Here is a 72,089-nt window from a genome sequence, read left to right on the forward strand (position 1 = left end):
GATGTCTGAACACTAGATGTGAAGCTGCTGCTTATATACACACAGAAATACAGTAATACAATGAAGGTGGTATAGCTTGCATCTATTGGTCCAGGTCTCAGGAAGGTCCAAGGGGTTGTCAATCATTGGCTAGTTCATCCTAAGGAATCCAAAGGAGGGGGTCACCTCTCCAGGGGGTATGCTCGGCTCTTCCCGCCAAGATTCCTTAGTCTTAAGTAGTTCATAATTCCCTATCATTCATAACTTGTGTATGCACTCTGCGATTCCCTCGCAGAGTGAACCAAACAGTAGGATATGTAAAGAGGTTTATTATGATACCACTCATGATATGATTCCTTCAACCTGTTCCATGTATTTCACTGATATGCATGTAACTCTAATATAACATATAAATACTACTATATTTCGACATAACTGACTATGTGTTGCAACTACCATTAATGTGTACTATTTTATAAGTATGCGTGGTTGTGCGAATGTATGATAAAAGACCAATTACTGTTGCTGCCACGTGTAGTGGATGCGTACGCCCTTTCACGCCGTAGCGTGCCCTTGTACGTCGTAGCGTACCGTACGCATCTTTTCAGACAAAAACAACCAAGTTTGGTCAACTTTAATTGAAATGACTTTATCCAATTTGCTGACTTCGACAGCTCCTCCCTTTGATAGTGTAATAAACTATCACCCAATCACCGTTTCAAGTTCAGGATTATACAATACTTCTTCACAGACCATGATCTCGGTATCTGATACCACCCTTTCAGTCTCTTTCTCAGTGTTACTCCTATGAGACCGTTTTCCACACTTCAACACAGTAGGAACACATTTGACAACTAAACCAATTGCTAAGATGACACCCAGTATAAGGAGGAGGAGCTTACCTACACTAGCAACCATTTCCTGTACCCACTCCCCAGACCGGAGAACCATTTCACAGGGTTCAACCATGAGAACCAACCCGCCACCTTTTCCCCGACCTCATATAACGAAGAATTATGGCTCTTTTGAAATTCCCATTTCAGCTGCAAAATTTCATCCATCTTCCGGTCTATAACCTCTTTAGGGTCATCCGTATTATTGGTGATGTACGTGCAACATTTGACACCGAACTGGGTGGCCAGTGTTACACAGTACCCACCAGTAATAGAGGTGAGATAATTTAGTACCAGTCTATGTTGCACCAACTCCTTCTTGTACGCTTGTAGCTCCCTTCCTGTATACCTGAAAGTGTCATCATACATCTCGGTGATATTATCTATTATTTTAGCTAGGTCTTGGATATATTTAAAGTTTAATGTTCCCCGAGCGGTCCTGGTGAGGTCTAGAGCAACCATAACTTGGAAACCAGCTGTTTCACTAATCAATTTTGTAGCTATGGGTTCCTCACCAGGAATCATATTTCTCTTGCCACGGTGTTCATACTGTGTGTGTATGTATGGTGGTGAAGTAGTCTTGTGAATACCAACCATTTCTTCATGAGTAATAGTCATGATTTCAGGAACCAGTTTAGCTAAGAAACACAAGCCCTTGGAACTCGGAGTCACCCAGGAATAAGCTTTCCTTCCACAAACAAAATACACATCATCAGGGAGAACATAAGGAACAGTATGCCCATGAATTATATCACACAGAGTTTTGATAAAACTACCCATGCCTAGTGTCTCCATTTGCTCTAGACACGTGTCCGCATTAATGACATTTTTACATTTATCTGTAGAGACTTTTCCAATGGATACCTTCTTATGTTTGGTTATACGCCCTAATTTGTGACTTTCATCAACAGTCCTGCCTAGTAGTGACCTTGTGAGTCTCCCTCTAAAATGAGTGTGGCGAGCCATTGTCTGATTTGATAGGTCAGTCTCCCAATTCTCCAGGCGCTTTGCACAGCAAAGATCTGCCTATGGAGTATTGTCGAAGCGTCAGACTAGGGGACCTAGTGTTATTGTACCTCCCGTCTATGGGCCTCCCACCCCTCAATTCGAGTACTTCAGATATGTTTAGAGGGAATGGCACTAGTCCTATATTATGCTGCCCTTGCGGCACGTGAGAGCACACCCAACACTCGGTTTGGTTTAGTACCTTACCCACCAGGGAGTGATAATCCTCCAAAGGATGCCCGCCTATATTCAGAGTACTGGGGGGGACTGGCATCATTGGATGCATCTCTCTTTAACTAGGGAGTCGCAGAACTTGCAGATACAATACTCATCAGACAATAGCCCCTCACACTGCCTCCGAGTTCCTGAGCTAGCAGACCTTTTCATAACCCCCGGACCAAGTTTGATAATGGGCTGCTCTGAGTATCCTAATAACTTTTCTTCTGCCTCCATCTCATCCGTATCACTCCCAGAACCTTCCTCCGTCCTCCATCCTCTTTCACAAAAATAGAATGTCCTAGAAAGAGTAAAAACAAGGAAAATCCTGGAACAAAAAAAAACCAAAAACCGCTACTCCATCGCTGGAAAGATAGTTCTGGGGCAACATCTCTGGTTCAGGTGTCTCGACTGCAGGCTTTAGGTGTCCCGGAACAGACTCACAAGTGACAGATCTATGTCGTTGGTCTTAGTTTTATCTTGCACTTTCTCCGGATTGTGGACTCTCCTGCAGTGGGTGGAATGGACCCAAGTGTCTCTCTCTGCAACCTTCAGTGATGTAGTACTGGTCAGCAGCACTTGGTACGGGCCTTCCCAATGGTCTGTTAAACAACCTGAACGTAAGAAATTGCGGATCATAACATAGTCTCCAGGTTCAACATCATGACAGTTTGTTTCTGGCATACCAGGTGACAGCATTTTTAGTTTTTGTTGTTGTTGCTTTAGCTGTCTACTCATTCTTATAAGATATTGTACAGTCACTTCATTATTACACTTCAAGTCGTCTTGTGGACTCACGATCAAATGAGGCTGTCGTCCGAACAGTATCTCAAAGGGGGACAGATTAAGAGGAGGTCTAGGAGTGGTTTGAATGCTATGGAGGACCAATGGCAAAGCCTCAGGCCATGCCAACCCAGTTTCAGACATTATCGTACCAAGCTTGTTCTTTATAGTACCGTTTACTCTCTCTACCTTACCACTGGCTTGTGGTCGGTAAGGGGTGTGAAGTCTGCTACCGATTCCCATGAGTTTACACATATTTTGGAAGATATCACCAGTAAAATGGGTACCCCTATCACTTTCAATGAGTCTAGGGATACCGAACCTACACACAAAGTCTTGTACAATTTTCTTTGCAGTGAACACAGCAGTAATAGTGGCTGCCGGATATGCTTCTACCCAACCGGAAAACACATCAATACACACTAACACATACTTTAGATTCCTGCACTGTGGTAATTGGATATAGTAAATTTGTATTGCCTGAAAAGATCCGTCTGTAGGAGGGATGTGGGATGGCTCAGTTGGAATAGTTTTCCCGATATTTTTCCTCAAACAAGTAAGACATGACATTGCCTTCTAACCAGCCTGAGAGGAAAATCCAGGAGCACACCAGTATGCTCTCACCAGTTTGCACATACCTTCTTTACCCAGGTGAGTCAGGCCGTGTGCTGCTTCAGCCAGGCTTGGATAGTATGTTCGGGGAGCTACAGGCTTACCTTGTCCATCCCTCCAGAGTCCTGAGGACTCTTGACCACATCCCTTCGCCTTCCAGACCGCCTTTTCCTGCAGGGAACACAAATCTTGCATTTCAATTAATTTCTGCATGTCTAATGTCTGAAAAACCATCATAGTCTCGGTCGATACAGTCATAGTTTGCCCTGCTGCCCATTTAGCAGCTTCGTCCACCCTGTTGTTGCCCAATGACACTGGGTCTTCTTCAAAGGTATGGGCTTTGCACTTTATGACGGCTACTGTTCTGGGTAACTGTATCGCTGTCAGAAGTCCTTTTATGTGTTGTGAGTGTGCCACTGGTGTACCTGCTGCTGTCGTAAAGTTTCTAAGACGCCAAAGGGCCCCAAAATTGTGCACTACCCCAAAGGTGTACCTAGAGTCAGTATATATATTGGCTGATTTGCCCTCTGCCAATTCACACGCTCTCCTTAGTGCTACTAGTTCCGCCACCTGGGCTGAGTGAGGTGGGCCAAGGGGTTCAGCTTCTACCACATCCTGATCGTCTACAACAGCGTAACCAGTACATAGCTCTCCCGTCTCTGTCTGTCTATGGCAACTTCCGTCTGTATAAAACGTAAAATCTACATTTTCTAAGGGGGTGTCACGTTTGTCCGGCCTTGCAGTAAAGGTCTGATTCAGATGTTCCATACAGTCATGCGTGTCAGTATTCTTGGCTAAATCATCATCAACCATGGTTTCCTCACCTCCCACCCTTTGTGTCTCTAGAGACACATACGGAAGGTATGTAGCTGGATTTAAGGTGCTACATCGTTTGATGGTGATGTTTGAGGGTGCCATCAGTGCTAGTTCCCACTTTGTGAATCTAGCTGAAGAGACATGTCTGGTTTGGGCTGAATTTAACAGAGCTGATACAGCATGGGGTGTATAGATAGTTGAATTATGCCCTAATACTACGTCCTCGCTCTTACTTACCAGAAGAGCCGTTGCTGCTACACTTCTGAGACATGTTGGGAGTGATCTTGCCCCATTGTCTAATTGTGCACTGTAGTATGCTACCGGTCTGCTAGCGTCACCATGTTTCTGTGCGAGGACGCCTGCTGCACAACCATCAGCTTCTGTATAAAATAGCTCAAAAGGCTTTTCATAATCAGGTATTCCCAATGCAGGTGCTCTAGTCAGACTATCTTTAAGATTAAAGAACGCCTGCTCTGACTCTTCTGTGTGTACAACACGTTCTGGTTTTGAGGAAGAGACTAGCTCCTGCAATGGTAATGCCAGAATAGAAAAACCTGGGATCCAGGATCTACAGTATCCACACATCCCCAGGAAAGTACGAATCTGCTTCTGGCTCTGCGGCAGAGTCATGTGTTGTATGGCCTCAATCCTGTCGGTTATCAGGTGTCTTAGCCCCTTAGTGAGGCAGTGTCCTAGGTATTTGACCTTAGTCTGACATGGCTGTAATTTATCCTTTGCCACCTTGTGCCCTGTTTGTGAAAGATGAAGCAACAACAATTTAGTATCATGTAAACATGACATAAAAGAATCAGAGCACAGCAACAAATCGTCCACATATTGAATTAGAACAGACCCATTGTGGGGTTGAAAGGATTGCAAACAGTCATGTAAGGCTTGGGAGAAAATACTGGGGCTGTCAATGAACCCCTGGGGTAGTCTGGTCCATGTGTATTGCACTCCCCTGTAGGAGAATGCAAAAAGGTATTGGCAGTCAGGGTGAAGAGGGACTGAGAAGAAAGCAGAACATAGATCAATGACAGTAAAATGACTGGCAGACGGTGGAATCTGCATGAGGATGACAGCTGGATTCGGCACTACGGGGAATTGGCTCTCAACAAATTTATTAATTCCCCTTAAGTCCTGGACTAATCTATAGCCCCTCCCCCCATTCTTCTTCACAGGGAAAATGGGACTATTCGCTGTACTGGCTGTACAAATTAAAATCCCTTGTTGTAACAGCCTCTCAATAACAGGATATACCCCTAGTTCCACCTCCGGTTTTAATGTATACTGTGGGATTTTTGGAGCTATCCTACCACTTTTTAGATTGACCATGACAGGGGCTACGTTTGCCATCAGTCCAGTGTCCTGTCCATCTCTGGTCCATAGTGAACCTGGTATTTCCAGCAACATCCCCTTTACTTGAGATGGACTGTGTTCTATAACAGTAGAGTGTAACATTAACCTTTGAGGGGTGTCCAATATTTCCTGTACCTCATGTGCGACCTTCTCCGGTATATCTAAGAACACACCATCAGAAGTACAGTATATGACACATCCCATTTTACATAACAAGTCTCTCCCTAGCAAGTTAGTAGGAGCCGCCGCAGCCAAGAGGATTGAATGCTTGGTATGCAGGGGCCCGATAGTAACCTCAGCTGGTTTAGTTAGTGGATAATGCAACACTTTTCCCGTTACCCCGATGGCTGGAATTGTTTTACTGGTCACCTGTAGATTGAAAGAAGAGGTTATCACAGATCGGGCCGCCCCTGTATCTACAAGAAAAGTTTCTTTCCTTCCAGCTATGTCAACTATCATTGTTGGTTCTTCCATTTGACTCTCAGTTAACCTCACTGGCTGTAGACTACAGGTATGACCTGACCCCTAGCGCTGACTATTGCTTTCCCGTGCAACATTTACTGCTGCGACATGCGCGGGCAGGCGTGAGTCTTCTAGTCTATGTGAACCCCTCCTTGGAGGATATCTATGTGACCCTTCATTAGGATTATACCTTCCCTTTGTACAATCTTTTCTCATATGTCCTTCTTCTTTGCAATTGTAACATCTCAACATTCTGCGTTTCCCGTTATGTGAGTTATATGCTGGTGGTCGTGTATGCATTCCCTCTAATGCCTGTATACTCACCGTCATCAACGTGTCACTCTTTTCTTCCCTTTTCCTAAAAATATTTTTGTCATGTTCCACAGCAACTTCTCTAAGAGAATCTACCGTGCTGCCTCTCCAACCAGGGGTTGAGGTTTGTACTCTTGTTTTTAGATTTTCCTTTAAACCATCCATCAGTACTGTTACCGCTACTTCCCTATGATGTGGGTTCTCCCTTATATCTGATACCCACCGTAAACTGTGTCATTGATGCAAGGGCTCTACCAAAATAATCCGCTGCAGTTTCACTGTCTTTTTGTTTTATGGTGAAAATCTTACTCAAATTTACTACTACTGGAAAATAGATGACTAAGTGTTTGACAATTTTTTCTATATTTTTTTGGTTAATCTCGTCAGTCAAGGTGTCATCTTCCTCCAGCAAACAATCTTCAATAAATTTTTATATGTTAGTATTGGGAGGAAGACACGCCCTCAACACTACACGCCAATCCTTATTGGTTGGTTCGTGGGCATTTCCTTAGTCTTTAACAAATTTCTGACATTTAGCCAACTCCTTTCTAGGATCTGGGAAGTCAGTCATAATGGAACGTAATTCTGATCTATTCCAGGAACAATGCATTGTAACATTTCTTAAAGGAACTACACCATCCTTATCCGGTTTCCCATTGGCAACTGATATTGTGTGGACTGGGTACGCACCCTCTAGCTCACTGACTTCAGGGGACACTACAGGATTTGCTGGTTCAAGATTTAGAACGCTTTCACTCCTAGTGATCACGCTACTCTCACCTATCTCAGCCATTTTCTCATACTTGCGCTGAGCCTCTAGTACACTAACAGCATGGGCAATGGCCAAAATCACAGTGGGTTCATCTTCATCTTCTGATACACTTGTTTTAAACTGGCTTAAAACAGGATACAACTTAGCAATTTTTCTTTTTTCAGTTTTAATACTGGCTGTACTTACTGCTCCCGCCACATAAGGTGGCGGGGGCGTGCTTGCTCTGAGTTCGCCACGCTTCTCAACGGCTACTTCCGCCGCGCGCGCGCTTTTCGCCACGCCTACTTCCGCTTTGCATTCGCTGCTCTGCCACGTGTTACCTTCCATTTGCCACAATTTTAAACAATCATTATGTTTATTCCTTACTTTCGTTGAGTTAATGTCACGGGCACTAGGGGTCTTTACCCAGTATCACCCGCTGATGGTTTTATCAGAGCAGTTGAGTTGGTATATGATACTCTGATGGCAGGGTGATAATGGAACTGGAAACAGCAGATGGTTAGAGAATGCTCAGAAAGTCTATGACTAGCAGCACTGGTAAACAATAGGTAACTGAACACAAGGATCTGGATGGACAAGGACACGTGAGGGTAGTCAGTGGTCTGCGCATGGCAAGTTGTACCACTGCTATAGTGAGAAGAATGTCCAGGAGTAATAAGGAGGTGGAAGTCAGCGGTCTGCGTATAGCAAGTTGTACCGCTGTCTGTAGTGAAGGAATGGAATCCAGGTGAAGGTAACGGGGAAGTCAGTGGTTTGCGTGTAGCAAGTTGTACCACTGCTTATGTGAGAGGATATATGCAACTGGTGACACAGGGAAACAGGAATCAGTGGTTTGCCTCTAGCAAGTTGTACCACTGAATATATATGTGAGGAAGGACACGAGGAGATAAATGCAATGCAGAGTCTACACGGGTACACTGAACTTGATCCCACGTTGAACTGCACACAATAATAATAATGAATGAACAGCACTGCACAGATAAACAAAGTCACTAGAATAGTCCAGCAAAAGGAAACACAGTCAATAATAACAATAGTCTCAGAGGATGGAAACTCTGGAGGAGAACAACTCAGTCCAGATGGATATGCAATACACCAGCACAGTCAATGAGAAGTATGCATACCGTGGTTCAGATGAGCAGGCTGTTAGAGATAGCTGCAGGGATACCTGAGCGGCAGGGAACAGACGAGATGAGAAGTCCTTGCAGAATGGAAGCGGCAGGTAGGTGCAGCGCACTGTAGGTAGGCCAGCAAGGATGACAAATACTCAGGAAGCAGTAGTATATCGAATTGAACAGCAGGAGACCACGGGAGAGTTGAAGCGATGTAGCAGAGCTGGAAGCCGAGGAGCGTAGACTCGATGCTAACAGGCAAGTTGACACAAATGGACACACTGTAGAAGCAGTAGGCAGCGGGTCAGCTGACGGCAGGTAGAATGCAGACTGGAGCGCTGAGACGAGCAGGACTCTGTAGACACGCTGAAGTAGCTAACAGGAATCAGCTGGAACAGTAGCGATGTATCACAGAAGAGTTTGAAGTAATCTGTAACTGTAGATATACGGAGACAGCGGATAGGAATCAGCTGCTGGAGTCACGATGAAACACAGGAGAGTTTGCAGTAATCTGTAACTGTAGATACACGGAGGCAGCGGATAGGAATCAGCTGCTGGAGTCACGATGAAACACAGGAGAGTTTGCAGTAATCTGTAACTGTAGATATACGAAGGCAGCGGATAGGAATCAGCTGCTGAAGACACTAGGAACACGAGGAATAGAAGTGGTCTGGAAACCACAAACGGCAAACAGGAATCAGCATCAGCTGAACACACGAGCAGGCACTGGAACACCTTCAGAGACTCATGAGGAATGAGACTCCAAGATCAGGCAACGTGGTATTGACCACAGGTGCTTAATATAGGGAGTGTTGCCTGATCAGCCAATTAAGTTAAAGGAACAGAACTGAAGGTTAAAAGGGACTGCACATGCGCAGAACCTCAGTATAATGGACGGACACGGTTCCTAGCTACCTTAGAAGTAGCACTCACAGTCTGGTGAGTGACAGTTAATCAACCATACTTTATCTTTTACAGTATTTAGTACCTCTGCATTAAAACTCCCTATTGTTGAGAAAGGCCTATCACAATCTTTGGTCATCTTGACCCACGTGTCGCAATACGCAGTTGCGTATGCACCATATTTCTTACACATGAGAAATCTCGCTGAACCAATAGGACCTTCCTTAGGCAGTACCTTGGCCTTCTCTAGCGTTTGCTTAGCACCCATATTGAACAATAGGGTCCCAGAAATATCACAATATCCTGCCACAAAATAGGGTTCCAGAAATAACACAATATTCAGCCGCTAATTTTCAACACTACTGCTAGAGATATTTTACCGGCCTGTGGACGTATTTGCTACAAGCCGCGTCCACTCGCTTCCTCTTGTATTAAAAAAGGACCCTTAATACAGAAATATCAATGCGGACTAAAGGGTTATCAGCTTCCTGATCACCCCTGACTCTCCAACAAAATCTGTTGAGTTTATTACGTTTGGCAGCATCCGGTAAAGTCAATTACCAGCCTTACTAATGTAATTCCTCCCCGTTACCCACAAGTCGCAATCACGGCTTTCCTTGCCATGCGGTGCAATCGCAACGCTTAAAGCTAGTCTGTAAGCGATACGATTACCCTTGGGTGCACGTCGCAAAAACTTATTCAGTTTCCGCCCCCCGGTATACCTGTCTCGTATACCGTACACCAGTTGGGCACCTGCCTCCTCAAATAGCAACTGACACTCTATTTTACAATAGATAAAACCTTAGTGTATTTAAAGTCAACAAATCACACGACATACATCTTTTCTGTGCAGAAAATAAAAGAATTCCCAACAATAGTAATAATGTCCCAGAGGTTTTCACAAGTGATTTATACTATGCATGTATAACTATCAAATCGATTGTTTAACCACGTGGCAAATCTACCGGAAGTTTGCGTACGCACGGCAGGAAATACACATATGCTAAGCAATGCAATACAGTTAAAACGCACAATGACAGTAAAAAGAAACAGTTTTCTCTTTTGTCCCTAGGTTCTAGTTAGCGTGCCCTAGACAATGCAAAACGGACATTTGGTTTCACAACACAGAGTAAAATTCAGGTTTTGAACACATTGCGTTCTTATCCGTATATATGACGCGTCTCCACCCTTTGTTGCGGAACCGAAATCCGTTGGTCTTGCGTATCATCGGCAACGAAACCTCCAAAGCTCACGAGCCCCCAAATGGTTTTGTGCATATTGTCGCTAACCAATAACGATTGTCGAACCTCAATTTGTGTTTCCAACGCACAAAGATTTATTCGCAAATAGTAGAATAATATGCTCAAGCGAAGTGATAATAAATACAGCCGTAACTTATCGCAGGCACTCTGGATCCAGTGTGCAGTCATTCAATCCTGAAGTCTGGGACAAGATGTCTGAACACTAGATGTGAAGCTGCTGCTTATATACACACAGAAATACAGTAATACAATGAAGGTGGTATAGCTTGCATCTATTGGTCCAGGTCTCAGGAAGGTGCAAGGGGTTGTTAATCATTAGCTAGTTCATCCTAAGGAATCCAAATAGGGGGTCACCTCTCCAGGGGGTATGCTCGGCTATTCCCGCCAAGATTCCTTAGTCTTAAGTAGTTCATAATTCCCTATCATTCATAACTTGCGTATGCACTCTGCGATTCCCTCGCAGAGTGAACCAAACAGTAGGATATGTAAAGAGGTTTAATATGATACCACTCATAATATGATTCCTTCAACCTGTTCCGTGTATTTCACTAATATGCATGTAACTCTAATATAACATATAAATACTACTATATTTCGACATAACTGACTATGTGTTGCAACTACCATTAATGTGTACTATTTTATAAGTATGCGTGGTTGTGCGAATGTATGATAAAAGACCAATTACTGTTGCTGCCACGTGTAGTGGATGCGTACGCCCTTTCACGCCGTAGCGTGCCCTTGTACGTCGTAGCGTACCGTACGCATCTTTTCAGACAAAGACAACCAAGTTTGGTCAACTTTAATTGAAATGACTTTATCCAATTTGCTGACTTCGAAAATATATATATAATATATATATATATATATATATATATATATATATATATATAAATATATATATATATATACCTCATAAGTTAATATTAAATTCATTTTGCTCCTTAATTAATAATTGATGATTTGCCAAATAATTAAAAACTCAATGGTGCTTTCTCTTATGTTCTGAATGGCAAAATAGTTCAAACAGCATGCGGTTTGAGCAATCTCGCCACTCACAACCACCTCTTTCCATTTTAGCCGTTTGAATGGCTGTTTTGTGGTGGTTTTGAAACCCCAGCTTAGTAACTCGGGGCCTGATTCATTGAGGATCTTAAATGAAGAGGATTCTTATTTCAGTCTCCTGGAAAAAACCATGTTACATTGCAAGGGGTGCAAATGAGTGTTCTGTTTTGCACATAAGTTAAATACTGCCTGTTTTTTCATGTAGCACACAAATACTTGATAGCTTATTTGTACACTGAAAATTAAAGTTGATATGTGTGTGTTACATGAAAAAACCGGCAGTATTTAACTTATGTGCAAAACAGAAAACTAGTTTGCACCCCTTGCAATGTAACATGGTTTTGTCCAGGAGACTGAAATAAGAATCCTCTTCATTTAAGATCCTTAATGAATCAGGCCCTCCGATTGTTCGTATGTTTATCATTGTTAAAATTGGTATGGCGGTTTGTAAAGTGGTGGTTTTAAAAAAGATCAATTCTGGTCATTTTAACAGCGGTTTACGCTTTAGTAAGTCCTGCTGTTTCAAAACCACCGGAAAAACAGCCAAAAAGCGTCTGTTTGAGTAAACCGCCCTTTTATAAATCTAGCCCTCAGAACCACATTGTCTGCATAGGCATCCATACTGCTTGTAATTTCCAACTCCATAATCCTGTGGGAAGGAGTAACTGCAACAAAGAGCACACTTAGCATCATCCAACTCCAAGAAAGTTCTTGTAGTGGTTCAAAGGGGTCAGACATCAGAGTGTTGAGCACCCTATTGAAGTCCCATGGAGCTACTAAAAATCAGAAGCAGTGTCGGACTGGCCTACTAGGGTACAGGGGAACTCCCCGGTGGGTCCCAATGTCGGTATAGGGCACAGTTTAATAATAAAATAAAGCATATTAAAGTTACCTAGGTGCTGGTACATCATTACCAAGTTCCGCAGAGGCGACATTTTTCCAATCCTCTTCATCTGGAGGAGAGTCAGGGGTCAGCCAATGATGCAACACTTCCTGTGTGTCCCCTGATCCCAATTTAATTTCTCCTTCACTGGACAGCTCATGAGATCCTCTCCATCTCTCCCCTACACATGGAGCTGTAGCTGAAGGCAAATAAGGTAAGTTTGCTTGACACTTTTCTGTGAGGTATTATTCTCTCCTGACTGTATCAGTCTTTCTTACATTTCTCTCCTGTCTGGACCATTCTTTCTACCATCCCCCTGTTTGTGTGCTAGTTTATATCTATCAACAATCTGTGCCATCCTCTGCCCAACACCTGTCTGTGCCATTCTCTTTGCCTTTCCCCTGTCTGTGCTAGCCTCTCTGCCCATTCCTTGTCTGTGACAATCTCTCTGCTTGTTTCCTGTCTGTGACAACCTCTATGCCTGTTCCCAATCTGTGCCAGCCTCTTTGCTCTTTCCCTGTCTCTGCTAGCTTTTTTTCCAATCCCTGTCTCTGCCACCCTCCCTGACTTTCCCTGATTGTGCCAACCACTGTGTCATTCTTCTGTCTGTGACATTCACTCTCTTTCCACTGTTTCTGCCAGTGGTTCTCCCCTTCCTCTGTCTGTGCCATTCATTCTGTCTCTCCGGTGTGCTTCTGACCCCCTCTTTGCGTGTCCATCTCTAACTTTGTATGTGCACCTCTGTCTCCATATCTGTCTCTCTTTGTCCCCTCTTTTGTGTTTATGTGCCTCTGTCTCAATTTTTTCAATAGCTCAAAAATGTATTAAATCTGAAATGGACCCTCAATCAAAACTGTTCAGGCTAGCCTTCCCTTTCTCCACCTAACCCTGCCCTCTTACAACCCTCTACTCTATCTTTGCATACTAACCTCTCTATACCTTGCCCCTACATCTTACTCCTCTGCTTCCTTCCTCTGTCTTCTCAACCCTCACCCCCTCTTGCTACTCTGTCTCTCCTTTCAGTCTCCCCTCGCCTTTAGATTGTAAGCTCCCTTGAGCAGGGCCCTCTTTTGGCATGTCATCCTCCTCATGTTTACCTTTAGCCCTTCGCATTTTCTCTCCATTTCGTCACTTAACTCCTGCCAGCATCTTTTTTCACTCCTCTAGTGCCTCACCGTCTCTATCTCTGCCTTGATCCTGTAAGTAGTGCCTGACTGTACTGGGCACTGGCATAAGCCCTTTTTCACTTTCTACCTCCCTCCTTCACTTCCCTTTCTACCTGTACACAGAAATTCACTTCTACCTCTTTGCCCTTTGCTTCTTTCTTTGCTAAGTTGGTTTTTATTTAAACTTATTTCACTTTGTTTATACTTTTGCACTTTGTTTTTACTGCACTTTACTTTTGTACTACCCTGTATCCCATGTATCGTTTCCCTGTATTGTTTTTCCATGATCTATGTATGGCGCTGCGGACCCTTTGTGGCACCTCATAAATAAAACATAATAATTATAAAAATAATAATCTAATCTTTTTTATTTTTAGAAATAGAAAGGGTCATTCGGTGTAATCTATATTTAAAAGGAGTGTTTCTGGGGGTCAGCACGAATTTGCGCCCTCCAAAAAATGCTATATATTTGAATATTTTCTATTTTTTAATACTTTGCTGGCTATCGCAGTGTGCTGGGGATTTTTCTCTGTGTTTCTTTCTTTCAGGATAAATCCACCCTTTCAAGCACCTGCTATGAACCTATAAATTGATTGAGCAACTTTCACTTCTGTATTGTTTGCTTGAGAGGCATGTTGGGATCAGAAGCTGATGAGGAGGGCTGGTGCTGTATTGTCAATTGGAGGTTTTTGGGGTACCTCTTGGTAGGTTAGCTTTCAATTTAAAAACACATATATATTGCCCAAATATAGGGACTCTCACTGTTTAGAGTTAGGACCATCATATGCAAATGTGTACAACTGAGACTTCTGCATTTTTTGTACAAGTAGAAATGGCAGCTCCTTTGCTGGTTATATGTGGACAAGCGGTCCTGGTCAAAATAAAGACTATATGACCGAGACAGCCCACTGGGTAGGTTTATTGTCATCAGCAGCAGCTCTGGTAGCTTCACCATCCTCCTCCTCATTCTTTCTACATAGTAGACTTAGCACTCAATGCCAGGTCATTCTCAGACAAGCTACTCTGTGTATCGCTGGTTTCACAAAGAAACATACTGGTGACAATCTTTTGGAAAAAATCAGGAATGTGATAGCAAAATGACTCACCCTGCTAAGACTCTCCTCAGGATCGTGAATTTCAACAAGTACCATGCTTTGCACAAACAAAAAACTTGGTGGTGCAGAATTTCTTGGAAGATGACAGGTCAGTGCAGGTGATGCTGTTTGTGGCTCGTAAAATTTCTAAGTTTAGAAATTCCACGACGGCAGGTTAATCATTATAGCAGCTGCAAAAAATGTCATTTGCCATGCCACCAACTGAAGAAAGAGGTAGTAACAAGGTGGAATGCCACAATGTATATGCTTCAGTGACTAGAGGATCAACAACAAGCCATCAAGCAAACCACAGCAAATCATGAGATTGGGAGAGGGGGACATATTATTTGACACCAGCACAAGAATTCTTACTGTTTTATGCAAGCTACTGAAACCCTTTGAATTGTAACAAATGAAGTGAACTTAGACACTGTCAACCTGAGTCAATTCTTACCCCTAACCAAACTACTGGAAAAGCAGCCAGAAAAGCTGAAGGAGGAAATAAAATGTAGCGATTCGGCAAAGTCTGTTGGCCTTGTGGATCAAGTTCTTTATTCACTTCGCCAGGACCCAAGGGTTTGCAGCATCTTGACATTGGATCACTTTTCACATTTTGGCAACCATGCTTGATCCTTTTAAGTTTTAAGGTTTAAGTCATATGTCATGTCTTTCTTTCAGAATGACACTAAACTGTTGGCTCAAGTCACACGTGACACGTTCCCTGCTTACGCTTCTCCTCCAAATGTTACTACCAGTAAAAAAAAATTCCTTTTCTGATAGTCACTGTCACTCACCGGACCGTGAGTGCCTCTACGCTGGTGCGTGGCTCCCTAGCCTTCCTGCCGGCACCTATCTTGAACCGCGGCCGTCCACCATCCTGATGGACTGCGCATGCGCAGCACCCAAGAACTCTTGTGACTGTTGCTTTTAATCTAATTGGTTGATCAGGCAACTCTCCCTATTTAAGGCACCTGTGCTCATTACCTCATTGCCTGATCTTGAGTCTCATTCCCTGTGAGTCTCTGAAGGTGTCTCCTGTGTTCTACTAGTGTCTTAAGTTTCCTGTCGATTCCTCGTGTTACTCATCGCTGGTTTCCATACCGGCTATTGTCTCCTGTGTACTACTAGTGTCTTCAGTTCCTGTGGATTCCCTGTGCTACTCATTGCTTTTTTCCATACCTGCTACAGTCTCCTGTTTCCTGCCTGTGCCCTCAGCTGGACTCTGATTATCGGATCTACTCACCTGTGGTTCCTACACTCGTCTCTGCCGTCCAGCGTCTCTGCAGTCCCTGCATTTCCCTGTGGACAGACTGTTCTACTGAATAGCGGTATGCCTATCTGTTATTGACTTTCTACGTTTACTCTGCATATCCGCTAGGACAAGTTTCCACTCTCAGCAGCGGTATCCATACCCGCTATAGACTGTTATTGTTACGCTGCATATCTGTTTGGAACAAACCATACTACTCAGTCGTTATATGCACAATTGTGATTGACTATCCGTTATTGACCTGCATATCTGTGCTGAGCAAGTCTCTACCAAGCAGCGCCACACATACCGTTATAGACTTTGCTGGATACGCTGCATATCTGTTGGGATCAAGTTCCTCTGTGCTCTCAGTGTCTGCATCCTATTATCCTTTGTATGCCTCCACTCATCGACACCTGTACACATCCTCGCCTATTAAGCAGTGGTACAACTTGCTGTACGCAGACCCCTGACTTCCCCGCTACCTACCTGCACCTGGACAAGTCTTCTCACCATAAGCAGTGGTACAACTTGCTGTACGCAGACCACTGACTTCCCCGCTACCTACCTGCACCTGGACAAGTCTTCTCACCATAGCAGTGGTACAACTTGCTGTACGCAGACCACTGACTTCCCCGCTACCTACCTGCACCTGGACAAGTTTCCTCACCGTAAGCAGTGGTACAACTTGCTGTACGCAGACCACTGACTTCCCTGCTACCTCCCTGCATCTGCTCACGTCCATCCTGATCTCTGTGTTCAAATCTGCCTTTCCACTATATCAGCTAGTCGCTGACTCATTGATCAAGATTGCTGTAAGTCACTGACTTTCCTATTCTTTATTGGCATTCTCTCTCCATCTGCTGTGATATTTGTTCCGCTAGTCACCCTGCTACCAGAGTACCGTTGTGTTAACTTCACCACTCTGGTAAGCCCAGTCATCTGGTGAATTCCTGGGCAAGACTCCTAGTGCCTGTGACAGTCACACTGCTTATGAGTCAACAACATACTAGCACACTAATGTGAAAGTTTATGAGATCTGGTCAGGCTAAAAAACAATTGCCCAAATGAACTACTGACACCTTGAATGTTTCTCAATTGGATACACCTTGTCTTAGTAGAATGGTGAAAATCTGCATAAATGTGAGTTATACATACTTACTTAGAATTTTGGTACACGCGCAATAATATATCTTCTTCTGGCAATCTCACATGCGACCCTAAAGGCATAGCTGATACCTTTATAGACTTCTACTCGGAGCTGTAGAATCTTTATTGACTTTGAAGTCTTGCAATCTAAGATCTCGGACTTTCTGTTGTTCCTCTGCCTAACCAAACTCACCTCGACTCAATTCGATCTTCTGAATAAACTCATTACCATAGAAGAAATTAACCAGACTATCAACGAATATTGAAATGCTTCAGCCTGTGGGCTCTGCTGGCTTTACGGCAATCTATTATAAAACTTTTGCAGATGTGTTCTTTGTTTATTGCTCCTGCAATTGATCTTTTTATCATACATGCCAGGCTCATTGATTGTTTCTTGTTATATTGCATTTCTTTTTGTAAAACCTAATAAAAATGTTTAATAAAAAAAACAAAAAAAAAGAAATAAAGACTTTGTTTATTTACTTAACATATTGCACTAGATTATTTTTATTTTGGGTCATACCCTATTTGATAAGAATACTTATTTGTATGACATCACTTTTATCAAGGATACAAATACCTATATATACATGAACCTCAAGAGCTAATACAGTAAGCACAACACCTATAGGGGAAAGATCAAGATAGAAGGTGTCGCATCAATTTTAATTTTCTGAAGGCATATCCACAATCTTATGTTTTGTAACTTCCCCTCCAAAATGAGATTTACACTTGGAGACTAATCTGGATTACTTATTTTTGCTATCCTGTTCTATTTCTTGATTTAAGATATTTCCTGTACAAACAGTATTAAAGCAAGGTGTTTTAAAGCTCTGCACTTGGCTTCCAGTGAATACTTTACCCAACGATAAGTGCATATAAAAGTCTGGGGAAGTCTGATACGGACTATCCAGGAGGATGTGACCACATAGTAAGGTCCATTTTCTATTATGAGAGCAACAATGAGTGGTGAGAGGGGGCAACCCTGTTGCGTGCCATTAGAAATCCAGAAGGGTGCCGAGGTCAGACTATTTGCCGAAATTGTGGCAGACAGTGAGCAGTACAGAGCCGAAATACTTCTTAAATCTTTACCAGAGAATCTCATCGATCTGAGCACCCCATCTACAAATGACCAATACTTTAGATATTTTATACATTACATATTTATATACTTACAACTATATATGAGTGATGAGTCCCATTGTTGGATTCACAAGGGCAGCATTATGGCACATACTAATTTCTATTCAGCAAGAGCTACCTTACTTGTAGCATAAAAAGCACTTATACTAAACAAAGTGTTTGAAAGCTCTACACTTGGCTCCCTGTGAATACTTTATCCAACGATAAGTACATAGTAAATAAATAGATGAAGGTGCAGGCCACCTTCTTCTATTTAGTTTTATCAATGTCTAACTGTATTAATTATATCACTGTCCATCCAATGAACTCTGTCTGTTTCTGTAGCATAAGTGTCTATGATGGATGCTTTGTTACGTTCCAAATGTTTTGTATGCCTACTCTTTGAAGTTTGCTTATTATGGGTGCACTGCACCTTGGTTGATTATTATCCAAATTTATTTATATAGCGCCATCAAATTACGTAACACTTAATGCTGCCAGATCATCTATTGTGTCCCATAATGTATGGATTGTATTTTTAATTAAACTGCCATGCGTGTGTGCCATATATTTCTGCCACTGCTCTGTCACTAATCGCTGCAGACTTTGGTCAAAATTGGTGAAAATTGGGACAGTTGTGAAGGAATCATTGGAAAATAGACTTGAAATGACTAGAAATTAATGTTAACACAATAAATAGTAATGCAGGAGCAAAAAACAGTTCAAAATTACATTTATTTACTTATTTTCACAATTTTATTTAAATCCCTATCCAAAACCAAAACCTTTGCATTTTTTTTGCAAAACCAGAAGCAAACCCGAAACTCAAACGCGGTTTAGAACCGACACCAGTTTCAACACTGAAACAGAAGTGAACGCACATCTCTAATTTATATACTGCTACCTTTGAAGGAGTAAGTAAATTCACTTTTAAATTAAGAGTAATAAAACACATTTCTTTAACAGATTTGAAACTACAATACTGGCTCTTGTACCTGACCTCAGGTAAAGTGAATGTTCTCCAGATCAAGAACATGAGTATTTAAATTAATGACTTCGATATCACAAGGAGAGGTTAAACAACTACTAATTTTCAAAGTGAGTAGCCCTGCTGAAAACAAGACATTGTATATATAATACATAAGTGTAAATGTCTTCCTTGTGTCAAATAGCCTGAAGATTTAGTCATTCTTGCAAATTAAAATCTTCATTAAAAGGTTTTACATTCACAAGCAAACCATTACAATTCCAGTCTCCTGATGTGGCATAGCCATAAAGATCATTTATTTGGATTAAATGCTGCTGCACTGTATATAGGAATCCTATATTCTATGGAAAGCTATTGTGATGCCACACCAACTGTCAACACCTGTATTAAAACACAAGATTCCTCCATTTATCTTATACTATAAAATAGCTACTGTAATTGTCCAAATAATTGCTTTAATAAGGGAAGATATTTACTTAGAAAGGCCCAGTGGCTGGCTGATCAGGACAAGATGAAATGATTACCTCCTGTCTGCATTTCATCATTTGACCTGGTACTAATCAGCCATACCCAGAACCTATGTAAATAATATGTGTGCTTTACTAATGAGATGATTTGGTAACCTTAGCCATAGTTCAAATCCAAATCGCCCCCAAATCCTACAGCTTGCAGACTGCAGATGTGGAGAGGTGGCATAGTTGAAAATGATAAGCCTATTAAGTGCAAGCTGTTCCTATTTGTGCTAGCAGATTATGTAGCTTGACCATGCTCTGCCGTACTTGCTTCTCCATTATACTGACTAATGGGTAGATTTCCTAAAATTTAATTTTGTGGAATTTTGTAAAGCGCTGCTCATCGCTGGTGAATGGTCGAAACTGCCGCATTTACTATACTGAGATTTGAGGCTGAAATGTCAAACCGTCAGCAATGTGTCATGATTTACGTAGTTGACACCAAACTGGTTTTCAGCAAAAGCTCGCTTTTAAAATAAATAATTGTCTGGGTGGCTTTCTATTGGCTCGCAAACCATGATTTTAACCTCACAAGCACTGTAAAAGCCTAACCAATTCCTTATTAACTTGATAGGGTTGTGAGGAGCTAGGTTACAGAGACAAGAGGGTTGGTGAGCGTTTTGGAGAATGAGTGTACTATTACTGTCATTTCAGAGAGGTGTCCTGTGTTTTTTGTTGTTGTCTTGTTGCTTGTTTGTTAGTTAGCCTTACTGTTTTATTTGTGAGTGCATTGTGAGTGTAATTTGTGATAGTATTGTTAACTTGTTTTGAGTGGGAGGATGCAGAGAAGGCACAGGAGGGATAAGGAGAGGCCTGTGATAGCAGCAGTGGTGTAGAGTGGGTGTAGCGGGTACAGCAAATGCTCCAGGCACCAAGAGCTGGGTATGGTGCTGACAGGAGCGATTGTGGCCACCGCTATTTTTTTCTTCTTACAGATTGCGGAGATGGCGTACATTGGCGGACCACACCCGTTAATGGCTATATGCTGCCACACATAGAGGCTACATGCACATACCTCCTAAAAGCTCTAATGTCAATATGACAGACCTGATTGTTCAGGCTTTGTCCCACTGTCCTGCCCTAGAACATGTTTGTCTCGCAGGTGGGAATGTTGGGGGAAGAGGGGTATATTATGGACAGTCTAGCCCTTTACACATAGTTCTTGTGATGTTTCTTTTTTATATATATTAATATATCAGACTTGTGATTACATAGCATTTTTACTAATGTTTCTCACAAAGCTTTGACAAAGCTTTGTGCTTCACCTATGACGGGAGGGTGTCTGTGCGGTCACACCTTCTGCGCTGCATGCGCACCACCAGTTTTTGTCAAGGTTGTGCATGCAATACAAGGAGCACCTCAAGAAGTAAGAGAGCGATTCCTCTAGGTAACCCTGGTCTGACACTGACATTATCCACCAACAATTCAAACAATGATGTGATATAATACTTGTTGATACTGCAGAATTGTTTTGCTAATAATTCAAAACAAATGAAAATCATTATACATGGTCTATTTATTTACCAGTATGATGGTTGTTGTAAATCAGTAAATTCAAATCTGGTTCACTCAATTCTCTTCCGATTCTAAGCATACCATGTACCATACTAAATATGAGAGTTTATGACCTATCACTTTACTGTTTGAGAAGAGTGTGTAGTTGCAACCAAACACATCAGTAATACTCACTTTGCAGGTAAAGATAAAAGGGATGGTAGCTTGTTTTAATAGGATACAGTGTATCTATCGGTTTCAGCCTAGACTTCCATTGCTATATGGCTTTAATTCCTGGAAGACTCAAATAGTGAAAATGGCAACAGTTACCATGTTGTATCTATGAACTATATATTCAATAAAAGCTATTAGCTTTCAGCGATTGAATAGCTATTACTAATAAAAAGTAATATATATAGTAATAATAAATAGCGCCCACAAAAATAAGAAAAGAAGCGTTCTAAGTCTGCGATCAGGAAAAGACAATAAACTAACCTAACAAGAATGTATGTGCCTATGAAATATACAAGGCAAGTGGATACAATAAAGTACTTAACAGATAAAACCTTTTATCTGCGTAACAGATTTTCACTATAAATAAACCAGGAATAATTGGGAAAAGTGTCAAACTTTTGTAAAACATGATAGATTAAGCTGCAGTTTGAATACAATTATTATTATACGCTTTTAAAGCTATGGATAAAGTGGTAAGCTAAGAACACTTTTGGAATGTAGGATGCAGAACCCACCAACAAATACATTTATAAGGGTCCAATACAAAGTATATAAATAAAATATGGAGCAAACACATGCTTTGCCTTTAACAAATAATAATATACAGTAAGATAATTTTTATTTGCTTTGTGGTATTAGAGGCCAATAAAATAACCTTTCCCATGTTTAGCATGTGTATATATATATATACTGCTATATGCATATGAGTCATACAAATACAACAAATGAACATTTTTTTTCTAACTATAATGCATGTTGGAATATATGATCATGCTTTAAAATAACTTTAAAGTGGCTTTTACATTCACATAAGATCTGCTTATACATGTCTCCCAGACAGTTCATCTGTGATTTTAGGGACTGAGGTGTTTAACAATACCGCACATGTTCGTAAAACTTTGTGGAGAAAAAAAAATCTGGAAAAGCATCAATGAGCCCAAATCAATGACATTTTCATTTTCTGGACCAGAAAGCACATTTACATAGAAAAGGTCTCATATGAAAAAATAAGACCCAGTGACATTTATTAGGTTTTTACTTCTATTATTTCTTCTTATGACATACATAAATAAATATACATCCTGTGATAGAATGGTACCAATGGAGAAATTAAAAATTGCATTCAGCTGCTCTGAACTACCAAAATGGATTGTACCCTTATCTCTCATTATTGCTATGCTTATTGTTCCTTAGAAATAGGCAGCCTTTTGAATAGTGAGGTTGTGTGTGATTACTATTGTGTATTTTACAGCAATTTATTAAGAATAGCTGGTTTTACAATCTGTTCATTATAGTTACCCCATCCTTCATAAAGTGTGCTCTTAGATGTCGTTGATCAGATATAAGGATTATAGTTTAATGTTATTGCTAGCTTAATATCAAACACCTACCTGTTTACTGCACCACCATAACAGATAAAGGAAATGCATTAACCAAATCCATCTTTCCACGCCATCTGACTTAGCAATGTGGATGACAGAGCCCGGAATGCATGGAAGTAGAACATGCTCTAATGTTCCCATTCTTGTTTTGCCATCCCCTAATTAAATAATACTCACTTTTGCAATAGGGTCAGAATTTGGTTAAATACAAATAAACACTTCAATTACTTAGAATACCAAATATATGCAATTTTCTGTCTGTAGGTCAAGTTCTGCTTTAGTGATAGTTTATATCATGCCCTGTTTATGAATCGGGTAAAATACTGAACCAAAGTGCTGCTATGTATTTAATTATTTTTTGAGGATTGACATCTCTTGCAATTGAGTTGCTTATTTGTATACAATTACTAATAATGAGATGGTGTAACCACTACCTAACCTCATTCACTTTGGCAGTGTTTCAATTTAGAACACTTGAATTGCTGAGCCCAAACCAGATGAAATTGGCCTTTTCATGCTCTAAATACTATGTGGGTAACTCTCCCTAATATTTATTAATTTACCAAGTGATATTATAAGCTATAAAAAATTGAATGATAATTTGGAAGTCTTTGTAAATCTGTTAAGTGCAGTTATACAATTTGAATAGGAGACAAATGGAAAAAGAAAGGAGAAAAGATAAATCTTTACTCATTTACGGCTAATCATACTTGAATAGCCCTAATGTTCTCATGGTCATTCATTCTCAAGGAAGAAAGCAGGACCATCTAAATAAATGTGTATTGGATTCACTCATAGGGCTAGATTTACTAAGCTGCGGGTTTGAAAAAGTGGGGATGTTGCCTTTAGCAACCAATCAGATTCTAGCTGTCATTTTGTAGAAGGTACTAAATAAATGAATGCTAGAATCTGATTGGTTGCTATAGGCAACATCCCCACTTTTTCAAACCCGCAGCTTAGTAAATCTAGCCCATAGACTTCTTTTAGTCATATTTTACAATATAAGCTGCACAAGCTCCTCCTGGGCCTTTATGCATCCTACAGTGACAGATCTGACAGTACAGTGTGCAGAGTGGTGAGTTGTACTAAGTTAAAATGGACAGGCAATAGTGCAAACTATCCATCAAGACATTGTAAATAATGCCTGTGATAGGATGGGTCTGACCAGCACCAAGGCTCAGTCCTCACTGCCTTAAATAGTACAGATGGCCAATCAGAACACAGTCCAGAATGTGTTCCCAGCAGCAGAATAATTAATTTACAGAGCCTGCAGCCAGTGGTATTTGCAGAGTGCCAGCGGTAAGCTAAAACCCTAATCAGCCTTAATTTGCTGATCATACACAGCCTTGAATGGCTGGCCCTGTCTAGACCTGTGCGCACGCGCCCGGCTGTTTGACAGCTGGCCGGGCGCAGTGTCAGGAACTCCCCAGCGTTCCGGCTGTTGCACAGGCAACTGGGACGAAGATACCGGAAGTGAGGTCCCGGTCGTCATAGCGACGGCCGGCACGCCTGCAGGCAGAAGGTAAGAGTTGCGGCAGTGCCCGTGGCCGCCACGACTGCGAACATTACCCCCCCCCCCCTTGAGGAAGGGTGAAGGAACCCCGACATCCAGGCTCCGTGGGAAACTTCTTTAAAAATTCTTTAATGAGTCTCTCAGCTTGGAGACGCCTTTGTGGTATCCAAGGTCGCTATGACGACCGGGACGCCTGCAGGCAGAAGGTAAGAGTCGCGGCGGTGCCCGAGGCCGCCGCGACTGCTAACAAATATGAGAACAATAATAAGACAATGTGGTTAAGACACTATTGTTAACCCTTTAAGCATGGTATTGTATCTGGGTCATGAAAAAGAAAAGGAGACTGTGTAGCAGTATCATGTTACATGCTGTAATGAAAAAAGGGTTTACACTCTGTAGGTGTATCAAATAAATTAAATATAGGTGACATTTTTGAGATAGAGGAGCTAAGATAAATGGACAAACGTACATCTAGACCAGAAATGTGTTCAAATCTCAAACAATGTAAGGCGGTAATAATGTCACAAACTGAATTTGGTTAAAATGAGTAGTGGAACAGGGTTAATGAGACTTGATAATGAGGGGTGTAGTTAAGTTAGTATGAATAAAGTTCCTGTAATGGCAGCCAGTATGCTCAAGTGTGGTGCAACTGGCAATTCACACAGGAAAAGTATACTGTTCCTCAATAAATAAGTGTAATGAAAATGAGTAGTCACTTAGGCAATAAGCAGTACTAGGCATTTGAGTAAAAAGTGGATGAGGACTGAGTAGTCCCAGTAGTGGAGGGCAATGCAAGGCAGTACCTCTGTCTCAAACAGAATGCCATACAGGCATATGGCTTTAGGTGTACAATTCAGTGTTAGGGAGGTTAGTCACGCATGCAGCGGACACTGGCCAATCTTGGTGGATTCTCTGAACACAAATCAATGTCTTGGAATGTCCTCCAGTAACTCTCCTTACCATATGGCAATGTTAAGGGAGAAACAGCAATATCAGAAGACTGGAATAAAGGCAAAAAACAGGCCAAGCTGAAAACAACTGGAACACTCCAGGACACTTCCTGGACTCACACTGTTCCTCTGGGCTGGCACCTTGCTCTGTCTTTTCCTCTGGGCTGATATATTGCTCTCTCTCTCTTACTCAAGACTGGATCTGTTCTCAACCTGCTTCTTTTGCATCTTTTATTGGATCCTTAACAAGTTTTTCCCTGGCTATGGCAAACTACCCTCTGGAAATGGCACTTACCTTTGACAGTTTTGCAACTAGCTCTAACAATCTTACAGCCCTATCTGAGATTTGCAACCTTGTCTGTAAGTGTTGCAGCTATGTCTATCAATATGGTTGCTTGCTCTGTGAGACTAGTGACACTGTCTATAAAGTGTAATGTGCTTCTAATCTCTTATAGTTTCTATGAGTGGTAAAGCGTCTCTACAGTACTAACACAGATTATATGTTCTGTATTCCCCATCATCTTCAGGAGTGTTGTGGGGCTCTTTGTTCTTCTCAGTGACTTTAGGACTCTTAAATATGCAAGAGTCACACTTTCTCTGGGTTTCCCTTCTCTTTGCAGGCTTAGCACACTTACAGGCACTTGGCCCTAGGAGAATATGGCTCCACTGTGTATAACTGCCGATCTGACAATGCCCACACCTACTTCCATCCTCTGACACTCTCCCATGTTGCTCCTTCTCTTTCTCCTGTACTGGTGCAGAAAGCCATGATATCTGCAGGCTCTGATGTCACTTCCAGGCTCAATACAGTTCAGGAATGCTGGGAATTGTAATTTCTAGTGCTCGAGGCAACATTACTGTTACTATGCATTACTATTCCCAAACCCACCCGTTGTCAACCTGCCGCTACTATCCTTCCATCCCTCCACACTCCTCCAACCCCTACAACCTTATCCCAATCCCTTCTCTCAAGTTCCTCCCTTTACCTGCACACTCTGGACTGCTAGAGTTGTCTGTTACAAGCTTGCACCCATCCATGAGATTTTCCTCCCTCGATCCTTCAGCCTCCTTGTCCTCACTGAAACTTTGGTCCCACCTTCAGACACTGTCTCCCCTGCTGCCCTCTGCAGTGTCACATCTCCTTAAGGTTGTTGGTGCCACCCTCTCCCGTGTTCGCCATGCGTGTTGCCTGTGAGTCATCATTGAATTGACGCTCAACTTAACTCCCTACATCCAGTCCATCACCCAATCTTGTCGCCTTCACCTTTGCAATATTGATTCAGCTTTATCTCACCCTGAATGCAACCAAGTCCACTGTTCATGCTCTTGCCATCTCCCACCTTGCAATCTCCTCCTCTCTGGCCTGCTTATCATAGGTCTGTCCCACTTGCAAACTGTCATGAATGCTGCATCACAAATGATCTTCTTCTCCTGCCTCTCTACTTTCACTGCACCTCTCTGCAAAGGTCTCCATTGTCTCCCCATTCCCTACCTACAATTCAAGCTGCTTACCCTCACATATGAATCCCTTTAAACACCTCTTCCACCTATGAAGAAATACACCCCTACTCATCCACTCTGTTCTGTCAAAGACTGTTACTTCTCCTCCTCTCTTATTCACACCTTTCACTCTCGCCTTCAGGTCTGCTTCTCTTCATTGGAATTTCCTGCCCCACCAGACCAGACTTATCTTTTCTTGCTTGCCCACACCTGATTTTTTAAAATCAATCTAAAATTTGAGTAATTCCAGCCAAAAACATTGACAATCTGGTTTGAAAAACTATATGCAGCATGTTAAAGCATGTCACATTTCCATTCTCACATTATACCTGCCCCTTCCAATTCTATCCCTATTCCCCTATTGTCTACATTTACTTCTCTGTCCCATACTAAACAACTCCCTCCTCTCGCTCAACCTACCTCATCCACTCACTTCCTTTCACCCCTATTGTCTCCATCTTATTCTTTGCTCCTCTTGAGTGTTAACTCTCACAAACTTGGCCCTTCTTGTCCTTTTTGCAAGGCTTCTTTTATTCTAGTTATGTATTCTAATGTAGCTGATTTCTCTATTGTCTCTGTTTTTCTTATATTGTGCTGATTATACGGCACTGCGCGGTATAAATGAAATAAGATGATGATGGTTATACTGCTCTCTACAACCTATAACTCTGCCCACATTGTCAGGCAACTCATGGGAACTGTCCTTTCTACTAAAAATAGAAAGTAAGTGATAATTACCAAAGCAGACACAATTCAGCAAATAACTGCAATGCCTTGCCTATGGAGAGGTGGGACAGGAAAGGGAAGGGCTGTTCTAACGTTTAGTATAGTAAAGGCATGATTATGCAAATGTGGTTAGTGCAGACCTGCCAAAACATGCATGCACGCCTATTAGGAGGTGTATCTTTTGCACCTGTTAGAGGGATAATGCTAAAGATGACTTATTGTCAGCCAGGTGCATATGCTGCTGATGATGCAGAGGTGGACGCATCTTGAGATGTGTATGGCTCTGCATATGAACGCATGTTTTCTGAGATTTTTTTTTTAAGAGTGATTTACTCCCATCTTGCAGCCAACTCTGCATCAGCTCTTATGTCTTTTATTGACTTGAAAATCAAATGTAGCGCCAGAAAATTAATGGCTTGATATCAAATCTTCCCCAGCAAAGATAGTGTTGAATGCATGTACCCAGATTGTCTGTAACCGGTTTAATATAGAAACATTGAAATAAGTTTTGTTTTTGGTAACAATTTTCTGTTAAAGGTAGAGAAGCTTTAACTGGCTGCATATTGTTTTTCAAACCAGATTGTCCAAAAAAAATTCTGGAATTTCTCAAATTTTGCACATGATTAAGCATAAATTGACACATTTTAATGCTTTTTTACTGCAAATCTGAAACGCAAAAGGCGAACTATCAGTATAGTTGTATTCACAGTTTGAATTAATAAAATGTTAAAATAATTTTCTATTATTTAAAAATATTATTTATATAGTGTTCAGGGGCAAACACAGGATTTATAGAGGGGGGGGGTTTCCACACCACGCTGCCAGTGGGTGGGACCAGCATGCATGGGGGTGTGGCTATAATTTTAGACAGTGCTTGGCTGCTCTCCAACTCTTACTATCCCAATAATATACATGGACAATACTGCATGCACTACTGTTAGGTGCACGCAGCTCTCCCTTTTCAAGCAGAGCTGTGTGAAGCAGCAGTAATAGGGTCCAGCCACCTCAATTATACAGTGCCCCAGGCTTGGAGGGGGGTTTCCAGGCACTAAGAAACCCCCTCTCGGTTTACCTGTGGTGTTTAAAAATAAAAATATTTAAAAATTCTAATTTTAATGTGAACAGAGATTACGAATGGTTAATCTTAAATGTAATCAAAAAATTTGAACAGCAAATATAAATTGTGGTCTCTTGACGATGTACCACGAACATCTGTTCATGGCGATCAAACTAGTGAAAGTCAATCGGATTTTGAAATTTTCAAGCATCTCTAGAATGCAAGTTTACATGAGCAGTGTCTAGTGATTCCTTAAATAGTTATGCAGGTTTTAATGTAATTATGTACATTTGGTGTTTGTATTTATTTAATTTTCTCCCTTTTGTACTTATGTTATTTTGTAATTTTGTTGCATGTTCTAACCTCTTTTTATGGTGCTGTGGATCTCTTGTGGCATAAAATATAATAATAATCTCTAAGTAGAGGGGAGATTGGCAGGAGTGCTCATAATATTGTATAATAAATCAAATAGGAAATTCACATGTTTCCACTCAGTTCTCAGGTATCTGGTTAGACACTCTGAGATAGGTGACAGCAAATACAGCTGTTATGAATAGATTATGGGTTTAAAACTGTCAGTTCCAGACCAATGTAATGCAGTCCATCTCCAAATTCTAATTGCAAGTCTTTGACTTATTTCGGGGGAGGTACTGGTCCAACATCAAGTTCACAGAGGTTACGACCTTGCCTTAAATCACGGATATCATATCACTACATTTTGCCATTAGACAAACCAGACAGGGTCGCTTTCGGACAATTGCCAGATTGATGGGCTCTACGCATCCCTTTCTTCCCATCCCCACCTTTTCTCCATCCTTCTCCCTTTCCTCCATTACCCACCTACTCACCCTCTATGCAACATTACTATCACAGTCTATCTGGAGCTCTTTGAGCTACCTATAGATGTCATTGTGAGTTATATGAGAACTGCAAGTGCTCACTGCCATTAGTAAAATAGGAGAACATGTCTGATGACTCCTGAACCATGTTCACCTCGGAGAATCTCATTGAAAGAAGTCAAGATGTCTGATGCACTCTTGCTACACACAGTCAACAAGGTGGGTAGTGACATCAGCAGTGAGCCCACCAACCTGATGGCAGCAGCGTAGCTAGACTGTGCGAGAGTGGCGCCTGCCCAGGGTGCAATGCTGAAGGGGGGCGCAGTTTAGGAACATTTCCGGTTAATTTGGTTAAAGTTGAAGGCTGGGGGGGCAGCAGTTTTCCTTCTCCCTGGGCACTAAAATGTAAAGTTACAGTTCTGTCTGATAGGCCTAGGCATGTTCTCCATCCAGCGGAGGGCTGGCAAATTTCAGCCCGGGGGGTAAGACTCGACTCGGCATCCTATTTTAAAGGGAAAAAAATACATGCAGCTCAATGACCCAGCCCAAGGTAGCCCACTATGGGACCGGCCCGGGGGGAAAATGCCCCCCAGCCCAGTCTGTCCCTGACTCCATCTGTATCTATGTTAAAGGGACCCTTGGATAAGCCTCCACATTTATCAGCATAAATCCTGCCTTATTTTGTGGGACAGAGGTGCCCCTGACTTGTCTGTGTTTATTTTTTATACCGTACTTGCACAATTTTTTCAGCAAATTACTATGCAATACTCAAAGATACATATGCCTCTATGATGTCTGTTGCTGCTAACTTTATGGATATCCTGACTAAGATAAGTAGTTCTTTACGGATATCCTTACTAAGATAAGCAGCTCTTGTTATGTAAGCATATTCATGTATCTATCCTGCAGCAAATACCTTTTTGGCCTGTGCTGACTAATTTGCATAATGATCTTTATTCATTGAGTTGCTTTGCTTCTGGGATAATATATTGTGGCTATGTGTGTGAAACATTTATATTTTGCACTTTATGTCAAGGTAAGTATGTTTCTATTTTGAAGTAGAATATAAACATTATATTTCAAATAAAGTATTTTAAAATTCAAATATGTTGTTTTAATTTGTCTACATGCATTGTAAAAAAGCAATATAATTGTAGAAGAGCTAAAGCTGTTGGTCATATGCAACTTGTACAAAATAGATCTGTTTTAGGTAGTGCATTATAAGCCCATATAATGATCTTATAAATGACTCCTATACATTATAAAAAAAAAGTCTTAGCCAAAGTGTCATATAATAGATAGAGTGATCAGTGCAACTCTAGGAAAAGTTAGTATGGTATTCCTATATTACCTCCCCTAAGGGGCGGGTGGCAGTTATACAGAGAAAGAGTCCAGTGTTCAAATATCGGGCAGTGAGAGGATCAGGACACAGCGCGATCGTGTACATGCGCAGTACTAGTGCCCGCGTAAGCTTGTAGTCGGCTGCCATTAATTCCCTGGCTTCACTGTCAGCAAACTAGCTTAGAGGAGTGGTGCGTCCAATACGCAATCAATGGAAACGCAGCTTCTGGTACACCAATAAAAATAAAAACTAGATGATAATGAGTATTCTCCAATGCGTTTCACCTCAATAGTAGTGGGACTTCCTCAGGGAATAGTAAATGTATAATGAGCAGTCACATCAAGCGGAGTCCACTTTATCACTCTAATATCATGCATTGGTGATCTAATTGGTTCCTGACAAGAGAGGGGAGTTATTAGGTCCATACAGATGAATATCAATCCAGTTATACTTCTAATTACATAGTATTGTATTACAATTCACACCCTAGTAATCTAGATCATCTCAAAACTTTCCTTTGAAGAGAACATATACGTAAGTAAAATTTAATCTAAACTAGCAAAGATTGCTCATGGTTACTAAATATCTAAATAGCACCATGCTTAATTTAATATACAATTTTCAAACTAATCTGCCAGACTGGACAACAGTCTACGAATACTGATAATGCAACCTTAACACACACTGTACTGTACTTGATGAGTGAAGGTCATATAAAAAACCACACTTAAAATGATGAAGTAAATAATATAGGTAGCATGGTAAAAGAGAGAAGAAATGGTATATGGTGATGCCAAAAACATGAAGCATGTAATCTACAGGTTAATGGAATTAGATCCTGAGCTTAATAGTTACACGTATTTAAGATAGGCTAACATCCATATGTTAACCTGGTCAGATCTTGTATCATTTCCAAAATAGACGGGTGTCTCACCAAGGTGATAAAGCTGTGTTGTAAAAGGACAGAGAGATATATAAAGTAAAGGCCCTAAATTTCTAAAAATGGTCCAAAATCAATATTTAGATCTTTTTGGGTCAGAGTGTATAAATTAAATATCCATTTGGCTTCTTCCCTAGAGATGGAGGCAACACAGTCCCCTCCTCACCATTGTTTGGAGACTTTCCGAATACCAATAAATTTGAGCAAAGTAGGATCATGGTTATGTTTCAAAGAAAACTGAGCAGATACACTATGTGCCTGAAATTCCCTCCTGATATTTTGCATATGTTCTGTGATCCTCACTCTCAAATTTCTTATAATCCGGCCCACATACTGGCATTACAGTAAGTAGATCACTCCTGAGGTCTCACATGATGTCCTCTCTTTGATGTCATAATTTTTGCCAGTCATAATTAGAATGTAATTCAGTTATTGGTCTGGTAGAGTTTTGCATTGTGATTTTACATGCCTGGCAATGATTACAATAGAAAAAACCTTTTTTGTGTTCACCCAACTAAGTCTCCTTATTCCTGGTAATGCTAGTTGGTGCAAAGCTGGTGGTTAGGATGTCCTTAAGATTCATTGCTTTCTTATAAACCACCTTTGGTCTGTCTGAGAGGATGGCAGACTCCTTTGTTGTTCTTCGTTGGAGAGCCTTTTAGTCCCTAAAGTGAAAAAAAAAGACTATCAACGAAAAGGTTTATTTTATAACCCAGTTTAATGGCAGATCTAAGGCTCTCAAAGGGATATTGAAGAAATATTGGCAGATCTTGGTGAAAGATGATAAACTATCTGCCATCCTCCCAGACAACCCAAAGGAGGAGGTAGTTCCCATAGTTTTGTAAGCTTGCGAGCAGGGCCTTCTCACCTCTTTGTCTGTTTTACCCAGTTTGTTTATTAGTTTATTATGTTTGTCCCCAATTGTAAAGCGCTACGGAATATGTTGGCACTATATAAATAAATGATGATGATAATGATGATTATAAGCCCTGAAGAAGCCCCACTATTATTGGGGTGAAACGCTTTGGAGAATACTCATTATCATCTAGTTTTTATATTTATTGTTGTACCAGAAGCTGTGTTTCCATTGATTGCATATTGCACGCACCGTTCCTCTAAGCTCGTTTGATGCCAGTGAAACCAGGGAATTAGTGGCAGCAGACTGCAAGCTTATGTCGGCACTACTACTGCGCATGTACACGACTGCGCGTCCCAGATCCTCTCACTGCCTGAGGTTTCAACACTGGACTCCTCCTCTGTATAACTGCCACCCGCCTCTTTGGGGAGGTATTACAGGACTACCACGGGAGGACCACTATTTGAGGACAGACCATCTTGCAGCATGGACCTGGAAACGTGAGTACACATTATATACACATTAAAGGAACCTATACTGGACATTATCCTTTACATTTAGAACTAAGTGTTTGCAGTTACCATTGCTGTTGCTAACTAGGGATGTGCACCGGCCACTTTTGGTGTCTCGTGTTTTGTGCTTTGGATTCGGATTTGCTTGAGGTTTTGGGTTCGGATTTATTTCGCAAAACACCTGACGAAAGGTTTTGGTTCGGATTTATTTTGAAAAAAACATAAGTGTTAAAATCAAGTTTTTTAGTTTATTTTCACTCCTACGCTATTTTTAACCTCAATAACATTCAATAACAATCATTTCCACTAATTCCCCGTATATTCTGAACACCTCACACCTCACAATATTGTTTTTAGTCCAAAACGTTTCACCGAGGTAGCTTTCTGGACTGCATAGTGCAGTGGTCCCGGTACACAATTTGGTACCGGGGTCACAATACCTCCGCCTTCAAATGGTCTGAATTCCACTGCACAGCTGCCTGCTCCTACATACTCTGCAGCATATACAGGGTGTAGTTCGAGCGTGTCAATACCTCTTGTTGACGATGACAGGTCATTTTCATTAATTTATGATTTGGCAGCAACAGTCAACGTTGTTTAATATCTGATACGCCTCTATCTGGAACCACAATATCTCCTCCAACTTTCAAGTGTAGTGTTTATAATTTATAAAAACTACAGTAGTTATAGCACGTCAATAACTCTTGTTTTAGACGACCATGGTACAGAGCATTCATCATTGAGATCCCATCAAGTATGTGAAAGACAGACAGGGTCGAAGTGTTATTTGTTGACTTTGTTAACAAAAAAACTGTCCCTGTTGCAAATATTCGTGCAATGAAGAGTGACTTTTTCATTTAAAGGCTCAAGCTTTCAAGTGTAGGAGAGTACCACTGGACTTATACTGCTGAATCAGTGAACTTTGTAATATAGCAGTACCACTGGACTTATACTGCAGAATCCGTGAACTTTGTAATATAGCAGTACCAATGGACTTATACTGCAGAATCAGTGAACTTTGTAATATAGCAGTACCACTGGACTTATACTGCAGAATCCGTGAACTTTGTAATATAGCAGTACCACTGGACTTATACTGCTGAATTAGTGAACTTTGTAATATAGCAGTACCACTGGTGGACTTATACTGCAGAATCAGTGAACTTTGTAATATTGCAGTACCAATGGACTTATACTGCAGGATTGTTTTTGGATATTTTTTTTTAATTTCAGCCAATTAGATTCAGTCAATCCTATGTGGAAATGGCAAATATAGATAGGCAAATCCAGCGGGACGGCACAAGCGTGTTCATCGCTTCCAGCTTTTTGATACCAAGTAGGACTTGGTGAAAGGACACATCAGCCCGTCAGAAGTGAGGGTAAGTCCTCTATCATCCCAGCCTATCTTAGGCGTTCTCGTTTGGAATCTATTGTCGGCTGACAAACTTAACGGAGAATCTATATTTGCCATTTCCACATAGGATTGACTTTGCCATATTGATATTCAGTGGCCTGCATTAGCCATATCAGAGGACCGTGGTTTTGTGGCCTAACAAGTTATAAGGATATTCACATTTGTCACGTCTACATATTATTGATTGTGTTGCTATCTCTGTCACCCAGTGGACTTTACCAGCCCTATCAGAGAACCGTGTTTCTGTGGCCAACATGGACTTTTCTTGCAACTAGCAATCTGTGCCTGCTTTCGTGATACGCAATTTTGCTAATGTACCCTGTTTATTTTAACTTATTATGTCAGTGTGATTCACGCTGAGGGTTGCCACCCACATATACTGCCTATCAATAAATCTGTATATTTATTTTCTATCCGACTTTTTGTTAAAGGAGGTGATAGCAGGGAGACCGTTTACTAGGATAGTTCAGGCTTTTAACATTAAGGGTGACAATATTCACTGGGATGAATGCACATCTCATAAGTCAGATGAGGTGGAAAACAAAGTGTAGTGGAGGTTAGGGCAAGGACCCCCCACAGAGAGGTAAGACTAAAGACGGGGAGGGGGAATGAGGGGTTGTGTGAGAAAAAGTGGTCAGTGATCATTGGGGAAGCGAGCAGTAGCACTTAAAAAATGAGACTTAAAGGTCTGTGGAGGTACTGTGACCAACACGGAGGGTTTGGATACCTCAGGGAAAAAATAAGGAGTGCAGGATCTGAGTTATTCAGCCCTACAGTATGATTGGTAGATGTTGGATGGGGAGTAAAAAAAAACGTGTTACTGTGCCGAGAGAAGAGGATGAGAGTAGCAATCTCTGGCTGTGAAGAGGTGGCAGTGGTATACTGCAAAATTGGGTGTGTAATGAAGGACTGTGAAAGGTGGTCATAGAGAAAGTAAGGAAGGTAGGTTGGTGAGAAGAAAAAGGCAGATGAGTAGAAATAGGTGGGTGTAAAGTCAAGGCAGATGCAGCACATATAGCAAATCCAGAAAGGATAGCAAATGGTACATAACTGAGTACATGATAATTAAGAAGATGCGCACAGGCTTGACTTTGGGAGGAAAGAACATCCATCCTGGGTGGAAATCTGATGTTGGTAAAGGGCAGTAAAAAAATACATAATAGTAAAGAGCAAGATAGCAGGAAGAAATGTGACCCACCAAAACCTGGACAGGTAGTAACACGATAAAGCCCAGATTGAGTCATTTAGGTGGATCACGACCCCTGAACACAAAATATAAATAATAAAAACACATTAGAAAAGTATGAAACAGCCACTAACAGTAAGGTAAGATGGTAAACACTGAGAGTAGTAGTGCGTGCAATTGGGGCAATGAGAGAGTCAGAAAAGTCAGGTCATAATAAAGTCACTGCAGCACAGGCATCTTAGGAGTGTAGGAGGTAGTTAACTTCCGAATCAGGAATATGCAGTATATTTACTAAACTGCAGGTCTGAAAAACTGGAGATGTTGCCTATAGCAATCAATCTGATTCTAGCTGTTATTTTGTTGAATGTACTAATTAAATGATGCCTAGAATCTGATTGGTTGCTATAGGCAACATCTCCACTTTTTCAAACCTGTAATTTAGTAAATATACCCCTGCCGCACAATCAAGGCAAAAAATGCACTTAGAATAGCAGTAGGAACAAATACAGCTAAAAAAAAAATATTGAAATGAGCTTATCTGTATTTGTTCCGGCCAGAACATGTTTATGTTTGCATTGTATAAAGAATAAATCCCAGTATAAATGATATATCCACTCCATGTGCCCAGAACCTATTTCTATTCTTTGTACTACCCTTCTGGGAAGGTGGAGATTCCCCTCCGCACACTTCTAGGTTCTCATTTGTGGCTGCACATACATCTCGAAGGAAGCGCAACCATAACCATTCTTTTTTCTTGGCTAAAAAATGCACTTAGCAGCAAGGTATTGTAAATAACGGCATCATAAACAATAGACCTAACGATAACTCCATGAGTGGCAAGAACGTCCTGAACATCCCGAGGAGTCCATGATTGCTTGACAGAGAGACAGATTCCTGCAGGTAGATGAGCAAGTCTTTTCCTTCCCTGGAATGTTTAATGAAGACAGTCTTTCCACAACGATAATCTTAAAAGGAAAACCCCATTTATAGTGAATCTCTTTGTCACTAAGAGCCTTGGTCCTTTGTAAGAGCCCTTAAGTCTTGACATTTTGCAATGGTTATCGAGGCAAAGTCTTAACAGAATTGCAATTTGACATTGTCATGAAGTGTGGCTTGCAATGATGATGTGATCCTTATCCTAACAGCTAAGTTGATGGAAGATGACATTGCATGGCTGCTCATTGTCAAATGGTTTTGGACAGAGTGGCCGATGAGCCCTCTCAATGGGCTCTGCATGTGTGTTGAGTTCAGGAGAAAAGGCTGAGAAAAGACACTGAAAAGAGGCTTCAAGACTATCCTGGATGACAGATTCTGGGATGTTAGAGATGCGCACATTGTTGCGCCTCTCGTGGGTTCTCTAGGTCTTCAATTTTATTTTTAAGTTCATCCACTTTGTTATTGAAATGGTCCAGGTTTTTGTTTGCTACCTGTTGGAATCTGTGTAAGTTGTCCTGTCGAGACTTAAGTTTTAGTAGTATAAATGAAGAGTGATGAGTTGTCCGCCTTGATAGATGAGACCACATTCTCAAATTGAGACTGAAGACACTGCTTGAAGTTGGTAATGAGGTGAGTTAAGGTGAGAATTTCCTTTTTAGTGGATGGAATCATAGAAGGGAGAGCATACTGCTTCATGTAGGAGCATGGTGGCAATGAAGGGTCCATTTGTGAGGACATCTTGTCTTGTCTGGTAAAATTATGCATGATCTCAGAGGTGGCACCTTTCTTGGATTTAGCCATGGAGCGTTGCATTGGAAAATCATTGGCAAGTGTTAAGAGAAGTTTGGGAGAATGAAAGTCAATAAGCACCTTGTGCAAATGCAGAGATCAATATGTGATACACCCGAGAACAGGGGGTAGGATCCCTAAGGGAGCCATTACAAAAGGGACTAGGCGGACAAAAGATGGTAAGTCCAGGGGACAACCAGGTGGTGTGAAGGTTGTACTAGCTGTGGAGGGGCAAGTATCCGCAGCTAGAGTTATGTGCATGGTATAGTGCGGCAGGGTACTGTACCTGAAGCTAGACCAAAAACAAAGATAAAATTTTGCAATTTTGCGCAGCCTGGTTGGCAAATATCAGATGCTCAGGCTGGGGCAGGAGAACAGTCTAAATGCAAGGATGGATCAAGTAAAGCGTGTGCCATTCTCCAATATGACAGGTTTAGTGGAGATACAGAAGTTTGGTAAGTGAAAATAATAGTGGTAGTTTGTGCCCCGTGATACAATGTCCTTCGATGTTGTACAAGTGAGGCCAATAGCAGACATAATAAAATAACTGGTAATAATAAAAGGTGTGGTCACTGGCAAGTAGGCCCAGGTAAGTGGTCCTGCAAGCATTCAATGTTTGGGCATCAGGGCCTTGTTCAGGGTGTCCGCTCCCACAAGGGACAGTGGAGGGACAACAGCTGGCACCCGATGGTTGTGGATACCTGCAAGGAGAGAGAGGGCATCCGTTGTCCACATCTCTCTTGAGGTCCATGCAGGGCCAGATTAACCCGAGGTCTAACTGGGCTACAGCCTCGGGCATCCAGGGGGCCCTTGACAGAGCTCAGCAGCATTATACCTGCTTTATGCTGCTGAGCCTGTCACTGTTGTCCTTCCGCGGCGCTCAGTGATCTTAATACTGAGGAGATCACATAATCAAGTGTCACGGAATCTCCTCGGTAAGAAGCTTACAGCGCACCGCAGAAGGACAACAGTTACAGGAGAAGGTAAGCGCTTGGGGGGGGGGCAGCAGGTGGCTAACAGGGGGGCCTCACTGGAGAATGGGGGCCCCCTTAGCCCAGGGGCCTCTATTCCCTTAATCCGGCCCTGGGTCCATGGCTTGCGGGTAGGCAATTGTTCTCTGTGGATGGAATAGATGGCTGGAGCGGGATAATGTCCGGCTGGAGGAGTAATATGTGCTCACTGCAGGGTATTAGGGTAAGGGGCATACCCATTTTGTAGGCAGAAAATGTAAATTGTAGCCGGAGCTCAAACGTTGTGCTGCCTTTCAACGTGGCTACAAGACTTGCACCAATACTACAATTTAGTAATATAGCACCAATCATATTATGCAACACTGTACAATTAATCTACTAGTATGTTTGGGCTGTTGGAGAACATCTAAACTCCACAGAGACAGGGCTATGGGGGGAATCACAATCTGTAACCAAATGCTGTGAGGCATTAATGCTAACTACAGGCTAAGCAATGTTAGCCCTCTTTCCTCAAAATACATCAATCTCTAACAATACCCCATTCCCATAACAGGTTAAAAATCCATAATTCAAATCCCGAAAATGTAATATTTCTCCCAGTATATTACACAAATAAACTTAAGCCCAGGTGATTTGTCACCTGTATAAAATAAGGGCCCTAATATTTAAGCCGACATATTGCAGGGAACCAATTGCACTGGTCCCCTGCAATTAGCCTAGGGCCATATACTATGAAAGATTTAAAAATCAAGTCACCTCCACTCAGCACTGGTACTTTAAGAAAACAGACCCTTTTTGAGGCACAACAAAATCTCATTGTTTTTTTCTTGCGTATTTTCCATAGAGTACTGACTTAGATCACATGAAAATGGAGACTAGAGCCTATTTGCAGTAAATCTACTCTCAACAGCAATATATGAGGAATTAAAGAAAATTCCTATATTTGTTGAGGAGTTTCCTATAATGTGTGACTTAAAGAGCGATGCAGAGTCTGCTTAGTGCAGCTTTCCTCGCCAAGCTAAAGAAAATCAATTTGGTGTAGTCATGTAGATTTCACAGGCTCAGCTCCCTTTCCTCCATCTCTCTTGTTAAACAGAGCGCTGACTAAAGAGGCGTCTAATAAAATGAGCAATAAAAAGGCAGTGCTGTGTGTTGGGAGCACAGCTCCGCAGTGACTGATGGCCTCTTCTGTGTACTTGGATGGAACACAAACAGGGCAGGTGATTGCCGCACAATGTTAATCTAACTTTACCTCTCCTACCTGCACTTTGTCTTCCCAGATTTCCCTGCGGGGTCCATTACTTTCGGAGGCTGTTTTCCTGCAAGATCGAGCTGCATCATGTAGTTTACCCGAAAAACTCTCTGTAATGTATTATTTGTTGCTCCTTCCCCTTATGTATCTTGTGTAAAGAATAGCAAGGTGTGCAGACTCGGCGCTAGAAAGAGATCTGTTATTGCAAATAGAAGATAGAATTATCTATAACCGTTATACAGTGGAAGTAGTGCAATTCATTTTACAAAATAAAAATTATTAACAAATTTCATTTTGACTGAGACTTGGAACCTCTTTGGTAACCTCCAATGAAGCGGGCAGAAGGACCTCATTAATGATAACCATCATGTTGCCTCTCTTTATTAAGTTCATATTCAAAGGTCATTGAAACTAACTGTATCTCAAAACACTTTCCTTGCTTTTGCTGATAAAACACGATCTTTGTATAAATACACTACCAAGGCCAACAATCCTTGCCGCCCATATTAATTTCCTCCGTGCAGGTGTTTGCATAACTCATGTAGCCATGCGAGGGTTAATTAAGCTTCAAACTACATATTCTTTGTAAATGGGTCTATAGCAACTTATAAGACATCAGTTTATACTAACACCCGGGGAGAGGAAGGATAAAAGGTTATGGACTTGTTCAGCAACTGAATTATTCAGAAGTGATAAGGTTCTAATAATCCTTGAAATAATCAGCAGTATCAGGGTTACAGCGGTAGTCAGACCTTGAGCACACTTCATATACTTTGTGGCAAAATGTTAATCGGGACAGATCAATGGTATGGATTGATTGTATATCCCTCAAATGTTAGCTGAATTTATTTGTAAGATATATATTCCAGTATAGTATATCTAATGTATCTAATGGTTGCTAGACTTATTTCATATACCATAATTAATGTTTATGGCCCAACCCCCTGCCTTGACTGTAACCAACATTATGCAATTTCCATTCCACAGTGCCAAAATATTACTGTAGGCAATGAATGTAGGGTTTCAAAATGATGAAAATGGGAAATTTCATTAACCATTAGTTACATTCTACTAAGACATTTATTTAACACATTAACGCAGTTCAGTAGGCGTTTTTATATGGAAAAAAAAAATCACTCTTACTGTCACATGGTAAATAGACGTTTAATCCTTAAATGTCTATTTATCATCACAAACAAACATTTTTGAAGTAGCTGTAAAACTATGAATATATTTTGCAAAATGTAAAGTATTTATTGAATGTTAAGTAATCTACGTGGCATAGTATTGGAACAATTGTTTGATTTGTTTGTTTTAATGTGGGTATCATTGGCAGCAAATTCATCAGTGAACCAACCCTTCAATTTGTATGCGCTGCCAGCACTGGCATGCATCCAAAGCTATTTACTAGGCTATAGTGCAAAATAGTTTACCAGCGGTTTTGCAACCATTCATTTGATCTCTCTGATACACTATTACACTGACTATGTATGTATTCATGATAGACCTGAAGACTTGTTTGTTCAGATACTCTGTAATACTCCGCATAAAGGGCAATGTATTATCACTGAGCACCATTCACACTCATAAGTAGAGCAAATAAGAAAGGAAAATAAATGTATACTGATATAAAAGGCTATACTACATAAAATGCATCAAACTGATAATAAACAAATGTAATTTTTCCTTTTTTTGTATATTTACTATTTTTGTGCTCTGAGAGATGAGAATTTATATTGACACTCTGCCTTGAAACCTCTGTACCTACTATTTTTTTTATTTAAAACCCTGACACACACTATCTCTTGAAATCATTCCTCACTTACAGCGCTTGTTCCTGATTTGCCAGTCTATTTCTTCTTAACCTGTGTTCAACTGGTAACATGAAGTGGGGTTTACATAGTGGGGTTATAGGGAGCAATGATCCTTTTGCTATTTATATTTTTATCAAGCAGTTTCTATATATTCAATTCCATGACATTGCATTGTTGTTGCATCAAATAGTGGAAACAAACTCTTATTTATCTATTATGCCTTGTCAGCTATACATGCTCTTCTTTGCTACTTGTGTACACCAAACCCAACCTTCCTGCATTTTAATCCATTGTACACTAACTCAACTGCTCTACCTTCATAGCTCTATGTACTAACTCATCCTCCAGCATTTATAAATCTGAATCCTAAATTTACATTTCTTTATTGATGATCTTGGGTGCTACCTCAACTTGTTGCATAGTCACTCAAGGTCTTTGGCCTGATTACCTTGCAGACTTACTCAACTCTATACCATAATACCTCTAAAGAATCACTAAAATTCTCTACATTCAAATCCTTGCAAACCTTTTCGTAGATGTCTTAATAGTCTTGTGCAAATACTTATCCCTCTTAGCTCTGTCTTGCATTCTGGTTGAGGTGAGACAGTCCAAGTTTTACTGAAAATCTTTAAAACTTTAAAGAATCTCCCAACCCCTTACCTGAATTGTTGGAGTACATCTTTCCTTCCTCCGTGCTGTAGGGTCCCCTGATGAAAGTGGGCCTCCACAAAAGAAGACCATACTTGCAGTTCAGGCCTCAGCAGACCTGTATGTTGGACTGCATCAATAAGTCACTCCAACTCACAGACGTAATTACCTATTATTGTAGCACAGTTACTGTGCTCATATACCTGATTTCATACACATGAAGTAGAGCTGTTGTACATAGCTTTTAACTGAGTGGTTTGATGTAGCTCACATTGCATCAGTCATTCTGTTCTTACTTAAACGCTTAATGCTATTCAGCTACTATTGAAGTATAACGGAGGGGTAGGGTTATTGTTCAATAAAACATTTTTTGTGTGTGCTTGGATAAGGAAAATTATTGGGGATAATAATAGAGTACATTTATTAGAGATGAGCGTCTTGAATTTGGAGAAATTCGACTATCCGAGATTTGTGGATCCGAGTATAAACAAAACACAACTCTTTTCTTTACACCAAAATCGGATCGGAAAACAAGGCACAACGTCATTTCCAGGGAAAAAATTCCACACTCTCATAAGTATTGGATTGAGAGATTATATATATATATATATATATTAGTGCTATATGTATATTATATAGACATCATTTGGAACTAGTATATCTACTTATTTGGATATCATTCTGAACTAGTATTTCTTTCTAATTCTATTTAGTGGTGTAAAACAGTGTGCTGTTGCTGTATGACCCTGAGCAGCACACCCCTAAACTGATTAGATTTTTATCATTTAAAATCCAAAGTTTTTCTAGTGAAAGAAGCAATCCTGTGAGGGTCAGTTTTAGTGACATCTTTATGAAGGCAAAAAACAGGGTTTGTCTGTGTGCAGCATTCACAAAAACAATTATTTATTGCAAAATCTTTTATCGTTTCTAGTCAAAGTAATTTTAAATTTGGTGGGGGGCAGTCTCAGTGACCTCTTTATTAAGAGTGCAAAAAACAGGTCTTATGGATTAGTGAGAGCAGCAGTGTAGCAGAATCCCCCCCCCCCCAAAAAAAAAAAATAATAATAATAATATATATATTGCTTCTAAAATCTAACGTTTTTACGACTTTGTACTCAAAGTAATTTTGTCAGGGGCAGTCAGTGCTATCTCCTAATCCTAATCCAAAACATTTCAGAATTTTGGGCAACACCAGAACCAAAACCAAAACACGCACAAGTTTTAGTACCAACACTTGGTGGTGAGCGCACAAATCCTCAATCGCACCATTCTAACCCTGCCCACCCCATTGTTTGTCAGTGGTAATGTAGAGTGCTTTAGGCTTGAATGATGTGAGCGACTTACCATGTGACAGGTGCTTGATAGCAGTGTTTGTCTCCATTTAATGTGCTCCATCTGTATTTATAAATGTTTGATTGCTTTTAAGACCCAAAAGAATGCAAGAAGTGACTGAGTCTGAGAAAACTTTATTTCACCTGGAAGTTCCAGTTTTTACAAGGTCTCTAATTTTGATACCTCTACACATGTACTCAGCCTCTCTCCAATGCATTGATGTGAAGGGTGAACTAGATGATACAAAAGATGAATCAGTTTTACTGTCTCCTGCTGTTTTTTTTGAGAGCTGCCTCAGGAATTCACAACACAAACACAAACAGCTGTTCCCTTTCTACGACTGAATTACAAGGTATTAAATAATTAAGCAGTTATCAGGTTTTTGATACTCAGCATCTTGTTACCTGCAAATCACTGATTGCTTGAGTTCTTCTAAAAGTCATTAACCCTTCCTCTGATGAACCACTAATCAAGGAATACTTAAAACCTGCTGGTCTGCTCACTCCTACCATTTAGACCCTAAAGTGCTCTTCATGGTTATCATGCACACATTGGGAGACTATCATGCAGTTATTTCTGAGCAAACTTCAACCAGGGGCCTCTTCTAATAATCCACATAGGAAAAAAAATCACTGCAAATAAAAACTTTATCACAGCAAAAAGTGATTATAGTGAGTGAGGATGGTGGGAGAGCAGATTTTCAGCTTCCTGCTGTCACATCTCTTCTTCACTCTCATCGCACACCCTCACAACTCGCTCCTGCGCACAGTTTGGGAGATAACGCTGAAGCATCTCCGCAGGGAGCGCATACCACAACAAGCTGTTTTTCTACATTTTTTTTTCCATCCAGTTTGTCAGATATTCCCTGTGTATGATGAATGACTGTTTCCACAGAACAGTTATTAGATAGATATAGCTAGAAGAAGGGGGAGTGTATAATACACATAAAAACTAAATAAACAGGAAGATTTCTCTACTAATTATGAGGAAGCCCCTGGCTGCTTGCTATCTTCTGAGCGCACACATACATACCTGGTGCCGTGACACAGAAGGTGTTTGCGTCCAACTGAGATAAATATAACCAAGAGAAACAAGTTTAATGGGCAGATGATCAGGCCCAGAGAGAAACTAAGGATGTCTGAGACATGTCTGAGAATACAAATTATTTTTTTTTTTGCAGTGAAATAGTTCAGAAGAACGTTGTCTCATCTCTTTAGTTACTTGCTCTAAATTCTAGAATAATAGCACATATATGAGAAAGAGATGCCAAACCTATATAATCAATTGCTGGTGCTAATATCTGTTATGTCAGAGTGTTCATTACAAAAATAATTGCTGTTGGTATCAGAATTTGAGATTCTAGGCCAGGTGTAAGTTTTTTTTATTCTACCCTAAGATCCTTAATGTAGTTAGACACATATTTTGCAGTAAATGCTGAATGCTAGGTCATGCAGAATTTAGATGGTAGAGGTTTCAAGATGGGAAGGAGTGTCTGTGTCAAAAATAGTGCCTCTGACAATCAATCAGATTATGCTTTTTCCTCTTGAAATGTTTGCCGGCAAACAATGAAAAAACCAGCATTTGGCTATTACCTCAAGGTTTGTGTACAATCCCTTTAAACTACACTATAACCTATAAAATGTGGTAGTGCAGGTGCTTCTCCCATAGTATCAAGCCCCAAGAGTTGCTCTGTGTAGCTCTTAATTTCCCAGAGCTCTTTTATTCCTCTTTCAGTATAGGGAAAAAACAAAAAAAGGGGAAGAGAGTGGGTGGACCAATCACAAGCCACAATCAAGTGACTGCAAATTGCGATTGGATCTCCCACTCACCTTCCCCACCAAAGGTGATTAACAAAATGAAATTGCCAGTTCTGTAATACAGATCTGGAAGAGCGGCGATGTGGGTGTTGGTTATCCTGCACTACTAGCTTTTACTAGGTGGTAGTGTAGATTTGTGTATACTCAATTCATCTCAAGTTGCAGAGATACTTCTGAAACAAGGGAAGAATAGATCCCAGTATTATGATGTGTTTGTCCAGAATTAAGAAGTAGCCAGGATAGGACAACCAGAAAACTATCAGATCATTGAAGTGTTCACAGCAGTATAAATATTTTTTCATGAGATAAATATACAGATTCTATGATAGACTTATTTCTTCTTATGCTTGAGAAAGTGAGGAAGGGGTGACATGTGACGTGACAGTGTAATGGTATGGAGAGAGGAAGCAAACAGAACATCACAGACAGCTAGTGGAAGGGATAAGATAGTGATGTGAGTCAAATGCACACCTATCAGAAATTCATACATCCAACAGTCTTGAAGAGGACGGGGCTTGAACAACTTGTAACCAATTACCTCCGAATACTAAATACAAGCATAATATAAACATAATATAAAGTTTATTTTAATGCACAATAAAGGTTAGCAAATACACCAAGAATGGTTTATGAAATCAACTCAAAATGATCAGTTTTGCTACCTACAAACATGGTAACCATAAGGTATCAGAAAATAAGAGTAATTTACGAAGATGCAGAGCACGTAATTTCTTGAAATCTGTGTGCAAATATATGTGCATAGAGAAACAATAATAAATATATATAGGAACGGCGCTCCACAGTATTCAGTACATGCAAGAACTTGACCACTCAGAATATTAACCCAATATCTCCCTTGAGCAAGGATGTTTGATGCATAAAGTGTGTTTTTTTTTTTATGAACTCCGGATCCACTTCATATACCGCCACTGAAAGAGAAAATAATACTGGGAATCGTCTATGCAATGTTATATGGAGAACTTCAGTAAGAGGAAAACATCATTATTTTACTTGACTTGTGTGTATCGACATTGGGGAACTTTACGAAGAGGAAATACTATCCATTTGACTTTATTCACCACGTATTTATGCATCAAACAACCCTGCTCAAGGGAGGTATTGGGTTAATATTCCGAGTGATCAAGTTCTTGCATGTACTGAATACTATTGAGCGCCGTTCCTGTATATATTTATTACTGTTTTTCTATAGAATTTTTCTGCTCTGGTGGATTGGAGTAATTTATATAGGTGGCTGCTAAAAATTTATTTACCATTATGCACTTGCGCTGTATATCAGTGTATTTTATTAATTTTTTAAATATATGTGCATGCCAACCTTCCAACTTTGGGAAGCTACTCACTGCTGTCACGGGTTCTTGCCAAAACGAAAAGCTACTTGTTGGCTTTGACGTTGCCAAGCAAGGAGGCGTGGAATCTAACACGCCTCTGATCTTCACCAAGAAACCCTGCAAGGGAGTTTGAGTTTTGCTGCAAGAGAGTGTAGGTCGCGACCCTCTAAGTTAGCCACCAGCGAAGCACGATCGTAGTTGTGCGAACCAGGGTTAAGCTGTGTGGACAGATCAGGTACCATAGGAGCAGGCAAAAGCAGAGTGAGGAAGCCAAAGGTCAAACCAGAAGACGCAGTCAAGCCAAGGGGATATCCAGAAGCAGAGTCAGGGGAAGCCGGGTCAGAATCCAAGTGGTCAGGCAGGGTGCTTAGAAATGAGCAGGAACGCTGGAGCATTAGGGGACCTAGATATTCTGGCACCCACATGGTAGCAGAGGCTGCTTTAGCAAGAAATCTAATTGGTGGCAGTGAGATCGGCAGTCAGATAAGCTGACCACTGACAGGAAGCGAGTGTCCTGCTGCCAAGCAACGGGACGCACTGAAAGGCGACCGTCCCTGGCACTTATTGTGCGTGTGGGGACGGCGCCTGATACCTGCACATATTTTGTGCAACCATTTGATGGATTGCTGCTGTTCCTATAAAAAAATATGCTTGGATGGTGCTAATAATTATTATTATTATTGTCTACTGCAGCCATTCAAATATGATTATAACCATGTGGACCTCAGAGCCCTTAATTATAACTGCATCCTTTCACACTTCTTCTGATTAAGTACATTTCCTTGTACTATCTGGATACCATCAGGTGTGATACCCAGAGAGAAGTCAGATCATGTGTTATTTTCTAAAACTGTTTATGGTCTTTTTTATTGCTATGTTGACAAAATGTCACGATGTTGCTTGTACATTTTTTACATTGATTTGCAATATTTTTATGTCATTTGTTTCTTTAAGCAAGTTTGCGATTGTAATGCTTAATGTCTTCTGTCTGTAGCCAGGACACATTTTTATATGAGTATCCAGGACCTATTTGAAAATGAGAGTTGACTCTCAATGTATTTCTTCCTTGTAAAATACATATATAATAAAGTCATAAATAAATAACAAATACATTCTATTGAAGTGAGCCAGGTATCACAAATCTGCTTTTACTCCAGGTCCACTGGCCTCCTATAAATGGAAATATTCCTTAACAAGGCTTACAAGGCTTCATTTATAATTATACATAACACAGTTTGTTAATAGATAGCTGGAGGACAAAAATACATTTTTCATACTAGCCATACTCATTTTTATATTTAATTTACCCTTACACTGTTAACCCTGTCGGTTTCACTTTCAACATCACCAATTTTGTTACTTTATTTTGATTTAATTTATGTTTAATGATTACTGAGTGGGTAACCAGCACATAAATAGCATGAAGCTGCTTTCTATTCCCTTATAAAACATACATTATTATTACATCTCATTCCACCCAAATACATTGCAATAATTCATGTTAAACTGGGCCATATAAACTAGAAAGAGGGAGTTACTGAGGTTTAAAGCTAGTCTAGACATCATTCCAATAAATGTCCTTAATTTACTGTTAAATCGTTAAAAAAACATGTTAGGGATCTGTAAGGCTCTGTCAGTTTAAAAAAAAAATCTTTAGGCTTTCAGACAGGGATATTCAAGAGGAATTAGCAACTTAACATCCACACATGCTGTGATCCATTAAATGGACATGACTGCTGAAAGGATGGATCTGTTGCCAGTTTGACTAAATATGTTGTTGAATGACGGGAACTAATCAGGTCATTATTGGATTATTCACCACCAGCCTGATAAAAACTGTGCTTGATCAAGTCTGGTCTTTTGGGTCAACTTGATCAGTAATTTCTGACCACTTTAGTCCAATCAAATATCCATAAAAAAAAAACCCAGTGTAGCTATAAAATTTTGATCTATTAAAAATCACAAAGATTGATGCACATCAGCAAGACTATGCATTTTCAGGCCACTGCTACAGTAACAATATATAGTTACAATTAGTGACATTTTAGAATGAATTTCACTGGTTTAAAGACCCTGAACATGTTCACTGTATGATCTTCAAAAGATCTCAATTCGAACAATGTGTTTGAAATTTACAACTCGAGCTCATGTTCATTTAAAAAAAACCCTATTTAAATAATATTTAATATTTTTAATATATAATAAAGTAAGCTATTTAAAAAATAAAATTATAATCAAACTGCGAACACTGTTGGAAACTTGCCGTCAGAGCTTTGGCATTCTCCTTATGCGTTTAAGTTTCATTGCAATTCACTATTCAAATAAAAGACAAAATATTTCAAATTTAATTAAACATACGTGAAACGGTTTGCTCATGTCGAACAGGCTGGAACATAGTCAAACTTTTGTAATGGTTATAGAATGCTGGCAAATTTTTCCACTTTTAGAACCGATTCATCTAGAAGGATTGAGAGTCAAAATACAGTGGCATTTTATACCTCTATTTATGCAATTGCAATTCATCTTCTGCCATAGCACATAGAGTAAGGTGGTACACAGAACGAGAACAGGAGTTTGGTGGGGTGAGGGTGTCATTAGCAAGTATGGAGTTAGGTGCAGTGGTGCGCTAAGTAGTGCAGAAACATGATTTCTGAGTTTGTGGAGCAGGATTATTGAAGTGAGATCCCCTTGCCTTTAGAGGGAGTCAGTTTACTTCTAGCTTCTATCATACCATTCGCTTATTTCACTTAACGCCAACTGGTGAAAATCCTTTGACATATTCATGGGTTTTTCCCTGGTTTATAAAATTAATAAGAGCTAACTTCAAAAAGAACTATGCTAGGGCTTTTTGCTTGTTATTTCTTGTGATTTTAAACTTTTTTAAATAGCTCTAATGAGGTAAGTGTTACAAGGAGGTAAATACCATAGAGAATGAAAAAGTAACTTTTTTATCCTTTTTAAATACCCCCTTAGAGTGAAATCCCCTATCTATGCTGATGTGTTTTTCCTACAGATGCAGTAAATGATTGACAATGTTACCCTAGTGAAACACAAAAGGGTTACTCTAAACCAGTTTTCCTGACCTTTATTTTTACCATGCAGTGACGGACCTACCATTGGTGCGGAAGGTGCAGTGCACCGGGCCTATGGAGATAATGCAGCTAATCTGGCAGATGCGGAGGGTCGGGACTCCAGTTCCCTCCTCCCCGCCTCCCTGCACTGGGGCCTACAGCTCGCTAGTTCTGCCTCTGTTACCATGTGTCCAATTATGACAGTAAATTATTACCAAATATGATTTAAATTTCAGACTATGACCATCCATCCAACATTGTATTACAGTTTGCCCCACAAATAACAAAATATGAATGCCTCAGACGAAGATTCATTAATGCACATAAAATAACATACTGCACTTTTATTTGTAAATGAACGTAAATCAGGCATACACATGTCCATATTCAACTACAAGCGGATCGGAAGAAACATCTCTTGTTAAGTACAGGTGTAGGTACAGCCTGCATAAATGGCACTTACTGTATTGAGACAGACACAGCACACTGCAGGATACGAACACTACATATGTATAATATAAAGTCCCAGCAGAACTCACAGATTAAAAAAAGTATTATTAAATACATTAACACCTGTTATTAATATCATAGCCATTAATGAATAAACAATAAAACAAAACATGTTTTTTCCTTTTTTTTTCTTCCATGAAATACATTTATCATGATATTATCAATGTCTACTATACATAAAATGCATTTAAACATTTGCCCTTGATTGCAAACACATGTTTTAGCCTGCATACACTTCCATCATCACTATCACTTAGCAGTGACACCTGCCCTGTAGCATGTCCTGGTATTACTGCTAAAAATCACGTACCTGACTGATGCCTGGAGCTTGAATTGGACGGCTGTCCGTGCGTGAGTGTGCTCAACCTTGGCACGCCCTTACTGTACATTGATTACGTGCATACACCTCTTTCCTCCCCCATTCCACCCATGCAATTGTAGGCTGTCAGATTTGTTCTTTGCATTCAAAGATGAATTGAATGTACTTGCTTTCACTGGCAAATAATATTTTTTTGGGCCTGTGCAATTTTTCGCAAAATACGGCAAGTATCAGCATTTATGTTCCTTAATGAATCAGGCTCTTAAAGTATAAGTTTGCATGGCAAAAAACTACTAGTTACATCAATTAGGGATAAAAAGTATACAGCTATAGACCCACTGAAAAGCTACTGTATCCAATACTTTATTTCAACACTGTGTTAGGGAGTGGTCTGTGAAGAAACGATTAACCCTGTTGATTTACTGTCAGTTATTTTGCCACATCTAATCACTTTGTTAGCCCACCGATATATTAGCAAGGAGCTACATTTTACTGAGCCACATCTAATAACTTTGTTAGCCCACCGATATATTAGTAAGGAGCTACATTTTACTGAGCTTTGTAAGTATTCCCAATAAAGAAGAGTTTTTATAGCCGGACACTAGGAGATTGGTTTCTTTGAGATTCCAAAACTGACATGACTACACATAAATTAGAACTGTTTCATAATTAAAGATTCTAGCTGCAGTGTTCCAGTGCAAATTGCATTCCAAAATGTATATTTAATCCAGTATACAGTGACATAGTTACATAGTTGACGAGGGTGAAAAAAGACACCAGTCCGTCAAGTTCAACTTATTTTGGGTCTCCTGTGATCCTTCTCTTATATTTGAAATTGATCCAGATCAAATGGCATTGCAATTTTTCCGGTATTTAGAATCATAGCCAACATAAAGAATCAGAGCACAGTATAAAAAAGCCTCTCAACTTTGGTTATTATAGCACAGTGTTCTCACACTTGTTATCGGGTCTCCCCAGCAATGCAAGTTTTCCAAATCTCCTATTAGGAGCTTAGGTATATTTACTAGTATGAATCATTCTAAAAGATCCACATATGGTACTTTATACACTATATGGACAAAAGTATTCGGACACTTGACCATTACACCAACAGGGACTGTAACGACATTGTATTCAAATATATATACTATATATGTATATTTAAAAATATATACTTTAATATGGAGTTGATCCCAGTTTTGCAGCAATAACAGCTTCCACTCTTGGAAGGCTTTCCACAAGATGTTGGAGGGTTTCTGTGGGAATTTGTGCCCATTCATTCTGTAGAGCATTTATGAGGTCAGGCACTGAAATTGGATGAGAAATCCTGGCTCACAATCTCCATTTCATTTCATTCCAAAGGTGTTCGATGAGGTTGAGGTCAGGGCTCTGTACAGGCCAGTCAAGTTCTTCCACACCAAACTCATCAAATCATGTCTCAGTAGTCCTTGCTTTGTGCACTGGTGCACAGTCATGCTGGAATAGAAAAGGGCCTTCCCCAAACTGTTGCCACAAAGTTGGAAGCATAGCATTGTCCAAAATGACTTGTTATGCTGAAGCATTAAGATTGCCCTTCACTGAAATTATGGAGCCTAGCTTAAACCCTAAAAAACAGTCCCATACCATTATCCCTCCTCCACCAAACTTCACAGTTGGCAAAATGCAGTCAGACAGGTAACGTTCTCCAGGCATCAACCAAACCCAATATTGCCCATGTGACTTCCAAACAGAATAGCGTAATTCATCACTCCACAGAACACGTTTCCATTGCTCCACAATTTAGTGTTGGTGTCCTTTACACCACACTATCTGATGATTGGAATTGATCTTGGTGATGTGAGGCTTGCATGCTGCTGCTCGGCCATGGAAACCCATTCCATTAAGCACCCGTCGACAGTTTTTGTGCCTAAAAGCTTCCACTTTCTAATAATATCACTTACAGTTCACCGTGGAATATTCAGCAGGGATGAAATTTCACACACCGTCTTATTGCAAAGGTGGCATCCTAACACTGTACCCCTCTTGAAGTCACTGAGCTCTTCAGAAACGCCTCATTTTGTACCATAAATGTTTGCAAATGGAGACTGCATGGCTAGGTGCTTGATTTTATACACCTCTGGCAATGGGTCTGATTGAAACACCTCAATTAACAGGTGTGGCCAAATACTTTTGTCCATATAGTGTATTTGACCTATGATTTTCTAAGGATATCTGAAGAACCTAAACTGTTATTGTTATCTGAAGACAAGTTATTGAATCACTTGTAAAGCAAAAGCAACAATGACATAATACAATGTATATGCCTTTTATTTACCCCATCAATAGTCTATCCACTGGCTAGACAGTAGTTACACCTTTGACTGCAAAACATTGAATTATAATTTATATAATATATTATTTAGAAATGGTGCACTTATTTGAATGCAAACATGCAGATTGACACATTTCCATAATCATTAAATAACCATTCATTAAAGTATAATTCCAGCTAAAAATATTTTTAGGTAGTATTCCCCTTCCCCCAACGTGCACAACAGGAGGGTCCCGTGCTAGTTGTGGCAGAAGGAGATGTTGGCTAGAAAATCAGTACTAGCTGGAATTATCCTTTATAAAATTAATTTTTATTAACATAATGGGTACTATTCAGTTAGGGGCTAGGTGTCCATTGTTGTACCTTTATGGTACTGATTGCATTATAAAATATGCCTAATTTGTTCATTTTTTCTTGCACCACCTAGCGAATAGCGATGTAAACAAAAATGAGTGGATTTCACCATATTTTATCCCAAGCTCAGTACAGTAATGGCTTACAAATTTTGCAGCAACAGAACACGTGAGGCAACTATAGAACTATTGCCTGTAATTGTAATTGAATCTTCCTCATTATGTGGAACGACCTAATGATTATTGGTTTCATAAGTTTATTCCACACACAGAATTCAAACATTTAGCTAATAAAGTGAAAGGAAATAGGAGGTAAACCAATAACCTCAGAAGCCTGGGTTCACCAAAGATAAATGTTGCAAGGCAAATAATTAAAATCAGATGTGATTGGAAATGTTCTACATTATGAACAGGAGTGTACAGCACCTTTATTCACAAGGGAGAAGTGACCTTCAAATGACCTGCATGATGAGCACGTCCAATGGTTCTGCCATCGTCACTGTAGAAACCGGAGCGAACAGAAAAGAGTCTTAATATTTCACACAGATCTTCTTTTTTTCTTTTGCCATTTTCTTTCATTTTTCACTGTCCTTCTTTGCCGAGCTTTGAAAAAAAAAAAAAAAAAGACTCGTCTGCGCCTTTGATTTAGTTTTAAAGAATATACAGCGCATTTAATTAAAAGTACCCAGGCCAAAGTGAGATTAATTATCTCCCTGCCCCTGGAGGCTCTTCTTTGTGTACCTTGGAAAGACGTTTTCTTTTCTTTTTTTAATGTGGTCTCAGAGATTTCTCTAGACAACAATTGAAAGTTCACCAAGGAGAGGCAGAAACATAATTCATTTGCAGAATGAACGGAATACAGGGCCTAATGCCAGAGAGAAGGTGGTGACCACAGAAAATATCTTTTGAACAAAATAAATAATTTAAAAGAGTGGTATAGGGTAAACCTCAACATTTTTTCTCTTTTCATATAGTGATTCATATAACGGTTCTGTTGCATTTTAAACATCTGAAGTGGAGTTTGTATTCTTGTTACATAGATATAAAAATATATTTACAGGTCCTAAAGATAAAGGTCTCAGACTGCTGCTATTCGGCAAGAAGTAAGGCGTTTAATAAATTACATTCACATTATCTGAACCTTTATCAAATATGTTTAACAGAAAGTGATAATATTTTGTATGATTTTAGAGTTTGGAAATGTAAATTAAGCTAAATATTACCAGGCAAACTGTATTACACTATTAAAAAATAAAAGGAATGCATTTATATTTTCAACAATGCTATAGTCAGGGCAGATTCTAGACATAATGGGGCTGATTCATGTTCGGACTTAAGTCCATTTGCATGCTGTATTTTACATGAATTTGCTCTGCGCAGATCTGAAACGGAACTTATGCCAATGAATGCAATTGCCTGCAATTCATGTAAAATGTGTTACACAAGTAACACGTTCGACTGCCTACAACTTGAAAAGGCAGAACGGGGGAGGGAAGGGGAGGATGAACGTATGTAAGGTACATTAAGGTCGAGCTTAGGGAGTTCCTAACGCAGATGCGGGTGATTCAAGTCATAGGCTTCTCGTAAGTACTCTTGTTTTAACCGTATCATTTGCACCTGTAAATGCTGCCTGATTGTGATAACTGTCATGGTATAGTCTTTGCATTAAAAAATACACCTCTGTGTTTCATTAGGTAGCAAAGATTTGTATGCAAGTAATAGTGGCTATAAAAATGCACTTTATGTACAGTACTCATTAAGAACATCTAGATTTATGTATATAAAGTGAAAAAAAATTGTCAAAATTAATTTTTTTAACGCTCATTTTTTTCATGAATAATTATAGTTGTCAGTTTATTTTCCAAAGCATTTTTGTGTTGCAATGTGACCTTGTATGGCTCAAAGACATGTGCGTATCCTGTACTGTGTTCTGTATGTTAAAATAAGGCAGTTAACATTTAGGCAGCGGGTACTTACACAAAATCAAAAGGCATCTTGAGAGCCTCCCAGATTTGTATGTGGATGGAATTAATCTAAAGTTCTGTACTTTTTCTTTTTCAACTCGTGGTTGAAAAAAAGTCTATAGGGCTCTAGGGGTATATTTACTAAACTGCGGGTTTGAAAAAGTGGAGATGTTGCCTATAGCAACCAATCAGATTCTAGCTGTCATTTTGTAGAATGCACTAAATAAATGAAAGCGTAGGATCTGATTGGTTGCTATAGGCAACATCTCCACTTTTCCAAACCCGCAGTTTAGTAAATTTAGCCCTTAGTGTAATTCTTCTCATATTTAATCTGAGCAGATTTTGAGATTTTTTTAATATAGGGCAAAGGCATGTCTCATCCTGTCGATGTGCAGCCAGCTGCAAAGAGCTCAGTCACCTCTTAGCATTGATGCCTTTATTACTGAGCTGGATGATCTAATCTCTAGGTCAGGCCCAGTCTTACTTCTAGGGGCTTTGTCCCTGTGGTATAGCACCATCTCTTAGTCAAAGTTTGCCCAGGAGCTTTGGGGCCAGATCCCAGGGGTGTCAGGTTTATTTCACCCTTTCTTGGGCTGCTGGGAGGGCCTCAGGTGCAGTTGCTCTCCAGTCCCTGAACTCGGCACAAGAGAAGTGTCAGACTAACCTTGTCAGGTCCCCTCTGGATCACTGCAAAGGCCCACACTAGACTATCATCATCACCAGTTATTTATATAGCGCCACTAATTCCACAGACCTGCACAGAGAACTCATTCACATGGGCCCCTGCCCTATTGGAGCATACATTCTAAATTCCCTAACATATATACACACACACACACACACACACACACACACAGACTAAGGTCAATTTTAAAGCACTCAATTAACATACTAGTATGTTTTTGGAGTGTGGGAGGAAACCCACGCAAACACGGGGAGAACATACAAACTCCACACAGATAAGGTCATGGTTGGGAATTGAACTCATGGCTCCAGTGGTATGAGGCAGAAGTGCTAACCACTAAGCCACTGTGCTGCTCATCCAGGATATACTCAATTTTCAGGTAGGTCAGGATAGAGCAATGTATAGCCAATTTGATCATCAAAATGCTCATAGCAACAGGAGAGATGTGTGCTGAATGTTTGAGGTAGTGATCTGCCCATTCATGTCATTATGCTAGTGAAGACCAATGAATGAGACAGAGACAGTGTCATGGTGGGAGGAGACAAGTGGGAAGTCACAAACTAATAGTAAGTGGAAGGAGCAGGGATTCCAAAACAACACAGAGAAGTAATGTGAGGTTGGTGAAGGAAATATGTGCTGTCAAATGCACCTATATATGAAACTAAATGTATATACTCAACATATTTATTTTAGTTGTTTAATAGTTAGTGTTCCTGTAGTCATTATTTTGCTTTTGGCATTAATAAATTCAGCTACTCTGTGAGATTGTTTTTATTGGTTTTATTTCTGTGTTGATCAATGTGCTTTATGAGGTATGTTTAAAATTTTTAAAGTATATGATATATTGGGGGACATTTATGAAAATGGGTGAACAGAAAAAATGGACATCTTTCTAGTGCAGTCTGGAAATCATAATTAGATTGGTTGCTGCAACACTATTTCACTCTGAACAAAACTACATAAATGTCCCCAGGTATGTTTATATCAAAACACACTAAATAAAACCAATGTGGTTTATTCCAGACCGAAGTGAGAGATGAAAGGGAGTTAGTAATCAGTACTGTATATAATATGTTAAAAAACCATAGTATAGATCACAAACATATTTAGTCCATATCAATGATGTTCCTTCTGCCTGGTGCTAAGGATTTGACGTTAGCAGTATGATTAATGTTGTTCTTCAGTCAACACCATGCTTCTGTTTGAAGAAAATGAAAGTAATGCAAAGGCTGAAAAGATGATATCTGGTGCCCCATGTCCTCACAATATGACTTGAAGGAGATATATGTTGATGAGCTTTGTTTTAGCTTGGCTCTCAAAGCCTTCCACAGTTTAGCTACTTTGGCATTTTCTGAGGCTTTAAACCACACGTCCAAATTTCTCTCTTAGAGGAATGCTGCCAGCTTATTGAAAACCTATGTTTTGGGGCCAGCATTGGTCTTGACATCCCCCAGCTACTGAATCATCTTTTACCTCAGCTCCTTATACAAAAGGGATGTTTTTTTTAACTAATAAGATGGATGTCCTTCACAAGATCTGCAGTGACTCGATATCTCGCTTTATCTACATCTGGATTTAGTTGTTTTATTTCAGGTCCAGGGTATTATTGCTCATGTTGTCAAAAAACTCTGCATAGTGTAATCTACAGCACCTTAAATATTCAACCTTAAACCATACAGTATATATCTTTTTTTATGACCACTTATTATCTAGTGTTTTATTACACTGTTTTTAATAAAGTTTCCGTTATAATAAGTATGTTTTGGGGTTATACATTTAAAGCATCGCAGCTTATTCAATACATTGATCTTCCTGTTCATTCGCGCACTTGATTATGAGAGAGAGATATCTATAATTGCCCACTCACACACGTTGTAATAGTGTATATATCCTGTTTTAAACATTTGCATTTTAAAGTAAATTGTTGTAGCACAGCAATACAGTGGCAATCTACTTTATCACAACTTAGTATGAGACACCTATGCCACTGATCACCTACAGGTAGACATACTCATCCCTCAAAAAACTCATCTCTCTTTTGCACTGTAACTCACTCAAGCTATTTCCTGAGGACTCTGCAGGTCCATGTTCTGCTATTCAGAGCATGACAAATAGGATGTCACTGTGCATGGGCTGACCCTCACATTTTGCTATGGCGGCTGGTGATTGCATGCTATGCCTCTTCTTTAGTACTTCTCAATCATTTTCTGGACATGTTGAGCAATGGTCTGGGGTTCATCTAGTTGTCAGGGAATATGAAAATATGGTAATAAAGGGAATGGGATACAGCTGAGTGTTAAGTGAACAAAAATATCTGTCCATGTATTATAAATAACATTATATAATATGTAATGCTTTTGGGAGCCAACTATATTGTAGCAAAGATGCTGCATAATGGTTTTATGAAAGTGTTTGTTGGTTAAATCTATGGATGAACTCACAAGTTGCAATAAACATTAACCAAGATAAGCAGCGGCTTTGACATGTGAACAGACATTTGCATTCCACTATAGCACATATTCAAACAAAAACACTTTGATTTCAACGTATTGACTTAAATTTAGCATAAAAGGAACAGTGAATATAGATTGTTTATTTTAGATCAAAATTGCAAATGACTGCCTGTTACATGCACCATTCATGCCATTTATGGCAGTTTGGATTCAGAGAACTCCAACAGAACTAAATTTTGGATACCGAGCCGAATCGAGTCATCCTTCTCCCACCAAATTCGAGCCTGAAAACAAGGCAAAATGTAATTTCCAGGTAAATGTTTTGGATTGAGATCTTCTGTCTATAGCCCCCTCTCCCATTCTCAGGTGCCATTTTACAATTGAAAGCATGAGGGTAGGTCCATTGCTGGAACTGTGTGCTGATAAGGGATTGGAGAGGATAAAAAAGTCAATCAATATGTACTGGACTAGCTGTGATTTTACTGCAGAATATTTACACTTTATTTACAGATTACAGGAATTGTAAACACATCACCCTGTCTTTTGGCCGCTTGCTAGTACAGATATTATACTGCCCCTCACACACTAGCCTTCAGATTCCAACACTTGGATTGCATTTTAAAATAAAGATATACTTTGGGTATTTTTTGGAGCTTGCTGTTCACAGTCAAAGTATTTTTTGATTTTATAATCCAAGTGTTTGAATCTGCAGACTATTGTGTGAGGGGCAGCAGGGCCGCTGAGAGGGGGGGAGTGGGTATTAATTACCCGGGCCCAGACATGTCAGGGGCGCTGATGATTTTTTTTAATTTATTCTTTTCGGCGGGGGGGGGGGGGGGGGGGGGGGGCTCGGTCGTTGGTGGGGGGAGCAGGGTAGTTAAAAAAAAACAATACCATACTCACGTGATTGCGGCGCCGGCGTCCCTCCTCTATGCTGCTCTGTGCTCCATTACTCCAGACTGACTGAATGCCGGGTGTGACATCATCATGTCACGCCCAGCATTCAGTCAATCTGGAGCAATGGAGCACAGAGCAGCAGAGAAGACAAGAAGGAAGAGAGAAGTAAAGGTAAGTGAAGGGAGGAAAACGGAAGGGGGGGTGTGTTAAAAAATGGGGGGGGCAGCATGACACAGAGGGGTTAAAGAAAGGAGGGACAATAGCAGCATGACACAGAGGGGTTTAAAAAAGAGGGACAATAGCCGCATGACACAGAGGGGTTAAAAAAAGAGGGACAAGCAGCATGACACAGAGGGGTTAAAAAAATAGGGACAAGCAGCATGACACAGAGGGGTTAAAGAAAGGAGGGACAATAGCAGCATGACACAGATGGGTTAAAAAAAGAGGGACAAGCAGCATGACACAGAGGGGTTAAAGAAAGGAGGGACAATAGCAGCATGACACAGAGGGGTTAAAGAAAGGAGGGACAATAGCAGCATGACACAGAGGGGTTAAAGAAAGGAGGGACAATAGCAGCATGGCACAGGGGGTTAAAGAAAGGGGCAAAGGCAGCATGGAAGGTGCAGTGTGATCATAAGGGGGCATAGCATGGTGATGATAAAGGGGCACAGTAATGTGTGTGTGATGGCACAGAGCTTTTGGCAATGTAGTGTGTATGAGGTAGATGGTGGCTAAATAATGGCTGCTATTTTGTTTGCGGGGTAATGGGAATACTATTTTAATGATGGGGCTGGAGGAAGGCCTAATTATTAATCATGGATGTTATTGATTTAACGGTGGGGCTGGCTGTAATTTTCTAAATGTAGCCATTTTTTTTCCAAATAGGTCCTCCAACATTCCAGGATCCAGACAAGCCGCAACTAAAGAAACCAGCAGCCACATGTGGTAAAAGTGAGAAGAACAGGTAGGACAGAGCAGCATAGTCTGTGAAATGTTGTGATTCTAGTAGGGACAATGTCAATGTTTGGTGAGCCCAGTGGCCAAGACTGAACTCTTTCTGTACACACTGCATTCTTCCTATACTACACAAGGGTGCTAGATGTCCTGAAAGTCAGAAGTGCTTGGACAAATGTCACGCTCAGGAATTCAGGACCTAGTGATTTTATTGTGCTAGCCACGCCCCAAAGGCGCATTCCCACGCCCCCAATTGTGTGACCATATCCATGAAAAATTTTGCGTTGCAAAATTTTTTTGCTTACTCAACTATAAGGGGGGCCCCATGATTCTGTTGTACCGGGGCCCTGAATTTCTCTTGGCAGCCCTGAGGGGCAGTATCATATGTTTACTAGCAAGCGGCCAAAGAGAGCTGTGTTTGACTGTGAGTAGCACTAACCCCCAAAAAACAAAATATTTCATGATTTTAAAATTCAAGAATTTGGCTATGAAGGCTGTTGTTTTATGGGCAGTATCACATTTGTACTAGTAAGCAGCCCAAAAAGCAGGGTGCTGTGTTTGACTGTGAGCAGCACACCCCAGAAATGACACAATATTTTTTTATTTTAAAGTCCAATAGTTTGAATTTCAAGGCTATTTTGGCCATTCGCATATCTGTACTAGCAAGCAGCCAAAAAGTAAAGTGCTGTATTTGACAGTATTACTAAAAAACAAAAGAAAAAGCATTTTTTTTTTAACCAATTGCATTCATTTGAATGATATTGTGGAGCAGTGTCTGAATTGCAAGGTAACAGTCCCTCCTGCCCCTATGTCAGTGGGTGTTCACCTGGTGTGATGATGGCTACAAGTAACTCCAACTTCAAGTATCTTTACTCTTGTTGTCAATCATGGGCCTATAGATCAGGTACTGGCCAGTGGTAGTCACTTTCCCGATAACAGTAATGCCGACAACAATGACACCAACATAAAAATCACTATTAGAATCAGTGCGAAAGTGAGTAAATATTTACATACCATAATTTAGATCTGCAGTATCCCCTACACCTGTTATAGCGGTCTCCTCTAAATTGGGAATACACAAAACCCGGCAACTGATGCTTGTCATTTACACTCCTCAGAGTGCGATTGGAGCTTTTAAGGCAGCAATGGGCGGAGCTGCCGCCTCTATAATGTATTCTGGCTGTGGTCCAAACATTGCCGCCTTAAAAGCGCCAATTGCACTCTGAGCAGTATAAATGACGAGCATAGCAGTTGCCGGCTTTTGTGTATTCGCAATTTAGAGGTGACACCTATAGCAGGGTAGGAGATACTGGACATATAAATTATGGTATGTAGATATTTAGTAACTGTTGCACTGATGCTAATCGTGATTTTTATGTAGGTGTCATTCTTTTCAGTATTACTATCATCAGGAATACATACCCCACCCGTACTAGCAGTAGGAGTACTTTTTCAGTCTCTACTAGTAAAAATGATCATGTGGGAGAAAAGAGTAAGAAAGAGTGTTCCAAGTCCAAATAATATATGTCAATCTGAAAGAAAACATCAGCTCTTGGTGTAAGTATTAAGGGAAAAGATACTGACAAATGTAGTGATTTGTCTAAATAAAGTAAAATCGCTAACATTCCATACACCATCTGCAGTGGCAAGGAAGGCTCAGACCATGGCTACTTTTTGGTAACAGTGGTCTTGCTACTGCTCTTACAAGTACTAAAATGCTCATTACAAAAAGTGTGTGCCCAACACAGTTATGCATATTCTGTAACTTCCCATGCACCACCTTCTCGCTCTAAGTGTCGGTCTGTCACATGCAAAACAACCAAATCAGTGTATGTAAAGAACCTCTTCATTATTAGTAAGTAGTCCAGCAGCCAAATTTCAAATGCAAACTGACTGCACTAATGCAATCCATGATTCCCATGAAGAATCCTTGTGTACTAGGGCTGCTTCTGGGGATGAAACCTCTATAAAGAAGGGGTCCAAGAAGACTAAGCATAGTTTTAAACAACAATTGTCTGTGAAATTATAGTTTACAAGAGGAACCAATTATGACAGCCAGCATCCTGTTGCACAGCAGATCACAAAACCATGGCAGCTATGTTAGTATTGGACGTGTGTTCAATTTTGGTCATCCTGCATCAAGTTTTAGAAGATTAGTTGAGGTCATGTACCCAAACTACAATTCCTTCTCGATTCCATTTCTCCCAAACAGCAATTCCTCAGCTGTACAGGGAGGTTAAAAACAAAGTAATTCAGTCCCAAGAAAATGCAATTGTGCCGATTATTGACTTATCTATGGAAAAGCAGTACTGGTCAAACAAAAGACAACATGACCATGACATCCCACTGGCTAGATTTCAGCAATAGAAGAGCCTGTAGCATCATCCCACTCATCCTTTCAGCTTTGTAGTGCTAACATACAATGTCAAGTCATTCACAGGCAGATACTCTCTGAATCACTGGCTTAACCTAAAAAAATACTGGTGTCAATTTGTTAGAAATGCTCAGAAATGTCATAGCAAAATGGCTTACCATGCTAAGACTCTCTTCAGGATTCCCCATTGCCGATAACAAAACGGACATAGTGCATTTCGACTGGGTGAATTTCAACATGTACAATTCTTTGCACACATAATAAATTTAGTGGTTCAGAATTTCTAAAAAAATTAAAGGTCAGTGCAGGAGATGTCTGTAGCCTGTAAATTTTCTGGACATTTTTGTCATTCAGCAAACCTGATGTAGAACATTGCAGCAGCTGCAATAAAATGATGATCTGCCATGCCACCAACTGAAGTAGAAAAAAAGTAGAATTCCACACTTTATATGCGACAGAGACTAGGGGAACAGCAGTAAGACATCAAAACCTATACATCAAGCCATAAAATAGGGAGAAGGGGACACCATACTTCTGCACACTGGAGAATGCTATGTGTTTGTTTCAAGCTACTCAATCCATTTGAAATTGTGACAAATTAAGTTAGTTCAGACACTGCCAGTCTGAGTTAAATCATACTCTTATTAAAACTACTGGAAAAACAGCTAGAGAAACTGAATGAGACTAAGAAAGTAAACAATTCTGCTAAGTATGTTGCGAGTAAATCAAGTTCATAATTTGTTTCACCATAACACAAGGGTTTACAGCATCTTTAAACTGGACTATTACATTTTGTCAACCATGCTTCAGCCTAGGTTTAAGTAATATATGTAATTTAAGTAACGTGTGTCTTTCCAACTGACAAAGTACTTAAGAGATGCAAACAGCTCCTTGTGAGCAAGCTGTCAGCTCAAGTTGCACAAGACACGTCCCCTGCTTCAGCTTCTCCTAAAAATCTTACTGCCAGAAAAAACTTACCTTTTCTAAGAGTCACACTGATGGTGAGTCAACACAGCACACCAATGTGAAAGACTATTATTACATCTGGTCAGGCTTAAAATAAATATATTGACACCTGTACCACGTCTAAATCTGATACACTTTGCATTATTAGAATGGTAGTGGATTACTCTAATGGTAATGTACAAATTAGCATCACAGTCAGTCCCTTAGAATTCTTGTCGGAAAATTGGAGCCCCTTGAACAAACTAGCATACTTAATCTGCCCACCCTCCAGTGTGTACTCTGAAAGAGTGTATAGCACAGTGGAAACATTGTGAGCAATATTTGTAGGATGCTATTTCCCAAAAATTTGAAAAACTGATGGTCATCAAAATGAAATACAAATACAAATTTTAATTCCATTGTTATCGCCAATTACAATCAGAATTTCCATCACTAAATACCAGTGTGGATGAACTAATACTGTGTGATGATGATATTGCGATTCGACCAAAATTTCTAAGTTCGCTTGGCACTGAATTTAAAATAAGTCGAAGTCACACGTTTGCTGAACATGCAAGATATAAACAAATGTGGTCAGTGTACATGTAGGATTACACCGATCAGCCACAACATTACAATACTGTGTCAGAGCACCTCCAAAATGGAAATTTTTGTGGGGTATTCCCGATATGCAGTGGTTAGTACCGACCAAAAGTTGTCCAAGAAAGGACAAGGTCATGGGTGTCAAAGGCTCATTGATGACATGGGAAGGAAAGGCAATCCCACAAAAGAGCTACTGTAGCACAATTTTCTGAAAAAGTTAGTGCTGGCTATGATATTACGCTGTGAGAACACACAGTGCATTGTAACTTGCTGCGTATGAGGCTGCATAGCTGCAGACCAGTCAGAGTGTCCATGCCGAAAGTGCCTACAATGGGCATGTGACTGGACCATAGAGCAATAGAAGAAGATGAATCACTTTTTCATTTACATCATGTGGATGGCTGGGTGAGTGTGCATCATTTACCTGTGTAAGAGATGGCACTAGGATGACTATGGAGAGAAGGTATGCTGGCAGAGGTTGTGTGATGCACTGGGTAATGTTTTGCTGAGTTACCTTGGGTCCTGTTACTTTGACACGTACCACCTACCTAAACATTATTTACAGACCAAGTACATCCCTTCATGGCAACGGTATTCCCTGATGGCAGTGGCATCTTGCAGCAGGATAATGTGTGCAGTTACACTGCAAAAATTGTTCAGGAATGGTTTGAGGAACATATCAAAGAGTTCAAGGTGTTGACTTAACCTTCAAATTCCCCAGACCTCACTCTGATCGAGCATCTGTTGGACGTTCTTTAAAAACAAATCCGAGCAATGGAGGTCTCACCTCACAACTTACAGGCTTTAAAGGATCTGTGAATAGGAGTATCCCTTTCATATATGCGGCAATACAGCAGACTCAGGAATTTCAAAGAACAAGAGTTGGCCGTCGTGAAGTTAAAATCACAGCATTTGCTGATGATATCTTGTTGTATTTTGCCAACCCTGATTCTCCACTACAATTAGTATTGGAGAAAATATCATAGATATCTATTAATTTAGAGAAATCCATTACTCTTTATCTCAGACCAGGAACCATCAGCCCTACATAGGGCAGACATATCCCATTTACGTGGGCCGATAAAAGTTTTACGTATTTTGGGATCCAATTTAGTAAAAATCCTTCATCTCTGTATCATTTAAATATCCCCGATCATCCATTACTAAAGAAACAGGGGGCGGGGGGGTCCCCTCCGGCTCTTCTATTTAAGAAGGGTAAACTTCTCAGCTTCTGTAGCTTGTAAATACTAGTTTGGTATTTGATCCTCTAGGGCACCCTTAGTTTGGTGTATGTGAAGATACTAGGGTGTTGGTATAATTTCCCAAACTATTGTATTATATGCAATGTTTGCCACTCCTTCATACCCAATGGGACACAAAATGAGTGAATTCACTTTTTAGCTCCTTTATTTGTAATAACAAGAGACCAAGGATCAGCTTGATTAAATTGCAGTGACCAAAAACTAATGGTGGTATTAATTTCCTTAATATTATGCAATGCAATCACTTAGCTTTACTTAGACATCTAAGAGACTGGTTACACAACACGAATATATACACAGATACTTTGTTGGAAAACTGTTTTCTTCTGAATATCAACTTTGTCTCCTTCTTACATATGCAAGATAGGGACATCCCCCAAGATATAAGAGATAACCCCCTTTTATGGAATACACACAAACTCTGGCATATTTTGAGACATAAATTAAGTTTAAACTCACACGATTCTCTCTTTCAAACCTTTGTGGCCTAGAGTGGTATTACTAATATAGGTTCTTTCCGGATATTCCCAATGAGCGACCTCTTACATATACCCAGGCAGTGGAAAAAGTAAATTATCTTAGTCCTTTCCCCTTTGCATACTTTGAAGTGCAGCACTGTATTGCCAATGTAATTAGAGAATTCTTGCCAGATGATTGGCAGAACTCACTGGACTCCCTTTTGTCACATTGCCTTCCTCAATGTAAAGCTATCAATCTCCACTATAACTTCATCAGAGACCGCATTGATCACTCCAATGTCACAACAGGTATTTCTCAATGGTTACGCTCCTTCCCAGACCTAACAGTAGACACTCTTTTGAAGAACTTGGATATTTCATGCCGCTTGATACCAGCATCCATGTATACTGAATTATTTTTAAATACCTATCACAGATCATATATTTCTCCTCACCAGAGCCTTATGATTTGCTTAACATCCTTTCACCAATGTCCACGTTGTTAGGAAAGAGATGCATGTTTATTCCACTGCTTATGAAGCTGCCCCCTGGTCAGGGATTTTTGGCTTAAGTTCAAAACTTTCGCTATTGATAAATTGGTGAGTTACCTCCTCTTTACACTTCATTAGGCTATCCTGGGTATCCTCCCGATCTTGTCAACATGTGACAAAAGGTAGTAATTGCCTTCTTCTGGCACTCAGCACAGAAAAGACCATTCTATAGGTGTGGTCACAACCAGGGACACTATTTTACATATTCAAGATGGATTGGCTTGATTCCTCCCTTTGTATTGAATCTAAAGTTAAAGGTTTTTTAGAAATGCGGGAGAGTTACATTGACTCATTTCAACTGGATGCTAAACTACAAATCAATAAATGTTTCTCCTCAACCTCATGGTATGAATTACGAAACATTGCTGAAGAACTGCCTATTGTACTGTAGAGTAGGGGGTACTTGCTTGCACGGCAGTAGTGGAATGCATTGTGCTTTGTTCGATTTGTTCCTATGTGGATATCATTTACATGTTTATTGGTTTATATTTATCAAACATAGATGTGTACCAAACATATCATTGTTATATGTTGTTTTCAAAATCTCCTTTCATAGTCTATAATAGTTATTGATTGTATAATGTTAGTTTATTTACAGTCATCTGAAACAAAGCAATACAAATTAAAACATCAGTGTACATGTTATTTAGAGTGAAAATAAAAGTAGTTTGAAAAATTAATACTTTTTCGTTATGATCATTGGTTAATAGCACATAAAGTATTATTGTCATTTGATTGTTTGCAAAAAACATATTTCTATATATCATATTTTCGTGACATTAACTTACCATTTGCATCAAGGATAACTCTTGGTTGACCGAATTATCTAGCAAGGTGTGGTTCACCTTTCTACCCCATAAGTTACATCTGGTTAGAAGACACACTAACAAGAACAGCATTGGTAAACCACTTTGTGTCTTCAGGGACCTAAACCCATCTAATACCCCATTCATACTGCACCAAAATCCCGGGTTTTTGCCGGGGCGAGCTCAAACTAAACAGGGTTTGGTGCAGATTGAATGGTACAAGTCCAAAATCCCGGGTCTAAAAACCCGGGTCTTCAACCCGGGATTTATCGAGGGGTAATTCCCGGGTCGGACCCGGGTCACCTGCACTATGAATGGTGCAACCCGGGTTGCACAGAAAACATGCTGATTGGCTGTCTGCCTGTCTCTGGAGGATGATGTCATCGTTGGAAGCCCGTGGAACATTGTAGAAGCTTTTTAGGAGAGATGGTGGATGGTGTACTCAACATCAAGCTGAAGCAGAAACGTTTTTTTAGGGAGAAAATTGCTTTTATTAGTTTACAAAAACAGTGTTTATTTACAGCAATTATGACACACTGGATGGAGGAAGAGGTGCGTGAGCTGCTGAATGTCAGAGGGGAGGAAGAATTTAGAAGGCAAGTGACTGGGACTGTGAAGGATGCCACAGTGTACTACAACATCGCCAAAATACTCACACAACGTGGCATAAAGAGGACACAGCAACAAGTCCTGAACAAATTGAAGTCCCTGAAGAAGCAGTACACTAAAGTCCATGACCACAACAGGCGCAAAAGTGGCGCTGAAAGAATGGACTGGCCCTTTTATGACCAGTGCAATATGGTCTTTGGACATTCTCCTCTGACAAATCCAATTGCACTGTCATCTTCTAGCAATGTGGATGCGGCTATACCAACACCACCAGAGAGCACACAGACAAGCGAGACCGCAACGATAATAATAAAAGATTCTATTGAAGACACCCCAGAACTGGAGTGCTCTGCCACAGCAGATGACAGCAACATTTCTTGGGAGGAATTGAACGATTCACAGCCATTCCCTGCTGCGCAAGTCGTTACAGATATTTTGCAAGAAACGCAGCCAGAACCAGTGCCGGTGTCAAAGTCTACGCCAGGTCCCAGTTTACACTCCAACAGTAAGTATCTTTAATAATCTCACATAATAACCAACTATATATACATACATATATATCTACATAATTGGAAAAAAAAAATGAACTGTATACAACACTGCTTTTTTGTTCTGCCACATTATATATTCTAATGTATGTTTTACTGTGTTTTTTTCTACGTACAGTTTACAACGTTCCTAAAAAACGCAAAAGACCCAACAAAATGGAGAAAGCAACTAAAACAATGACAACTGTCATGATGGATCAACTGCGGGAGATGGACAGCACCATGAGGGAACACGAGAATACACAACTGCAGCGTTTCATGGACAATGAGCGGGAACTGCAGGACTCTTTCCTCATGCAAATCATGAACATGCAGGAACGCGTGTTACGCAAAAATCGTGAGTGTATTATGGGATTCATGGACAGACTCCTCTCACGGGTGCAGGCACCTCCTTCAAGTCCTTATTAAATAATAAAACATAGATTAATTAAGAGACCACTTCCATGTGAAATCCAGGTTCAAACCATTTGGTGAGAGTGTCTGTTTTTATATTCTGGACTGTGCTAGGTTTCTATTCTTCCATTCATTTTCTATTTGTTGAGTATTTTCTATTTGTTGAGTATATTGAGTTTGTTATGTTTCTCTGAACAATTTTTTACATTTTTTCAAAATGGGATGGAAATGAATGATTTTTCACTTGTTTTTTTAATGTTTATAATGAGTTCTATGAGACAGATTTTTAGGGGAAGCTCAACCTATGTAGTATTTTCCTCAATCACATTCAATTAAATATATCACATTCTTTGAGTGAACATTAATAAATGTGATACACATAGTTGTTAACTCTAAAATTAAGATGTTTACTAGTTTTGTTCTTACAGGTCGCCAGTTTGTTTTTGAAATTAGGGGCTCTTCTTTAAATACACTACTGTAGTAGAGATGTTATAACAAGAGATAAGGATTTTCCAATATGTATTAAAGACCCTTTCAACATCCCTATGTTGGTGATCGTACTGAGAAATAAAAGCCCATTGGAAATGTTCCTTATTTGTTTTATCATTCTGAATTTCTTTTGGTGCTAAAAGGGTCTTACTATCTATCTGTATGACTTCTTACTTTGCCTGTTCAATATTATCTATTTGATTTACTTTTCAGTTGAAATGTCCCTTCGTTTCCTATATCTGAGTCTTGAGTACCTCAGTGTCTTTGCAATTGCATTTTAAAATCTTGCATTGTCTCAAAAGAGATGCTTTTAAGCCAATCCCAATGGTGTTAACTGGTTGCCTGTGTGTAGGAATTTGAATCTAGTGGTTTCCTATAGCTCTTAGTGTAAATCTTCTCATCTTTCATATAAATTAAGTCAAGAAAATTTACTGTTAAGAGACAAAAATTGAAACTGCTATTATTAAGAATACCAGGACACCAGGTTTGCCCCATAATGATAGCTTTCCCATAAAATGACTGGCATAATTAGTGGTGAACCTAGTACCCATTACAGGCCCATTATTCTGAATTAGGTTGGAGCAATTAAAATAGAAATAATTGTTAGGCAAATATTGCAGGTCCTCATTATAGGTAGTATTATTTAGGTAAAATTGAATGTTCCAAGTCCTAAATCATGTTGGATAATAGTGTAAAGAGAATTAACACGATTGTTGAAAGCAGAAAAAATTGTCAGATCTGAGCGACCACATTGTGATGGTTTGATGACTATGTCAGTGCATGTTCAAATCGGCAGGTCTTGTGGGGTATTCCCGGTATGCAGTGGTTATTACCTACCTAAAAAGGTTCAAGGAAGGACAACTGGTGAACCGACAACAGGGTAATGGGCACCCAAGGCTCACTGATGCGCGTAGGCAGCAAAGTACCCAACTCACCCCAAGAGCTACTGTAGCACATATTTCTGAAAAAGTTAATGCTGGCTATGACAGAAAGGTATCAGAATGCACAGTGCTTCGCAACTTGCTGCGTATGAGGTGGTGCAGCTACAGACCAGTTAGAGTGTCCATGCTGACCCCTGTCAACTGTCAAAAGCGCTTGTGCGCCAGAACTGGACCATGGACCAATGGATGAAGGTGGCATGGTCTGATGAACCATGTTTTTTTTAAATCAAGAAGTTGGACGGGTGCATGTGTATTGTGTACCTAGGAAGAGATGACACCAGGATGCACTATGGGGAAAAGAGAAGCCGTGGAGGCAGTGTGATGCTCTGGGCAATCTTCTGTTGCAAAAGCTTGCGTCCTGGTATTATGTAGATGTCATGTCACTTAGACATGTACCATCTACCTAAACATTGTTGCAGATCAAGTATACCCCTTCATGGCAATGGTATTCCCTGATGGCAGCGGCCTCTTTCAGCAGGATAATGTATTCTGCCACACTGCAAAAAAATGTTCAGGAATAGTTTGTGGAACATAACAAAGAGTTCAAGGTGTTGATTTGACCTCCAAATTCCCAAGATCTCAATCTGATCGAGCATCTGTTGCGTGTGCTGTAAAAACAAATCCAAGCCATGGAGGGTCCACCTTGAAACTTACAGGATATAAAGGATCTGCTGCTAATGTCTTGATGCCAGATATCACAGGACACCATCAGAGGTCTTGTGGAATACAATGCCTGGAATGGGTCAGGGCTGTTATTGGCAGAACCAAGTAGGCCTACACAATATAAGGCAGGTGGTTTTAATGTTGTGGCTGATTGGTGTATCTCCTATAGTTGTGTCCTTCTCATATTTAATTTTGTCCATAGTAGCAACATTCCCTTATTTATTTGCTGGTTTTAATAATAAACTGGGATCTGCTTGTAAAGGTTTTAAGGCATTTCTCGCTTTCTAAGTTAAATTATAATATTTTGTTATTCCTGGCTAGGAAGCTTCCCTTTATATACAAGGGATAAAAGATGGATTTACATTTGAAATGATGGCTTTCATTATCATGCATGATATCTACTTCTTTTTTATCCTCTGAATTCTCTTTCTAGAGAACATTTTTTGTACGGCTAATTTTATTTCTGTACGAACACAAACATTTCATAAAAATGAATGCCGTTCAAGGGAATAAATTTGAATTCAATAATCTTTTAGAACTAAGAGTGAAGATTTTTTCACTTCCTGCTTTACATTTATCTGGACAAGTGTTGTTCTTCAAAATATTTTTATAAGAGATGGTGGTTCGGATTTTGTGAAATCCAACAATATCCGAAGTTGGGGATCCTAGTGAAAGTGTTGGGACTCCCACCAAACTCAGATGTCAAAACGAGGCAAAACGTCATATCCGTGATTTTTTTCTGCAAAACTGTTGCAAATTTTGGATCTTTTGTATATATAGTCCGCCCTCCTTCTCTCAAATGCCGTTTTAGAATAGACAGCGTGTAGTGAGGAGGTTAGCTGCGGTGCTCTTCTCATAAAATAGAATTCAGGGTGAACCAGGGACATAGGAAAGCAGTAGGTGCAATATAAAAGCAATGTAAAAGCAATATAATCCTGCCATTATTGTAAAGCAGTTATGTAGAGAATAGTCAGCTACAATAGTACACCCCAAAACAAGGCTATATATTCTAATCTTTTCTATTTTTCAATACTTGTTATTTATGGAAGGGTCATTCAGTGAAATCTATATTTAAAGAAGGCTGTTTGTGAGGGTCAGCATGCAGCTGGACTCCCCACCACCCTCCCCAAAAAAACACTATATATTCTAATATTTTCTATTTTTCATTGACATTCACTGACCACATGTAGAACTTTGCAGCGACTGCAAAAAAAATTGTCATCTGCCATGCCACCAACTGAAGCAAGCCCATTGGATAAATTAAACAACAACAAGAATTTAGTGTAATGTGCAAGAGATAAAAGGCACACACTAAATTTGATACTTTATACAGGCATTATGGAGAGTGAAGAGGCAGTAACTA

The sequence above is a fragment of the Mixophyes fleayi genome, chromosome 11 (genome assembly GCF_038048845.1).
Source record: "Mixophyes fleayi isolate aMixFle1 chromosome 11, aMixFle1.hap1, whole genome shotgun sequence".
In the NCBI taxonomy this organism is placed as follows: domain Eukaryota; kingdom Metazoa; phylum Chordata; class Amphibia; order Anura; family Limnodynastidae; genus Mixophyes; species Mixophyes fleayi.